General features: G+C 41.7%; 2 protein-coding genes and 1 pseudogene across 5 annotated transcripts; 2 read left to right on the top strand and 1 right to left on the bottom strand.

Annotated features, from left to right (window-relative positions):
* Positions 1-3510: 3510 nt before the first annotated feature.
* SAMD15 (sterile alpha motif domain containing 15) lies at positions 3511-13991 on the bottom strand. The gene is made up of 3 exons (XM_036255381.1): positions 12062-13991; positions 11170-11268; positions 3511-3801 (listed from the first exon to the last, which is right to left on the bottom strand). Exons 1-3 carry the CDS (start codon positions 13964-13966, stop codon positions 3565-3567), a joined length of 2241 nt encoding a protein of 746 aa, XP_036111274.1. The 5' UTR covers positions 13967-13991; the 3' UTR covers positions 3511-3564.
* Positions 13992-14272: 281 nt separating this feature from the next.
* Positions 14273-54876, top strand: TMED8 (transmembrane p24 trafficking protein family member 8). 4 transcript variants are annotated; one of them, XR_004958866.1, is made up of 7 exons: positions 14273-14440; positions 35778-35859; positions 40498-40624; positions 43407-43533; positions 43751-44053; positions 45224-45762; positions 54308-54876. XR_004958866.1 is itself a non-coding variant. In XM_036255395.1 (6 exons), the coding sequence occupies exons 1-6, from the start codon at positions 14323-14325 to the stop codon at positions 45439-45441; spliced, it is 975 nt and encodes a 324-aa protein (XP_036111288.1). In that variant the 5' UTR covers positions 14273-14322; the 3' UTR covers positions 45442-48972. The 4 variants fall into 4 exon arrangements, 1 of the variants encoding a protein (XP_036111288.1); XR_004958863.1 differs by lacking the exon at positions 54308-54876 and adding an exon at positions 46788-48972; XR_004958865.1 differs by lacking the exon at positions 54308-54876 and adding an exon at positions 48516-48972 and having other exon boundaries at positions 45224-46880.
* On the top strand, positions 25381-26012 carry LOC118626095 (annotated as a pseudogene).
* Positions 54877-55086: the final 210 nt, after the last annotated feature.

The raw sequence follows: 55086 nt of genomic DNA, 5'->3' as shown, positions 1-55086 counted from the left end.
AGCAAGAGAAAGAAACATTGATGTGAGAGAGAAACATCAATTGGTTACCTGCCACATGACCCTCACTGGGGCTGGAGATCGAACCTCCAACAACTGAGCCAAACTGGCCAGGGCTATTTCCTTTATGTTTTGCAAATACTTTATGTCAATTATAATACACTGGAGAGCACCAGTGACCATCACATTGAGAAAGGGTCACACTGACTGCTCTGTCACTGAACAGAGCCCTTGTGTGCTAATTGCTTTTGAACAAAACCATTAACTATATAAGTAAACTACCATGGTCCTAAGTTAATCATTCATATTTTTCTTTTTTGCATAATTATGAGTCAGGCAAACTCAACGATATTGAATGGTTTGAGATAAAATTTTGTTAGTCCAATTTGGGAAAAAATTAGGTTCATCACCAAATATTAACAGTCGGTATGACTGCTAATTTGAGGCACTGTTTCTCTCAGTAGAAAAAAAAAATGTATTCTTTTGACCATTCAGGTGTGGGGAACTGGACTGGATACATCATTGCTTTTTTGGATTATGGTAGTCCTATAGTGGTTTTTAGAATTAAGAAGTGAGCCCAGCCGGCGTGGCTCAATGGATTGAGCGTTGTCCCATGGACTGAGAGGTCCTGGTTTGATTCCCAATCAGGGCACATGCCCAGGTTTCTGGGCTCAGTCTTCAGTAGGGGGCATGTAGGAGGCAGCTGATCAATGTTTTGATGTCTCTCTCTCACATCGATGTTTCTATTTCTCTCTCTCTTCCTTTCTCTCTAAAATAGCAATAAAAAATATTAAAAAAAAAATAGAATTAAGAAGTGAGACTGGGGATAAAAAGCACTTTCTAGAGAGGAACTAGAGTTATGCAAGCAACAGGAAGTATTTTGGAATTTCTTTCTATCCAGTCATGGGTAGACTCTGGCCTGAATTTCATTTTATAAAGGTCTGGCAAGTACCACATAAAAGAGCCTTTAAACAAACCCAGACCCTACCTAGATCATAAGGGTACTGCCATAAGCCATGCTGTTTGTAAGGATAAATACAAACCTAAAATAAATAAATATATGTGTGTGTATGTATGTGTGTGTGTGTGTGTACATATATAGATAAATAAATTTATCTTTATTTTTAAAAGTATTACAGCTGTCCCCTCCCCCCCCAATCCTTCCCCACCCCCAGGCCTTCACTGCACTATTGTCTGTGTCCCTGGGTTATGCATATATGCATATAAGTTCTTTGGGTAATCTCTTCTTCCCCCTCCCCCCTTCCCTCTGAGATTCATCAGTCTGTTCCATGCTTCCAAGTCTCTGGATCTATTTTGTTCATCAGTTTATTTTTTTTTCACTAGATTCCACATATAAGTGAGATCATATGATACTTGTCTTTCTCTGACTAGCTTATTTTGATTAGCATACTACTCTCCAGGTCCCTCCATGCTGTCTCAAAGGAAAAAGAGATCCTTGTTTTTTATAGCTGTATAGTATTCCATCGTGTAAATGTACCACAGCTTTTTTATCCACTCATCTACCGATGGACACTTGGCTGTTTCCAGATCTTAGTTTTTAAAAATAGAGCTTCTATGAACATAGGGATGTGTATATTCTTTTTGGTTGATTTCATGATTCTTAGGATATATCCTTAGAAGTGGGATTACTGGGTCAAATGGCAGTTCCATTTTTAATTTTTGAAGAAACTCCATACTGTCTTCCATAGTGGCTGCACCAATCTGCATTCCCACCAGCAGTGTACTAGGGTTCCCATTTCCCCACATCCTCGCCAGCACTTGTTGTTTGAAGATTTGTTGATGGCAACCATTCTGGCAGGTGTGAGGTGATGCCTCATAGTCATTTTAATTTGCATCTCTCTGATGATTAGTGACTTCGAGCATTTTTTCATATGTCTCTTGGCCATCTGTATGTCCTTTTTGGAGAATTGTCTATTTAGATCCTTTTCCCGTTTTTAAATGGATTATTTGTCTTTTGTTAAGTTGTATGAGTTCTTTATATATGTTGGAAAGTAACCCCTTATCAGATGTATCATTGGCAAATATGTTCTCCTACACAATGGGAGTCCTTTTCACTTTGTTGATGGTTTCTTTTGCTGTGCAGAAGCTTTTTATTTTGATGTAGTCCCATTTGTTCATTTATTTATTTATTTATTTTCTTTTTCTCTTTCCATAGGCAATGTGCCAGTGACAGTTCTGCTACGGAGATGTCTGAGATTTTGATGGTTTCTTCTAGGATTTTTATGGCTTCATGACTTACATTTAAGTCTTTTATTTATTTTAAGTTTTTTCTTGTGTATGGTGTAAATTGATGGTCTAGTTTCATTTTTTTTGCATGTACCTGTCCAATTTTCCTAACACCATTTATTGAAGAGGCTGTCTTTACTCCACTGTATTCTTTTGCCTCCTCTGTCAAATATTAATTGAGCACAACGATTTGGGTCAATTTCTGGGTTCTCTGTTCTATTCCATTGATCTATGTGCCTGTTCTTATGCCAGTACCAGGCTGTTTTGATTACAATGGCTTTGTAGTATAGTTTGATACCCGGTATTGTGAACTCTCTTACTTTATTCTTCTTTCTCAATATTGCTGTGGCTATTTGGGGTCTTGTTTGGTTCCATATAAATTTTTGGAGTATTTATTCTAGATCTGTGAAATATGCTATTGGTATTTTAATAGGGATTGCATTAAATCTATATATTGCTTTGGGTAATATGGATATTTTAAAATATTTCTCTGATGCCAAAAGGGAAAGAAAGCTCCCCTTTTCTTAAGAAAACTTGTAATATAAATGATCTTTCTCTGACTTTGAGATATACGTAAATATTTTTAAAAGCTGAATAAAGCCTCCTGCCAATTTTATATCCCAGGACTGACTTTCTGGGGATTGATAGACCTTGGAGCCACCTGTGATATGTGAGCATCCAGGAGTCCAGCACATGATCTCCCTGAATCTGTAGGAGTTTAGCCTAAGTGCCTGGCTGCAAGTAATAACTTCCTGTTGGTCATAACGATGTGAGTTTTTCCCTTTGGATACAGACAGTTAACATGTATATAATGGACTGTGTCTACCTAGCTATACGAAAGGGTGCCATTTCCTTGTCTTTGTGGTTTCTTTAGTCGCTTCCCTGGGGTGTGCATCACAGTCTGGTTTAATGCTGATTCAATAATAAAATTGTTTGTTTGTTTCTTTTTTTTTTTTTTAGAGAGAGAGGAAGCGGGAGGGAGGGAGAGAAGCATTGATTTGTTGTTCCACTTATTTATGCATTCATTGGTTGATTCTTTTTTGTGCCCTGACGGGATCAAACCCACGACCTTGGCGTATTAGGATGATGCTCTAACCAACTGTGCTACCTGGCCAGGGCACTATCTTTGTTTTAACAAGAGGCTACATTGCAACACAAATACAGGGGATGTGCTGTGAGTTGGTGATAGAACTAGTAATGGTGCCAGGATTTCTGACTCTGATCCTTAATGAAGAGGAGAAAAAGAAAACCCAAAAAGACCACACTTCTTCCCCTAAGTAATTTAGTTTGATCTTTCAAACTAAGTGAAATGGCTTTTCCCTATGGCTCAGTGTAATCTAATGCCTCATTCTCGTCAGAGGCAGTTATTTGTGGTTCATAATCTTGTAATCCTGCTGTTTGCACAAATTCAGATAAGGTCAAGGAATCAGATTTTACCCCAGTGTGACCTTTTTGCTCTAAAAATAAGCCAACATTGTCCCTATAGGGAAGACTGATGCTTCGCTTAAATAATGGTTCTTCAATTCCCAGTAGCTCCCGCGTGTGCCGAGAAATTACCTGAAATACAAGGATAATTTTTTAATAGGACTAACCTGAAAATACAACTAAATCAAAGCAGTTTTACTTACTTTCCTAGGCCTCTTGAATGCTAACCCCTTAAGTTGTTTCTATGGGAAAATAAAATAATGAAATAACACTTTGAAAGGCTTACTAGCCTGGCCTTATCAAGACAAAGTTCTTAAGAGAAACATTAACGTGATTTATCTTTTTAAAAGTCCTATTTAAAGATGTTTGTAGGTCCTTGCATCAGATGGCCACGGATGGGTTCAGTTCTTTCTTTTGGCTGAGCAAGTTGACCAACCATATGAGCAAATAATATTTTCAGATTAGAAGCCATGACTCTCTGGGAAGGTTAATAAATAACTTGTCTATAAGGAGCTCAGTTAATCTGAAACTAAAAAAAATTATGCAAATAGTTATTCAATTTGTTTGACTAAAAATAAATCTTAAACACTAAAAAGCAGACATTCAACTTCCAGCTACTTTATTAGTACCTATACTTGTATAGTCTTTTAAAGCATCTTTTGCCACAATCTTCAATGTTTCTAAGACAATTCGTATTCATTGAGCACCATGCCACTTGATATCCTAGATTAAACTGTCATTGCATTTTCAAATTTTAGTTTTAATCATAGGTCTGTTGTTAACATTGCTATTTGAATTCAAATTCTGCCTCTGGTTAAGACTGTTGTCCATGAAGTGGCTGCAAGAACACAGCCAAAGGACTATGTGAAATGAATTTTTTTATTTTTAATTTAGAACTACTGGCCACAGTTATAAGACTGTAAAATTCATGCTACCGACAATTCTACACCTGATACAAAACTGCCCATTTGCCACATATTTGAGGTAGGAAAGATGCCTTTCTTCTCAAATTGTATTTGAATTGGTTTTTGTTTAGACTCTCTAGATGGTTTGTGGGTAAGAGAGAGTCTACATAGTTGTCCTGCATTTCAAGTGGGACTACTAATTAAGGTCTGTAGCAAGAGGTTTCTAAGAGTTGCGATTCAAATTAGACAGGTGGCTCTTAAGAATTCTCATTTATAATTGATGTTGCTACACTGAGCACCGTGCTTGGTCAACACCTCACCCTGACTCTCCTTTTGAATGTCGCTTACTAGAAGAGGTTATTTCACAAATTCACTGAGCTTTACAGATGGTGCCCCCAGGAGGGGCCTTGTAGTCATTCACTATTAACCAAAAGAGTTATGTGCCTATTGTAGGCCAAGAGAGTCCGTAATGTTTAATATCCTAGTGTAGAACGTAAAAGTGTTATAAAGCAATTAATTACATGTGGAATCAAGAAATATAATCCAACCATCCCTCCTTTAATTCAGTAATTCTTAAGATATGTTTGAGGCTCACTGATGGACCATGAGGGTCCTCTGATAGGCTATCAATTTACCTAAAACTGTGAGTTCTTTCTTTAATTCTGACAAATAATCAGCAATAAACTTTATTTTTGCCTAAGATTTACAGCAACTTACTAGTAACTTACTTGAGTTAGTAAAGATTGTTAAAACTAGGTATTCAGGAAGATTAATATTAGAGTTTTCTAAGGATTCTTAATTCCATATTTTAGGATGGTGGCCCATGCTCAGTGCTTGGCATCACTGCAGAGCACCTACCTCACATGGTCTCAAGTAGGTATTTGTATCACCTACAGGTTTTTTTTTTTTATCCTCACCTGAGGACATTTTTTGTTCAGATAGAGTGGGAGGGAGAGAGAGAGAGAGAGAGAGAGAGAGAGAGAGAGAGAGAAACATCTACGTGAAAGGGATACATTGAGTGGCTGCCACCTGCACGACCAACCAGGGCCGGGGACAAACTGCAACTGAGGTACATGCCCTTAGCAGGAACCGAACCCGGGTTTCTCTGGACCGCAGGCCAACGCTCTAACTGCTGAACCAAACAGGCCAGGGCTCACCTACAGTTTTTAAGAAGATTCTAATTATTACTATATCATCATGTATCTTGTGTTGACCATGATTTTCAAAGGCTGCTATTTTTGCTTTTATTTGTACACTATTGATGGTTTTACATCATCATTATTAATTTTTACACACTGCTTAGTTACCTTATAGTAGTAGTGCACACTTGCTTAATTGGAACCTCTGATTTACTTTAATTAAACCTAAAGACATAATTTTTATGGTTCAAATATGAATCATCTATACCACTACTATTAAAACAGATGTATAGTTTTCTTAAAATGATTCATATAACAATGTGAATTAATCTTAAATGCATTTTGCTAAAGGAAAGAAGCCAGAGTCAAAGGCTACATAATTCCATTTATGTGACATTCTAGAAAAGTCAACACTAAGGGACACAAAGCAGATTAGTGGTTGCCAGAGACTGAGGAGGAGGGATGGGTTGACTACAGAGGGGACATGGGAAATAGTAGGGTGATATAATTGTTTTGGCTACATACATTTGTCAAAACCCATAGAACTTTACACTACAAAGAGTGACTTTATGCAAGTTTTTAAAAAGCTAGGATGTTGTGGTAACCCGTGACTGGATATAGGCTGTAGATAAGTGAATCTAACTGTATTACAAAGTAAGGCATTATGTTACTAAAGGAGACAGGGAAGAAAGGAGTTGACATTGCTTTGTCTAAGTAGTGAAAGGCTAAAGACAAACAAAACTGTACGCAAACACTGTACTCTATTTGGTAAATGTTTCTCATAGGGATATGTATTTATAGAGAAGGAGAGCCACTGTTAGAGAAAGACGTTATAAAAAAGCAAAGGGGAGTAGGGAATAAGAAGGATGGGAAGGCTAGAATGAACCCTGTGGTAATGGACTAGAGTCAGTATGAAGTCATAATGCCAAAAAGTACCCCCCAAAATAAAAAGGGGAGCATGTCAAAAGGAACCTGGAGCCAATGTGAAAGAGCTCCCAAATGGGGGAGAAGGGACAATTAAGCATAGAAGAGTTCCTTTTTTAATTTAAAATTTGATTTATTGATTTTAGAGAGAGAGGAAGGGAGAGAGTGAGAGAGAAACATTGATTTGTTGTTCCACTTATTTATGCATCCATTGGTTGCTTCTTGTATGTGCCCTGATTGGGAATCAAATCCATAACCTTGGCATATCAAGACAATGCTCTAACCAACTAAGCTACCTGGCCAGGACTATAGAAGAGTTCCTTAAGAAGAGTTCCAATTAAACATGGAAAGAATGAGAGAAATAGAAAATCATCATTAGAACAACATAGTAATAACTGCTGCAGACAAGATCCATTGATGAATGCTGAAATTAGTGGGCAAAACTTGAAGGAGAAACAGGATCTCTCCATAGCCTCAAATATCTCCTCCAATGTATCTATTACAGTGGTAGTTTTATTGTATGTCCATAAACTCTTAGCTATTCCTCTCTCTGGGAGGTGGAGCTTAATTCTCTTCTCTTTGAGTATAGGCTGGATTTAGTAACTCACTTCTAATGAACAGAATATGAAAGGGAAAAACAGTAACCTTACACTGTAGAAACCTAGCAGATACCACCTGAATCAAGCGATCAAGATAAACATCTCTAATAAGAAGTTGTGTTGATGCCATGTACTGTCTGATCTTATGAGAAGGGCTCATTACCTCGGTGACAGTCTCCCCCCAAAAGCATAACCTCATGGGAAACATGAGACAAACTAAAATACCTGACCACTGCTCTTCAGAGTGTCAAGATCATGTAAGACAAAGAAATATCAAGAAACTATCACATATTGGAGGAGACCAAGAAATGACAGCTAAATGCAAGGTGGTATCCCTGCTTGGATCATGGAACAACAACAAAAAAGGACATCAGTGGAAAAACTGCAGAAATCTGAATAAAATCTACAGTTTGTTTAATTGTGCTGTACTGTTAATTTTGCCAAATGGACCACGGTTACATAAGATGTTAACATTAGGGAAAACTTGGTGAAGAGTATACAGGAACTCTCTATTATCTTGGCAACTCTGGTAAAACAAAAAATTATTTGAAAATTAAAAGTTAAAAACTATTCTTGTCTAGTGATAATTTATGACATGTTGTTATAAACGTGTGCTATTTAAATAGTTTGCAACAAGGCAAGGGTAGTAAAACTGCTGAGATATTATAAAGCTTATATAGCTATAGTTTATAACATAAAGTCATGCATATACAAAAGGAATAAGCAATTCATCTATGGCTTACAAATATTTATCACAGAGTTCTTTTGTTCACTTGATGGAGAAAATAGTCAAAAATATTTCGAGATTTATATTCTAAGAGAGAAAGATAATGCTATCTTGTTTATCTTGTCCCTAGAATAAGATTGGCTTTCTTACCCCTTTTACCAAGGTAATGCATCACTACAAATGGGAAAGACAGGATACTGGTTTCTAGAGCTCCTCTGACCGGCCGAAAAGAAGAATTAGTGTTTCTTTCCTCCTGTACTCCTCACCAGTCTCATCTATACATTTACTTCTGTCATTTCAGTATATTGCAGGAAGGGCAAAGGGAAGGTGAGTTATTTCTGCAGGTGCAGCATGAGTAATTGCAAAATTAAGGAAGTAAAAGGAAGTTGAAGAGAATAGCAACTGGCCATAAATTAACTTCAAGTCTTATAAATGGGGTACACAGTTTAAATGTGGTTCAGTTTCTTAACAGCATGTCCAGAATTCTGTACTCTCAAGCAACCTGCTCTCCCCCAACTCCTCCCCCTCTCCGAAAGCCCATGAGTGGGAGAGAAAACATTAAAAAGATAACTTCATTGCTTAGGCATTGATGTGATAAACTGTGTACTAGGTGCTATATTTACAACAGTGGGATTAAATATGCTTAGTATATCTATATGGAAGGTAACTATGGCCTAAGTAAGTTCAGGTACGATTTCTAAAAAGTTACCTATGTCCTAGTGTATAATTAGCTTTTTTCATGTGGACTTAAGTGTCAAGCAAAGATTATCTAACATTCTTTGAATGTCTTGATCTTTATGTTACTCCAGTGACCTCAGGCATGGCCACATTTGTCTGGTGACTTTCATAATATGTATTCTGAAGTTAGCTTATTCAAACTTCCTGGGATATAAGAATAGACCACTGGATTCATCATTTACTCTTAAGGATTTCCAAAGCTTTTAAAGATCTCTTGTTTCTCATAAGACCAGAAAAAAGCATAACTGGAATTTTTATTGTACTGGAATCAGAATGTCAAGGAGGCAAAATGAATCAGAAGACTCTTAAAAATGTTTTTTCCATGATAAAAATATAAAACGAATGGCACTTAAATGTTTCAGGAAGTTGGATTACAAGTTACTATTTTGCGAATTCTGTTCCTTCTTTTTTTTTTTTATCCTCACCAGAGGACATTTTTCCATTTTTTGTTCAGGTAGAGTGGGAGGGAGAGAGAGGAAGAGAGAGAGAGAGAAACATCGACATGAAAGGAACACATCGAGTGGCTGCCACCCGCACAACTGACCAGGGCCGGGGACAAACTGCAACCGAGGTACGCGCCCTTAGCGGGAACCGAACCCGGGTCTCTCAGGACCGCAGGCCGATGCTCTAACCGCTGAGCCAAACCGGCCAGGGCTGTTCCTTCTTTTTGTATAGAAAATTTAGTACACTATAAACATAAGTAGAAATTAGAGCTTATAAATACAGTTGAACATAAAAAATTAAGATGTGCCCTGGTCGGTTTGGCTCAGCAGTTAGAGTATCGGCCCACAGACTAATGAGTCACAGGTTTGATTCCGGCCAAGGGCACAGACCTTGGTTGCCATTTGTCTCTGGCCCTGGTTGGGGTCGTGCAGGAGGCAACCAGTTGATGTGGGTCTCTCACATCGCTGTTTTTCTCTTTCTCCCTCCTTCCCACTCTATCTGAAGATAAATAGAAAAATATCCGGGGGTGAGGATAAAAAACAAACAAAACAAAAAGATGTACCTGGTAGTACTTGGTAGCTATGTGAGGACATGGTTGGAAATACCAATTTGCATAAGTGGTCCTTTTCTGCATTATGTACATGGAGGTTCGTTCAGGTTACAAAATTGCTCATTTAGGCAGAACCATTTATGGGCAATAGTGTATGGAATGAAACCACTGATATGTTGGGGAGGGGGGTATTAAAGGAAAGGTTATAAATGAGATTATGTATGTGAAGCTTTGTTAACTATCAAGCACTATAAATGGAGGGTGCTGTTATGGACTATTGGTGCTGGAGAGATCTTAGGAAATTGAGGTCTATAGAGGTAAATGTAACTTGTTTCCAAGTTAGGTAGCCAAGGAGGCAAAACACATTATGGTGTTACTTAATAAAAACAAAATGAATGCGAGCTTGGGAGGAGAGGTTACTGTGACCTGGAGATGTCAGGAAAGACTTCTTGGGGACATAAAAATTGAGCTGGGCCCTGGCCGGTTTGGCTCAGCGGTTAGAGCGTCAGCCTGCGGTACAGAGAGACCCGGGTTCAGTTCCCGCTAAGGGCACGTACCTCGGTTGCAGTTTGTCCCCGGCCCTGATTGGTCGTGCGGGTGGCAGCCACTCGATGTGTCCCTTCACATCGATGTTTCTCTCTCTCTCTCTCTTCCTCCCACTCTATCTGAACAAAAAATGGAAAAATGTCCTCGGGTGAGGATAAAAAAAAAAAATTAAAAAAAAAAAATTGAGCTGGGTCCTAAGGACGATTAAGATTCATATAATGCCCTGGCCGGTTTGGCTCAGCGGTTAGAGCATCGGCCCGTAGACCAGAGAGTCCCAGGTTCAGTTCCCGCTAAGGGCACGTACTTCGGCTGCAGTTTGTCCCCGGCCCGGGTTGGAGTCATGTGGATGGCAACCACTCGATATCTCTCTCACATCGATGTTTCTCTCTCTCTCTCTTCCTCTCCCTCCCTCCCACTCTATCTGAAGATAAATGCAAAAATGTCCTCAGGTGAGAATAAAAAAAAAAAGATTAATGTTAGTCATATGGGGGAAGGGAGAACTGAGCAAAGCTGCAGAAGGAGGAATGCAAAAGATAGGTGTGGGAAGGTGAGTTAAACCCGTGAGGCTGGAGTAGAAGATTCATGTAGAAGAGTGGTAGGGAGAGAATGATGGTTGGAGAAAAGTTGAGGAGGGCCTTGAATCCTAAACTAAGGGAGTTGAGTCTATCTTGTAGGCAGAGGGGGCCCAAAGAAGGTTTCTGAGTGGTATATAAAATGGTTGGAAGGTAAGAGTTTAAAAGCAGCGGCCTTGAATCCAAAGGGCTCACAGAGGCTAGAAGCAGGAGATTACTGGAATATTCTAAGTATAAGGCAATAAAGGTCCGAACAAGTGGGGAATAGAGAAAACCAGAAGAAAAGGAGGTTGATTTGAAGATAGAGAGTAGCATTGTTACAGTGTTCTTATGTAGAAACTTGATACACAACTCACCTTCATGTCCTCAAAATCTGTTATCCCCATCTGAGGGAGGTTTGAGCAGTTTACATGGATCAGTTTTCGGCCACTGATGAAGTTTGTGGTAAAACATTCCTGTCAGTGCAATGAGAACATCGCTTAAAAGATGTATGGCAAATGGAAGGAAGGAAAGGAGGGAGGGAGGAAGGGAGAGAAGGGTAGGGAAGGGAGGGAATAAATCATGTTTGTCTCCTGTTCTATACTGAGCAAATTGTAAATTAAGTAATAATCCTAATAATCCCACATATTTTCCATCTAAGCTTCTGATAACATTTCATACTGCTCCTTAAATAATTTTTTTGGCATTATATAACCAATAGTTCTTTTATGCCTCAATTACATCATTAAGCACAGGGTTACAAAAGATTCCAGATTTTGTATTATTTTGTGGTAGCCTAAGAACATAGTTGGCATCAATGAAATAAGAAAATTCTCTTTTAAATAAAACTATTTTTGGCTAATTGGCTATTTAAATTAGTACTGTTAGTACTATGACATACATGGCATATTTGGGACACTTAAGATTAATAGTACAAGTTCAAGTTAGGAAGCTAAAATGATTTCACAAAGTGCCAAAAAGTCTACCATGGATGAAATCTATTTAAAAAATTTAGTTTTCTATGAATAGAAACCTATGTAAATTTTGTAGTCTAATAGAAAAAACATACAAATGTAACTCTCCTTTCCTGTCCCGAAATACAAATATACATTAGTGGTGAGGCCAATGCAAGTTACCTCCACCATAGTCCAGGACTTTTCTATAATCCTTCTAGTAAGGAAGAGACAAGAGCTCAGATAAAGCAGGGGAATAAGAGGTAGATGTATGAGAGTATGTTTTTTAAAAAATGTTATTTTTATTTTTATATACCTTGTATTGAGGGAAGCCTAACTCGCTAATCCACTCTGCAACTTTTTCTGGACTCCACTGAAGACACTCAAATTGTAGCTCAATCCTTTTTTGTGACAGGGTTTCCTTATCTTCACGTACCAGTTTCTTCAACTTTAGGGACAAATCTGCAACTTTCTTTTCACTAAAGGACTCTCTTAAATCCCTCTGAGACTCTGAGTATAAGGCATTACTGGTATCAGTAAGCTCATATAGTACTGGCTGTTCTCCTGGAAACTCATAATCCCTATCTACTGAGTCTGCTTTTCTTACTGTGAAAGAGCCTAACATAGTGTCATCCACAACACTTTCAGTTTCTTTTACTGAGAGTTTTCTTGTTTGAGACTCAGAATCCTCTAGCTCATCACTGTCTACAAAATGCTTAAATTTGATTGGTTCTGGCCTATCTTCCTCAGTAAATTCTTCATGTGACTCTTGTCTAACTAATGGTTTGCCTTTATCTAGTAACTCTAAATCTTCATCGGCAGTTGGTTCTGTGTGTGTCTTCTCTTGAACCTCTGCTTTGGTCTTCTGTAGTGGCCCTTGACCTGCATCCTCAGTTGAGCTAATTTGTGTCTTTGGTTCTTTCTTTGGAAACTCTGGTGTAGTTTGTTCTGGAGGCTCTAGATCTTGCTCTTCAGTTGACTCTCCTAGTGTGTCCTCTTGTTTGGACTGCCATTGTGGTGCTAGTCCTGTCTCCTTAGTTGATTTTCTCTGCTTATCTTTTTGAATGGTTGGTTCAGTATCTTCTGGTGGTTCTAGAACTTTCTCCATAGTTGACCTTCTTTGTGTCACCTCTTGAATTTCTGGTTTGGTCTTTTCTGATGACTCTAGGTCTGTTTCCTCAATTGGTTTTCTTGATTTTTCCCCAGGAAACTCTGACTTGATCTCTTCTATTAGGTCTGGAATTTCCCCCTCAGTTGACTTTCTTTGTGTCTCCTTGGTAGACTTATTTGGTTTCTGGTCTGGAAACTCTGGTTTAGTCTGTTCAGGTGGCTTGGTCCCTTTCTCAATTGGTTTTCTTTCTGTCTTCTCTGGAACCTCTGGCTTAGTCTCTTCTGGAGACTCTAGACCTGCCTCTTCAGTAGACTTTCTTGGTTTCTCCTTTGGAAACTCTAGTTTATTCTTCTCAGATGGCCCTATTTCTTTCTCCTCAAGTGACTTTCTTTGTGTCTCCTCTGGAAACTCTGGTGTGGTCATCTTCAGTGGCTGTAGATCTGTCTCTTCAATAGATTTTCTTGGTTTCTCACTTGGAACTTCAGGTTTGGCCTGTTCTGGAGGTTCTAGACTTAACTCTTCATTTTGCTCTCTAAGTACTTCCTCTGGAACCCCTAGTTTGGTCTCCTCTAGTGACTCCAATCTTTCCTCATTGATTGTGGCTCTTGGAATCTCTGACTCGGTTTCCTTTGGTAGCTCTAGATCTGTTTCCTGAGCAAACTCTGTAACATCTAGTTTGGCCTCCTCTAGTGGCTCTAGGTCTGGTTCCTCCTGCTTTTCATCCATAGGGACCTCCAAATCCTTGAAAAGCTCTCCTATCACCTCTCTGGATATCTCCGACATGACCTCTTGGGGAATTCCTGTCTCAGTCTCGCTAGAAAGGTCTGTCTTTGACTCCTTGGGAATCTCTATCTCAGACGTTCTGGTTGGTTTTAGGAGTGAGTGTATGTTCTTAGCACTCTCCGGCGCCTGGTCTTTGAAGCTGTCTTCCTGGGTTTCTGGCTGTGGCGCTTGGTCCATCTCTTCAAGTGGCTCCAGGTCTGCGTCTGGCGTGACGTCTGGTTCTGCATCTTCAGCTATTTTAAGAGGCCCAGGCAGTTGCGGTCTTTCAGACCCCAGGTCTTCACCTTCATCGGGGTCAGATTCATAATCTTCTGGGACCTCAGCCATGACGCAGGTTAGCCGAGGCGCCGAGGCCTCCTAGCAACCCCAACTTCCGATAGCGTCGCTATGGATACCACGGTTTCCGGCCGGGTCTTCCGGAATCTTCCCCAGGTTTTGTTTGTTCTCGCAATCCCGATCTTTAAAAACCTGCCGTCAAAGCACGCAGCAGTCCTCCCCGCGGCCGCGTTGCCAGCCCGCGCTGGCCCGAGCTCCGCCACCGCTCCGGGGTGCGCGCGCTGCCCCTTCCGGCGGCGAGCTCCGCTCGGCTCCTCCCGGCGCGCCGCGGCCGCGGGCACGCTGCCTTCGGCTCTTTCCGGAGCCACTCGCGGCGGGCGGCGGAGGCGCTGCCGGCGCGGCTGCAGATGTCGGACCCGCAGGCGGCTGAGGGGCCGGGCTTCTGGGGCCCCGCAGCGGGTCGACGGGCGGCGGGCGGCGTCGGGGACGGCCCCGGAGTGGAGGGGAGCCAGGCGGCCGCCTCAGGTACGCAAAGTCGGGGCGCCGGCGGGGGGACGCCGCCCGATCTCGGGGCTCCGCACCTCGGCTCCGGGCTCGGCCGCGCTCTGCCCCGGCTGGGCAGCCCCTTCGCGCGCGGAGCCCCGTCTTCGTTCCTGCCGGGGCCCCGCTTTTCCGGGCCGCGACCCCCGGCCCGCCGTCGCCCGGGCCTGGGTCCGCTCTCGAGGCTGTTTCCTACCCCTGTTTCGAAATGCTTGGTTCCTGCCCGCTTCCTTTCTCGGGTCAGCGCAGAGGGTAGTGACAGGGCTGCTCCGCCCCGCGCCTCTTCAGCTGCAGCGCCCGCCGATCGCTCGCTGCCTGCCGACCCCAACCCCACTGGCTTCGCGTCCCCAGCGCTGGCTCCCCAGCCGGCCCCCGCCGCTGTCCGGCCCTCGCCTTTCCACGCGCCTCTGCCCCCTCCCGGGTTCGCAGCCTCGCCTTCTGTCCGGAACCCCACTTGGCTCCAGCCGCCCTGCCCACAGGCCCCCGCCTCGCCGCCTGCTCCCCTGCTCAGTGGGAGAGATGAGAAGGGAGTGGAATAGGCTGGCGGGGGGTCTTTTGAATGGACGTAATGGCCAGGAAATAGGGGCTGAAATAGGAACTTTGGCGACCTCTCTCAGTCTCCCGGACCCTCCTCTTCTTGTCCAGGGGACATGTCTCCACCATTTGTACCCACGCAAGTTCCTTCGTGTGGATTACTTCAGAGTCCAAAGGCACAAGGGTCCATCTGTCACACTTTTACCTGGCAAGCCTCTTTACGATCACTCTGCACGTGGCCACGAAAAGGATTCTCTTTTAAAATACAAAAGGATAGGGAAAGAGAACTGGTCTCACTAAGTAGCCAGTAGAAATTAATTTTCCAGGTCTGAAGTGAAAATAGACACCGTAATGGATAGCGATAGAGGTGAGACCACGGTGCCTGGGTTGGAGTCTGAGTTTTCAATGTACTGATTAGTGACCTTGAGTATGTTACTGCTGTGCCTGAATTTCCTCCTTTGTAAATTGTGGGTACCTGCTTAATAAGATCGCTAGGTTACATGAGTCACTATGAATGAGGAACTTGATGCCTAGCCCAGGTACACACCAAACTGGTGGTGTCCATTATTATGAATTAAGGTCTGTTTTTGCTCATCTAAACTCTGTGTACTGTCGGACGTGTTTCCTGTCTGTGTGTGACCCAGCATGGTGACCTCCCATGTTTGACTTCTATCCCAAATATCTCCCATCTCCTAAAGTTGCTTTAGTCAAACACACACATATCTTTGAATCACCTAGCTTTGAATCACCTAGCTTTTCCTGACCTTATGTTCTCTTACCTTTAAACGTGTAACAGTTTTTGTCTTTTTTTTCTTTTTATGAACTCTATGTCTTGTAGTAAAATCAAAATTGATGGCACGTATTTAACTTTATAGTGATAGAAATTTGAAGCACAATTTCTGAAAGATTAAGCAGATGAACACTCAGAAAATCTCCTAAACATCTGTCCCTTGCATATGTCAATATTTATAAAATAAGGATTGTTTTCCTTTTACTTCCCCTTTACATCCTTGTGTGGTTATGGCAAACACACCCAAGCATTTAAAATAGAAAGGTTTTGCCTAGCCTGAGTGGCTCAGTTGGTTGAGCGTCACTCTGTGCCCCAGAAGGTTGCCTGTTGGATTCCTGGTCAGGACATATACCTGGGTTGCAGGTTCGGTCCTCATTTGGGTGTATGTAGAGGGCAGCTGATGGATGTTTTTCCCCCCTTCTATCTCCCTTTCTCAAAGCATGTCCTAGGGTGAGGATTAAACAAAAAGTAAATAAATAAAGTAAAATAGAAAGGTCTTAAGAATAGTTTGGGGCCCTGGCTAGGTAGCTCAGTTGGTTGGAGCATCCTCCTGATTCACCAAGGTTCCATCTTCCCTTAGGGTACATGTAAGAAGCAACTAATGAATACATAAAGAAGTGGAACAATAAATTGATGTTTCTCTCTCTCCTTTCCTCTCTCTAAAATCAATTAAAAAATATGTTTTATTGATTTTTTAGAGAGAAAGGAAGGAGAGGGAGAGAGAGAGAGAGAAACATCAATGAGAGAGAAACATCAATTGGCCGCCTGCTGCATGCCCTCCACTGGGGACCAGGCCCACAACCCAGGCATGTGCCCTGACTGGGAGTCAAACCGGCAGCCTCCTGGTCCATGGGTCAATGCTCAGCCACTGAGCCACACCGACTGGGTTCTAAAGTCAATTAAAAACAAAACAAAACAAAACAGATAACTCAAGATATATTGGAGGGCCCAGCTGGAAGATAAATTGAAGGATAATGGATTTGTCTCTGAATGCTACCCTCCCCCCTACCTCTACCCCCAATTGGTTCCTGCATTCACTTTTTCCTCCCAGGACATTGATAGAAATGCTTAGGGTTACTTTCTCCCTCTTGTCCTCAAAAAGCAGGGTGAGTATTGATTTCTTTTTATTTCATGTAGGGACTTGTTAATGTATCCTAGAGCAGGATCTTCCCCTTTGAGGTAGGATTTGTTGCTAATAAAATAATAGTAATGATAGTTTACATTGCTTGCTCTGTGCCAGAATGTGGAAAAAGATTTATTTGTATGTGTCATCTGACTTCTTGTAAACTATAACTTTCTCCCCATTTTGCAGCCAAGAGAGGTTAACTTATTGCCCAAGTTGCCTGTGGAGTTTTTACTGTCCATATGAAATTGTCACCTTGTTATGATGAAGTTTACAATAGCTTATTTTAATTTTTATTGGCCATTAGTCAAGTATTAGTACTCCAGGGCAGGTATGGTGTTTACTCTCAAGGTGTTTTTAGTTTAATAAGGAACAAAATTCAACAATTCAAAACATTATATAATTGGGTGTCTATTATTACAGCTCTTGACGTACCTACTCCCCTGCTCTGCCCCCAAGAAACCTGTTTGAGGGACAGAATCTATCTTGTGTATCTTCTAGAGCCCTTAATGTTGTGTCAGAGAGGTTCTGTAAATATTTGCTGGATTGTGAGACAGAGTCTCAACACAGAGATGTAGAGGATCATCAGATGATTATGAGGAATTAGGGTTGAGATAATCAGGAATTTTCCTTGGGTTAAAACAGTGGTTCTCAACCTGGAGCAATTTTGCCTCCCCTAGGAGACTTTTTAGTTATCACAACTCTGGGCTGGGAAGAGGAGGAGGGCTATTACCCATATCTAGTGGGGCAGAGGCCAGGGATGCTGGCAAACATCCTGTGATGCACAGGACAGCCCAACAATGCAGAGTTATCTGGCCCCAAATATTAGTAGCGCTGCTGTTGAGAAACCTTGAGTTAGAGTTAAGCTGGGTTTGCAAAGTGGTGTGGAAATCATGCATTTGGCATGGCTCAGAGTAGTACAGGCTTGGTGTAAACTAAAAAGACTGCTTCAAATTAGAAGTTTGATTGTATCCTTCTGCCACCTTCCTTTAGAAAATGATCCAATGAGTAAGCAATAGAGGCCTAAGAAAGAATGAAATTGAAGGAGGTTTGTGTCATCCTCTCTTAGAGGGAAAACAGCAATAAGAAGTGAAGCTGGACATTCAGTTGTTATTGAATTAAGGGTTTTGATTTTTTCATGTACATTCCTTCAAAGCAGGAATTTGTAATCAGAATAATCATAACTTGTCTTTTAAAAGTATTCTCTGCAGAATATACCTGTTGCAGGTCTTCATGGTAGCTGAAGTTCTGGTGATAAAGTAAGACAAGTGTTTATGTTCTTCTGAACTAAGCTCTCCAGTTGTCATAGTGTTCTTATTGTTTATGAAATGTAATTGTTTTTAATAGTCTTTTATTTGGGGCACCTGGGTCCTTCAGTCCCTAAGAGGAGAGAGATATCATTCTTTATATAGTGAAACTCTCTGAAGCATACATGTTGCATCACTTAAGGGCAGACCTTTTTTTTATTTTTATGATTAGAGAGCTTTGGGAAAAATAAAGGGCAAAGGTGTCTGTTATGACCCTGAACTCAACAGTAGAATTTGGTTTGGTATATATGACCCTGAGAGCTATCAATGCATTTAGACATTAAGGACCAGAAACATGTCAGATAAACTTGTAAATGGTTCAGTGCAATAAGTCTTTCTGCAGTGATGAAATATTGCATTTCTGTGGCTATTTCAATTTTATTTATTTTTATTTTTTTGCATTTATCTTTAGATAGAGCGGGAGGGAGAGAGGGGAGAAGAGAGAGAGAGAAACATCGACATGAGAGAGACATATCAACAGGCTGCCACACACACGACCCCAACTGGGGCTGGGGACAAACTGCAACTGAGGTAATGTGCCCTCGGTGGGAACCGAACCTGGGGCCTCCAGTCCACAGGCCGACGTTCTAACTGCTAAGCCAAATCGGCCAGGGCCAATTTTATTTAATTAATTAATTAATTTTAACCCTCACCTGAGGATATTTTTTGTGTTGATTTTCAGAGAGAGTGGAAGGGAGAGAGGGAGGGTGGAGAGAGAGAAAGAAACATCAATGAGAGAGAGAGAGAGACATCAATTGGTTGCTTCCTGCACATACCCTGACCCAGGCCAGGGATGGAACATGTAACCCAGGTATGTGCCCTTGACTCGGAATCAAACCCCATGACCCTTCAGCGCAAGAGCCAACACTCTTAACCACTGAACCACACTGGCCAGGGTTCAGTTAAACTTTTGCATTTAAAAATTGGGCCAGGCTGATGTGGCTCAGTGGATTGAGCATCATCCCATGCACTGAGAGGTTCTGGTTTGATTCCCGGTCAGGGCACATGCTCAGGTTGTGAGCTCCATCCCCAATAGAGCATATGCAAGAGGCAGCCAATCGATGTTTCTCTCTGATATTGATGTTTCTATCTCCCTTCCTCTCTGTTAAAAAGATCAATAAAAACATATTTTTAAAAAATTGGAAGCTACCATATTGGGTGGAACAAAAGAATAGGAGTCTATGCCAAAGGGCCCTTATTATTTTTTAGTTTCTTACAGTTTTATGTCAGAATACCGCATACATTTGTCTGCTTGCGTGTAATTTTTTTCCTTACAGTGGTTGTGTTTTTATGGTGTTGGGAGAGCCAATTAATCCTGTCATAATTCAATCCATAACATACAGCCTAAGATTTTTTTTTTTTTTATCCTCACCCGAGGACATTTTTCCATTTTTTGTACAGATAGAGCGGGAGGGAGAGAGAGGAAGGGAGAGAGAGAGAGAAACATCGATGTGAAGGGACACATCGAGTGGCTGCCACCCGCACGACCAACCAGGGCCGGGGACAAACTGCAACCGAAGTACGTGCCCTTAGCGGGAACCGAACCCGGGTCTCTGCGGACCGCAGGCTGGCGCTCTAACCGCTGAGCCAAACTGGCCAGGGCAAGCCTAAGATTTATAATCTGACAACTGAGGAGCGTGTCCCACTCATAAGGACTGAGGAGAAATTTTATTACATGATTTCTGGATATGGTTGGAATATAAACTCAGCCAGTTTCTTTTTGTTTGAGCTTCTTGATTCCATAACCACATAACCTGGTTTGGGTTCCTCTGCACTTGAATGAAAAGCCTAGGCTAATTATCTCTTTGCAGCCTGTTTAGTGACAGGGAAGTCCTGTGAGACCTGTTCTAAAGAACTCTGACCCGATATTCAAATGCTTTAGAAAAACCTACTTTTTGGTTCTCTTTGTAGAGAAAGTATAAGTACACAGTAAATTGAAATCTGTAGCATGATCAGAATGTCTGAAACCATATTCTGGTAACAGAAAGAAAACATATATTTGAAAAACAGAAACTAAGTAATTTTAAGGAAAATTCTTTTCTTTTTCTCCTGTGGCCATCGGTTGTAAATTGAATTATTCTTGAGCTTCCATTTGCCCTTCTCCATTCACTGTTTTTAAGACCTTGGCAGTTCAGGTGCACAGTCGTGATTTCTGCCACATTAGAGAATATAATCCAATATTATTTGATTAATTTTTTCTTTAAGTTGACATTTAAAATTTTGTTTTGTTCTAAATAATATCTGTGATATTACTAGTTTGGTGTATCAGTTTTCCCCAATACATATTAAAATAAATACCCATTAAAATACAATAAAACATTTTCCCACATACTCTCTAAATTTGCAAAACTTCTCCTGGTTTCTTTGGTCTCTTCTAGGAAGAGGCCCAATATAGAATATTTAGTCTATATTTGGCTGACATATTAAAAGCTATACTGTAGACTAATTGGCTTTTGCTTCTTTATAGTAGGTCTAAATTTCACTAAATAAATTTAGAAAACCTAAAAAGCTGTGTTTGTAATTGGTTTCTCTTTAAAACAAGACTGCATCTTCCACACTGTGTACTTCTGGAAATAAACTTGTGCATTTCTTTCTCCTTTTCTTCCTGCCTGTCTGAATCCAATTACAAGTTGTTTTATCGACAGTTCTTACATAATTTAGCATATATATCTTCAGCCTTAAAAAAATCAAAAGTCGTCCAATGTGGCTCACTGATTGAACATTGACCCATACATACACCAAGAGGACGCCAGTTCAATTCCTGGTCGGGGCACATGCTTAGGTTGTGGGCCCGATCCCCAGTGAGGGGCATGCAGGAGGTGGCCAATCTATGTTCTCTCTCATTGATGTTTCTTTTTTTTTTTCTTTTGGGTACGTGCCTCTAGCAGGAACCGTACCCAAGACTCTTTGGTCCGCAGGCCGATGCACCAACCGCTGAGCCAAACCGGCCAGGGCTCATCAGTGTTTCTAACTCTCTCTCCTTCTCTCTTTTCTCTCTCAAAATCAATGAAGAAAAAAAAATTTTTTTTTTAATCAAAAGCAATATATTTTCAGTTTTTTTCCTGCATACATTAAGCTGTTAAGACGCTATGAAAAGTAAGCTCTTAACATATGAGAAATGCTCACCCTAACTCATGATAAGGGAAATAAATCATAACTACACTGGGTATTGTTTGATATCTCACTATGTTGGTAAATGTGTGTGGAAACCACTTTCATGCATTGCTGATGGGAGTGTAAATTGGTACAAATTCTATGAGGGCAATTTATCAATATCCATCAATATCAATATATGCCCTCATCGATTCATTCCTTCCGCAAATTTATTCTATAGATTTATTCATGTGCCTGTTTAATGACACAGACACAAGGGTATTATAGCATTGTTTGTAATGGTATAATAATAGAAAGGAAATAAATGTCCACCAATAGGGAATTGGTTAAGTAAATTATGCAATATCCAGCGAATGAAATATTAATCAGCTGTAGAAAAGAATGAGGAAGCTTTTCATATGTAGCTGTGGAGAGGTCTGAGATGTAAGTGGAAGAAACAAAGGGCATGGTAGTATGTCTAGTATTTTCATTGTTTGTGTAAAAAAGAATATATGTGTGTGTGTGTGTGTGTGTGTATCACACCCACACCTTTTCTATATGCATAAAGTTATCTCTGGAAGACTACACAAAACCTAATAACATTTGTTGCTTTTAGAGGTGGGGACTGAGACAGGAGAAAGTTTTCACTGTATATGTTTACCTTTTTTGAATTTTGAATAATGTGACTATATTACCTATTCAGAAAAAATACAAACATGCTATGAGATTTTTCACTATGTTTATATTGTAATTTGGAGCCATTCTGTACATCTCTATTGCCTTTTTGGTCATGAGGAACCGACCTTCTCTGGGCCTTTTTCTTTCTCTCAGAGGAATTTTTTATGAAATACAACTTATAAATCTCCTTAGGAGTTAATTTTATGTTATTCTTTCAGCCCACCACTATCTTCCATTATTTTTGTGCTTTTATTTCTGTCTAAAAAGTCAACCTTACTAAAGTTTTCATTATGATCTAAGTGACAGGATAAGTCAAAGGCGGATAGAACAATTACTTAGATAAGCTCATACTGTTAGCCAGTGGCAGATCGAAGGAATACTTTTAAATTTCTATTGTGTTTCCATTTTATTTGCTAAGGTGTCTTTAAACTGAAAAAGGTAGGCAATGCAGTTTCTGTTTTGAGTCATGGCAGGCCAGGTGGCTGGGATCAGTTCTCCCACTGGAGACAATTAGGAAATAATTGCCGAAATAGAAACATCTGCTTGAAGATCCTGACGAGCCAGCCAGATAATGAAAAATTACCAGGCTCTGAGAGTCCACTGTGGGGCTCCCTTCTCCTCTGAGGGTATATGCTGGATTCTTGAGTGGGGAGGCTGAGTGGCAAGGCTGTGAAAGTTCCTCTGCACTAAAGAACAGGGTTTAATGTTCAGGACAAGTCAAGCAGGGGGAACCCTGGTGAATTCCCTTTCCCTTGGGTTAGGACCATGAAAGGCCATATTATAGAAGCAAGGGTAAATTAGAAGTAGGCTATTGTAGGGACTGCACCTTAGCTTCTGAAACATCCAAGCTCATATAATTGGATTAGGGTGGCTCCAAGGTGCTTGTGCCCTTAGGTATGTGGAAGAAGCAAGGTAGATCTTCTCTGAAGGATCGTCGTAGGCTTCAAATTATTTCTACAACAGTTTTGCAAGAATGGTTTCTGCCGCATATCAAAATGTGAACAAAAATCGAAGAAATAACAGACAGTAAGAGTAGATCTATACAGGTACCAGATTTTGAAGTTACCATATACTGACTTAAAAATAATTATATTTATTATGTTCAAGTTTGAGAAATTAGGCAGAGAATTGAAATTCATAAAAATAGAACCAAATAGAAACTCAATAACAATGGAAATTAAGAACTTCATGGGATAGGTTTAGCAACAAATTATTACACCTGAAAATAGTGAACTGGAAAAAAGGTCAGAAGGAAATATGTAAAAATGCAACAATGGAAAATTCAGGAAGGGATAAGAGACATAGAGGATATGATGAGAAGGTCTAATATTTGTATAATTGGAGTCCTACAAGGTGAGGACTCAAAGCAAGAAAGAACAGAAGCATTCATATTTGATGAGATAATAGCTGTGAATTTCCCAAAACTAACGTAATCTACAGATTCAAGAAGCTCTATGTACCCCAAGCAGTATCAGTACAGTGAAATCTACAGTAGATATGCATTAAGTTAAAACTGTTATAAAACCAAAGCAAAGAGAAAATATTAAAAGTAGCCAGAGAAAAACTACAGTTTGCCTTTAAAGGAATAGTGATTAGATTGAAAGCTGATTTCTGCACAGAGCAGTGAAAGCTAGATTATCTTTAAAATAGTGAAAGAAAATAACTCTCAGTATAGAAATTTTTTCCCCAGTGAAAAATCTTCAAGAATGAAGACGAAATAAAGATATTTGCAGGCTTTATTGCCTGCATACCTGTACCAGAGGAATAACTAAATCTTTCAGGCAGAATCAAAATGATCCCAGATGAAAGGAAAATTGCAGTTTAATCTCACTCATTAACATAGATGCAAAAAGTCATCAATAAAATATTAGCAACTGAATCCAGCAATATATATAGTTCAGTTGGGTTTTTTCCAGATGAAAATTTTAACATTTTTTAAAAGTCAGTGTAAATCACTATTGTAGTACACTAGAGGATAAAAATGATCAGTTTCGTAGATGCAAAAAAAAGTGTTTGGTAAAATTCAACATCCACTTATGATTCAAAACTTTTATCAAACTAGAAATAAAAGGAAACTTCATTATTGGATAAAGCATATCTAAAAAAAACCTACAAGCAACATCAAACTTAATGGTGAAATTTAAGGGTTTTATTCTTAAGATTGGGTTTACAACAAGGGTGCCCACTCTCACCACTTACTATTTATTATTTTACTGGATATTCTAGCTACTACAGTAAGGCAAGAAAAATAAATATATGAGAATTAGAAATAAATCCTGATAAATCTGTGGTTTGCAGATGATGACTATGTACATGGAGAATCCAAAAGAACCTACAGATAAAATTACTAAAATTAATAAGTTTGGCCATATTGCTGGACACAGAGCCAATATGCAAAATTCCCTTGCATTTATATATACCAATAACAAAGTTAAAAAAATTAAAATATTTACTATAGAGTAAAAAAATTAGGAACATATCTCACAAAATGTCTTCAAAACTTCTGCAGAAGATTATGATACATAATTATGAGATAGTAAATAATGTCTGAATAAATGAAAGGATGTAACATATTCTTAAATTGAAATACTCAATATTGTAAATATGTCATTTCTCTCCAACTTCATAGGTAAAGTTCAATCCCAGTAAAACTCCCAGCAGGGTTTTCATGAGTTTTTTGGGTGGAATTTGACAAGCTGGTTCTAAAATATACATAGAAATGAAAGGCCACAAATAGCAAAGACACTGGTAAAAACAGATGGAAAGATTTGTTCTATCAGGTATCAAGACTTATTTTGAAACTTTTACACAACAGTCTTAGGCCCGAGGAATAGGATGAAAGCCTAGAAACGAAATCTTTGATTTGAAATAGAGACTACTGTAGAGCAGTGGGGGAAGAATGGTGAATGTTGCTGGGACAATTGAATATCTTAAGAGAAAACAGAGAAGGAAAGAAAAGAAACTTGATCCTTGTCTCACACACCATACACACACACAAATAAACTGGTTGAATTTTAGATCAAAATGTGAAAGGCAATACAATATCCTCCTAAATATAGACAATATAGGATAATATTATCTTGATCTCAGTGTAGGGGAAGCTATCTTAAACAGGATACACAAAGACTAATAAAGGAAAATATTGATGCATTTTTTAAAAATTTTATTTTTGTTACAGATGTTTCTCCTTTTTTACCCCATTGACACCCTCATCCCCATCCCCCCATCCCGTCCTGGGCTTTGTTGTCCTTGTCCATTGGTTATGCGTACATGCGTATAAGTTCTGTGGTTTATCTCTTCCCTCCCCCCATTTTGACCTTATTAAAATTAAGAACTTTGGTTCATCAAAGAACACCATTAAAAGAGGGAAAAGGTAAACCACAAAGTGGAAGCAGGTCGACAAACATATAGTTGACAAAATGTTTGTTTCCAGAACTATAAATAATAAGAATTCAGTTTTTGGTTTTTGTCTCAGAGGAGGCCAAGGTGCAACTTTCCCCAGTCATCCCTAATCCAGGTTCATCTGATTCCAGCTTCCACTATGCTGCTTAAATTTGACCCCAATGAAATCAGAGCCATCCACCTAAGGTGCACTTGTGTCGAAGCTGGTACCATGTCTACTCTGGCCCCTGAGATCCGCCCCCTGGGTCTGTCTCCAAAAAAGGTTGATGATGACATAGCCTAGGCAACCAGTGATTGGAAGGGTCTGAGAATTATGTTGAAACTGGCCATGCAGAGAAGGTCCAAATTGAGGTGGTACCTTCTGCCTCAGTCCTGGTTATCACAGCCCTGAAGGAATCACCAAGAGACAGAAAAAAGCAGAAAAACATTACGTACTGTGGAAATTTAGTTTTGATGGGATTGTCAGCCTTGCTGGACTGGTGCTGCACTGATCTTTAACTAGAGAACTCCATGGAAGCATTAAAGAGATCCTGGGGGCTGCCCAGTTTTGGGCTGCGATGTTGACGGCTGCCACCCTCATGACTCGTAGATAACATTAGCAGTGGTTCAGTGGAATGCCCGGCTAGTTAAGAACTCCAAAGGAAAATATTTCAGTAGAGGATCATTTAACTTAAAAAAAAAAAAAAATCCAATAGTAAAATAGGCAAGGGACTTGATCAGGCACTTTACAAAAGAGGATTTCTAAATGACCAAGAAACATATAAGTCATCAGTGATATAAAAACTAAATGAGCATACACCCACTAGAATGACCAAGATAAAAAATATTAATATGGCCAAGTATCAGAGAGCGTCCAGAGTAATGGGAAAGCTCTTCAATGCTAGCAGGAGCATATGTTTGATACAGTTCCTTTGGAAAATAGTTTGGCATTATCTACCAAAATTTATCATTCACATTTCTATGGCGTAACTATTCTGTTCCTAGGCTTGTATCCAACATGTATACCAAGAGACATGTACAAGAATAGTCATAGCAACATTATTCATAATAGCCCCAAATAAGAAATATCCCAAATTCCATCAACAGTATATTGATAAATTATTCCATAACAGTATATTGATAAATTACGGTATACTCATGGGATGAATACAGCAATGAAAAGAAACTAATTTACCCACACCAACATGGGTGAATCCTTTAAACATAATGTTGAGTGAAAGAAACTAGACTTAAAAGAAAATATTCTTTAGTTTGCCTTTATATAGGGTTCAGAAAACAGGCAGAGTGAAATAACACTGCTTAGAAATGCATATTTAGAACTATAAAGAAAAGCAAGAGAATGATTCCCACAAGTTAGGATAATGGTTAGGAGGAAGGGAGAGAGTAATGATTGGGAGGGTCATGAATGGGGTTTCTGGAGAGCTAGGAGCATTCTAGTTCTTGGCTTAGGCAGTAGTTATATAGGTATTTACCTGTGATGATTTATTGAATAGCACACTTGTATACTTTTCTGTATGTCATATTTCACAATAAAAGATTTAAAGAGGATTCAGTGTGTAACGTATTTATTAAGAAGGCTAGCTCTGGACTTGGACTACCTGAATTCACATCACTTCTATTCCTATTTGCTGGTCATCTAGGGCAAGTTACTTGATTTTGCTGAGCCACAATTTCTTAAACTATCGAAAGGAACTAATAATAGTATCCACTTCAATGGTTATGCAATTCACTGAGATTCAGTGAGGATTCAATAAGATGATGCCTGCAAAATGCTAGAAAGTAATTGGCATATAGTAAGTGATCACTAAGTCTTGGCTATGATTACGGTGATCAGAATGAAGATAGGATATCTAGCTGCTTTAAGTTTAGATTTCTGCATCCAGGCAAATTCTATTCCGATAATTTGGTCAGAGTTCTTAGTCAGAAACTGATTCTGGCTGCAAGGAATAGAAAGAGGATTATTGGAAGGGCATAAGAGGCTCACCACATTGTTAGAAGCAAGCCTGAGAAGACTTTAGGTTAAGCGGCAATTTGGTCAGGGCTCTTTGGTTACCACTAGATGGATTCCATCTCTCCTTTGTACCACTCCTAATTCTAATTCTCTGTGGGAATATTTTAGATCATGTGCCTGTTTCCTAACTTCCTGGGGCTGCAGAAAGAAGGATCTTCCATTCTAACTTTTACTGTGTACTATTTGCAATGTCAGCCCACCCCCCGCCCAGGATAAGGTTGAGTGTTTGAAAGGCAAGATGACTGCTTGCATCTGAGATCCAGAAAGAACCTGCAAATGGGGTTGTGTGTCATCTTCGAGGAATCTCAGGGACTTGAAATGAACCTATGTAATAATAATCTTACTTATTTTTTTAATCCTCACCTTAGGATATTTTTCTATTTATCTTCAGATAGAGTGGGAGGGAGGGGGAGCGAGAGAGAGAGAAACATCGACGTGAGGGGGACACATCGACTGGTTGCCCCCACACAACCCCGACCAGGGCCGGGGATGAACCACAACCAAGGTTCATGCCCTTGGCCAGAATCAAACCCGCAACTCATTGGTCTGAGGGCCAACGCTCTACTGCTGAGCCAAACTGGCCAGGGCTGTACCAATTATCTTTTTTTTTTTTTTTATCCTCACCCGAGGACATTTTTCCATTTTTTGTTCAGATAGAGTGGGAGGGAGAGAGAGGAAGAGAGAGAGAGAGAGAAACATCGATGTGAAAGGGACACATCGAGTGGCTGCCACCTGCACGACCAACCAGGGCCAGGGCCAAACTGTAACCGAGGTACACGCCCCTAGCGGGAACCAAACCCAGGTCTCTCTGGACCACATACTGACGCTCTAACTGCTGAGCAAAACCGGCCAGGGTACCAATTATCCTTTTTTTTTATCCTCACCCGAGAATATTTTTCCATTTTTTGTTCAGATACAGTGGGAGGGAGAGAGAGAGAGAGACATTGATGTGAAAGGGACACATCGAGTGGCTGCCACCCACAAGACCCAACCAGGGCAGGAGACAAACTGCAACCTAGGTACGTGTCCTTAGCGGGAACCGAACCCGGGTCTCTCTGGACCTCAGGCTGACGCTCTAACTGCTGAGCCAAACTGGCCAGGGCTCTACCAATTATCTTAAAGGGGAAGAGAGATTAGAATCCAGGATCTGTAAACCATTAACCTTGATACAGCTTCTCAGCAAAGTTCTAGAACATGTCACAGATGGTTTATGAACACTTAGTAAAGAATATAAGGGTTACCAGGAGCCAGCTTGGGCATATTACAAACCAGTTGTCTACCTAATTATTTTCTAATCAAATCCTCTGTGTCTCAACTATCACTATTAGGTCCTCACTATCTCTCATGTGGACTTCTACAAAAGGCCTCCAATCTGATCTGGTAAAAATCCATCCTGCCAGCAGCTGCCATAGAATTCTACTAAATAATAAAATATGATCATATCATTTTCTAGTTTAAAATTCTGTATCACCTGTGGGATAAAGGCCCTTCACAGTCCTCCCTGCTAGACTGAAAGCATCATGAAGGCCAGAACTGTGTCTGCTTTAGTGCATTATCTCCAGTACCTAGCACGGGTCAGGCACGTTGAGGAATTCTCTAAGTATGGAGGTAAATGGATGGACCCTTTGTCTCTTGGCTCATTTCTGCACTCAACTCTACACACTGAACTGGCATGATGTTTTATTTGTTTGTTTTACTAATGTTTCTTTTTTAATTACTGTGAAATGCCTTTGAACACTTAAAATTTTTTTCTTTTATAGTATTAACTATAAGGACAATATTGTACAGCAGATCTCTAGAATTTATTCATCTTATATGATTGAGACTTTATGCCCATTGATTAGCAACTCCCCATTTTCCTTTCTCTCCAGCCCCTGGCAACCACCATTCTACTCTCTGGTTCTATGAGTCTGACCGTTTTATTTTATTATTTTTTGGTTACTCACCTGAGGATATTTTTCCATTTATTTTTTCAGATAGAGTGGAAGGGAAGGAGGGAGAGAAAGGGAAAAACATTGATGTGAGAGAGTCACATCGATTGGCTGCCTCTTGCATGACCTTGACCGGGGCCAGGGATGGAACCAAACCCCAGGTAGTGCCCTTGACCAGGAATTGAACCCAAGACTCTTTGGTCCACACACCAGTGCTCTAACTGCTGAGCCAAATGGGCCAGGGCTAGTTCTATGAGTTTGACTATTTTAGATGGGATGATTCATGATGTGTGTGTAACATTTTACCTGGACTGTCATCTCTCAATGCCATTTTTCAAGTAAAATAACCAACACTCTTTAGAGAAATGGCTGATTCCAGGTCTGGGGCAGGATGTTTATAAGACTACTGTGTTCATGTTAAAAGGACACAGGTGTCAACTCTAAGGAGCTCCTACTGGCCCAAACTAGGAAAACTTGAAACATATAAAAATGTTTAAATCATGTTTCTAACGCTTCTAAATCGTGTTTCTAATACCTCAAAAATTTTTTTTTTTGTATAGAGATTGCTATGATTCTAACTCAGTATTCTGACAATTGTGGAAGACTCAATCCTTTATCTGCCTCTCAGAGTAACCAAATAGTTGATATGGGAAACGTTTTTGTTTTGTTTTTTTTTTTTTTTAATAGAAGAATTCTAATAAATTTAGAAAGTGCTTGAATTAGAAAAATAATTTATTACCCTCTAACTATTTTAGACTATTATGAATGGCTGCTAAAGCCATTAGAGGAATGGGGCTGAAATATGAACCCAACATTATTAAAGTTGTGATAAGAATGTATTACATACTTCCTGATGTGATGCAATAGGAATTACATGCACCATGTCTATGGTATTCCTGTGAGAACAAAGCTGAACCTGAATCTAGTCAAGCCTCAAGGTCAACACTGTCTAATAGAATTTTCTTTGATGATTAAAAATGTTTCTGTGCTGTTCAGTACAGTAGCCACTAGCACTGTGGCTTTTCAATACTTGAAATGTGGCTATTGAACCGGGCGACTGAATTTAACATTTTATTTAACTTTAAGTAATTTAAACTTAATTACATGTGCTAGTGGCTACTGTATTAGCACAGCTCTAGCTCTGTGGCCACTGTATAGGTAATACAGGGGACAAAAGAATCCGTTGAAGTGACACCATGAAAATGCAATCAGCCAAATCCAGAATATGGAAAAATCTGCATGTTGCGTGATCTTTTAATATTTATTTCAACAAATATGTTGTATGGAAAACAATGAGGTGAAGATTGATATTGAGTAAGAGATTTAAGATACATATAAGCTAAATTTAGTGTGTGAACCTTATTTGGATCCTGATTCAAACAAACTAGCTGTTAGAAAAAATTTTTCGAAGCAATTGGAAAAATTTGAACACAGACTTGGTTTTAAATGATATTACAGACTTGCCAATTTTGTAGGAGTGATAATGATATTGTACCTATGTTGAAAGTCTTTTTCTTTAGAGATATGTTCTAAATGGATATAATGATGTGTGTGTGTGGTAGGGGAAGGGAGGTAGGGGATAGATGAAAGAAGATGTAAGGTGATGAGAAGGCAGGTAACGGATGAGTCTAGTCTCTAATTTTGTGTATATATAAGATTTTCTAAAAGTTTTTACACAGCAGTAATTAATGTAATTAACATATATAAAGAGTAACAAGGAAATAATTTACTCAAAATTCAGAATAGGAGGAGATATGATTGGGAGGGGGCATTACGAAAGGGACTTCTAACCTACTAATAATTAATCTACTTGGTGAATACTCAGGTATTGGTATTATTATTAACATTTTTAGCTCTGTGTCTGCTTTTCATGCAGTGTTCCATATGCATGATATATTTCACAATAAAAAAGTAAAAAACAAATGAATCGTACAGAATCTAATTGGAGGAAGTGCTGCTGGACCTGATGGGAATTAGAAAGTATTCAGGTAGACTCTGCATCTGTTTTTCTCCTGGACCCATGGTTTCTTATTTCTTTTCTTTGCTTGACTGCATCATTTTCCTGTCTCTGACAGTTGTCTTCCCTGCTTAGTCATCTGCTCTTATGGGCTTGTGAAGGCTTCTTCAAACAACAGGCTCAGTCTCTGACATCGCTGACCTCACTGAGGCTCTTTAGTCTGTTGTGGTCTCTGATACCAACTCCAGATTTTTGGGAAGAGAATTGGACTGACTTTGGGGTATGTGTTTACCCAAAATCAATAGGTGAGCTATGGCCAGCATAGGTGCACATTGGTCACAGGGCCTACCCCTTCCTGTGTGCAGGGGAAGGTCTTAAGAAAGAGTTGTAGATACCACTAATATAATATCATTGTGTATAATGGTGAAAAAATTGAAACACTCTCTACCTCTAAGAATAGAGCCTCAGGTATTGCTTTAAGACATTACGGCATAGCTTATGGGATAAAGGCAGCCATTTTGATCCTGAAAAATGTTCATGAATAATGTTCAATAATATTTGATGCATGTCCTGCCCTGGCCAGTTTGGCTCAGCGATTAGAGCATTGGCCTGCGGTCCAGAGAGACCCGGGTTCGGTTCCCGCTAAGGGCATGCACTTTGGTTGCAGTTTGTCCCCGGCCCTGGTTGGTTGAGCGGGTGGCAGCCACTCGATGTGTCCTTTTCACGTCAATGTTTCTCTCTCTCTCTCTCTCTCTCCCTCCCACTCTATCTGAACAAAAAATGGAAAAATGTTCTTGGGTGAGGATTAAAAAAAAAATTTTGGTGCATGTCCTTTCAGAAATATAAATATATACATTGTGCTGAGCCCTCAAATGAGTGGAAACTATGAAACATTACTGAATAATTAATGAAAACTGTATTCTGGAGAACCTGAGCTAGTGGGTATTATATAGGTCAGATGATCAACTCATGGTACAGTGTGTCCAGTAGAACCTGTGGTCTCCATGCCCCACACAAAGCTGATGGCTGGCTGTAGGGAAATGTATAAATGTATGTGTATGTATAAAGATATTTCTGAATATATAAATATATTTCTGAAAGGATATGCACCAAAATGTTAATTATGATTATCTTGGCTAGTGAGAGTGTAGTTGTTGTTTTTTTTCCTTAAAAAAAATTTTTTTTCTTTATTGATTTTAGAGAGAGAGGAAGGGAGAGAGGGAGGTAGAGAGAGAGAAACATCGATGAGAAAGAACATCAGTTGGCCGCCTCCTGCATGCCCCACACTGGGGATTGGGCCCACAACCTGGGCATGTGCGCTGACTGGGAATCGAACCAGCGACCTCTTAGTGTAATTTTTTCTCTTTCTTTTTTTGCTTATGTGTATTTCCTGATTTTTTTCTACAGTGAATAATGGATTATTTGTATATTAAAGTCTGGAAGGGTAAATGCAAAATATTTTCTTATCTATATTTAATTTGTCTACAATGAGCAGAGTACATACTAGTGTAATTTCAAAAAGTTAATTAGAAATGAATAATATGGATATGTAAATTACTGCATTTAAGTTAAAAACTCAATCATTTTCCACAAATCTGTTTCAAAAATAGAACATAAAAGAGAGACTGAATTTAGAATAAGTTTATTTTTTTAAGTTCTGGAGATCTTGATTGGCTTATTTAAGTCAACAGTGTAAGTTTTCAGTAAAAAAAAAAATCAAGTGCCCTGTTAGAATATTATGTCAAGAAATATTGTGTCCATATTAAGAGATTATTGTCTCAGTTACTCTGCATGGCTTTGAACACATCTGAAAAAGTTGTCCGTTTTAGCTCCTTGCTTTAAATGGGACAAAGTAGAACAACTAAATAAGGCCATGGTCAGAGACCATGTATGGGATGGTTGAGAGAACTGGAGATGGTCAGCCTGGGAGGGAGCCTGCAGGAAATGTGATAGCAGGCTGTAAATACTTGAAGGGATATTTTGGGGAAGAGTAATCGAATTGCAGAATTTATTAGGAAGCAGATTTTTCTTAGGTCAACATAGGGAAGAACTTTCTATTCCCATCTCTCACTGAAAAGGGCCTCTTCACAGAGTGGCAGAGACTGGGAAACATCTGACGACTATCTTAGACTCAGTTCTTTTGTTGAGATGTGTAAATTAAACCCCAGCCCTCCTCCTGTGTGTCTCCTTTACTCTCACACCACTACCCCACTCACAGCTCTGTAACTCAGTTGTGGGGATTTGTACCCACACCCTGCAGCACCAGCTGGGAGTCTTACAATTTAACTCAGTTCTGACCCTCTACCTGGAGATATGCTCGGTCCCGCAAGACTGTCCCCCACCCCCTACAGATGTCAGTGTGAGAGCAGTAGGTTCCCACGTTACCACAACTTTTGTCCAGCTTGGCTACAGATTGGAGGTTCCCATGACCCACCTCTTGGATTTGATTATGTGTTAGAACAACTCACAGAACTCAGGGAAACATTTAATGTTTTCCGTTTTATTAAAGGTTATGGTAAAGGATACAAATGAATAGTCAGAAGAAGAGATACAGAGGGCGAGGTCTGGGAGGGGCGGGAGCTCAGGAGCTTCTTTCTGTCTCTCTGGAGTTGGGGTGCGTCACTGTCCCAGTATATGGATGTGCTCACAAACTTGGAAGCAATCTGAACCCTGTACTTTTTTTTTTTTAGAGAGAGTGGGAGGCAGGGAGGGAGAGAAATGTTGATGTGAGAGAGACACATCAATTGTTTGCCTCCTGCACAACCCTGACCAGGGCCAGGGAAAGTACCTGCAACCCAGGTATGTGCCCTTGACCAAGAATTGAATCCTTGACCCTTCGGTCCTGGGGCCGATGCTCAAACCAACCAGGGCTGAACCCTGAACTTTTGGATTTTTATTGAGGCTTCATCACATAGGCATGATAGATCATTAACTCCATTTCTAGCCCCTCTCCTCTCTCTGGAGAATGGGGGGTGGGGCTGAGAATCCCAAGCTTCTAATCATGGCTTGGTCTTTCTGGTGACCAGCCCCCTTCTAGGAGCCCACCCAGAGTCGTCTCATTAGAACAAAGGACACTACGGTCACCCAGGCAATTTCTAGAGATTTAGGAACTGTGTCAGCAACTGGGTCATAGACCAAATATTAGGACAAAAGATGTTCCTAGTGCTTATATTGCTTAGGAAATTATGAGGGTTCTAGTTCTGTGCCAGGAACTAGGGGCAGAGACTCAAATATACATACATAAATATATATATATACATATATATGTATATATATAATTTTTTTTCTTTTTTATTACCTTACAAGAAGAAAATTGCATGGCATAAGCTCTAAGGTTTTTCTACCTATGGGATTGAATTGATGAAAAGAAAAATAGATTTTATTTACATACAAAAAATGAGACTAGCCCTAGCCGGTTTGGCTCAGCGGTTAGAGCGTCGGCCTGCGGTCTGGAGAGACCCGGGTTCGGTTCCCGCTAAGTGCACGTACCTCGGTTGTAGTGTGTCACCGGACTTGGTTGGGTCGTGTGGGTGGCAGCCACTCAATGTGTCCCTTTCACATTGATGTTTCTCTCTCTCTCTCTCTCCTTCCCTCCCACTCTATCTGAACAAAATATCAAAAAATGACCTCAGGTGAGGATAAAAAAAAAAAAATGAGACTAGATTAAAATTGGATCACGGATATTTGCTTGTCATTTGTACTTTTATGTTGCTACCAAACTGCAACTCAAGGTTGGAGGTTTACTTTGGGCTTCAGTTTCTCGCTGTCTTAGCTAGAGGAGGTTAACCAGGGGTTATCTAATATGCTTATGCTCACTGGAAGGCTAAATGAATAAACCACAAAACCAAGTAGCACCTAATGGTTATGCGCATGACTACCTGAGTTTGAATCCTATCTTATGCCTTATTTTCCTTACCTGCAAAATGGCAATGATAATGCCAGCCACAGGCTTGTAGTGAGCTTGGGAACATAGCCCTTCATTATGCATTTCACCCATATGCTCCTTGAGGGTGCCTAACAGTATTCAGTAAGTTATTGGTGAATGAGTGAGTTAGTAAATGAATGAAACTACAAACATCTTTTACCTGATCTTGATACAGTGATCTGAGCTTATTGAGTATAGAGGTGGCACTGTATACTTTGGCACTGAATTCCAGTTCATTTCTTTCTACATCTCACTGTGCCCTATATTTTCTGCCTAATTTAACCTCTGCTTTCTCAGAAATAATGGTTCTTGAATTAGGATGAATTCTGTGGGGACTTGTTTTGGAAAATGACTTTTTTTTTTTTTTTTAATGGGTTATGACTATCTGAGAATACTTGGATGTGATAACTTGAATAATTTATGTACTGGCTTCCCAGAGTATAAAGTTTATGCTCAGAATATTTTTGGAAAGGGAAAATTGTTTGAAACTGCTAGATTTTTAAAAAGATACAAGACAATTAGGATCATGTTCCCTCTTAGATATCGAATTTTTCTTTCCATGATTTTCTAGAGAATGAAGATCTAGAAAACACCAAGGTCATCTCTCCACTGGCTTCTGCCTCTGATCCAGAGCCCCATTCCTCACTCTACAGGTAGGGACAGCCACTGCTTTGGATAACGTGCTTCTAGAGCTTTTCTCTTATAAGATAAGGAGTTGGTGAAAGAAGTGGACAGCGGCATTAAAGGGGAAGACAAGTGAATGGTTTTGTCATTAATTATTCAACCCTTCGGTGTATTTAGGGGCAGTGTCAGATCTTTTCAAGTTACAAAGTTTTTTATTTGCAGAGAATAAAACTGTAACAAATAGTGTAGTGTCTTTATTTATGTTCTCCTGAAGATTAGGTTCAAATGTGAAAACATTTGAAATGGATCTCAGGTGGACTTTCAAGAGAACTTATGTTTGATGTTTATTCATAAAATGCATACACACACACATACATACACTATTGGAGGCAGTTTTTTATTATGTAATTTTTAGATTAAACCATTATGATGACCTTCAAGTTACCATTCTTAAATTAATTTCCCTCTCCATTCATCACCTCCCCCCACCATCAGTGATATCAGAGTGTATGGCAGCAAGGGAAGAGTTGTACCGAACCCTAGAATGGCTCATTACGACTCATCACATGCAACATTAATGGAATAATTAATGAAAACCTGTATTTTGGAGAACCTGCAGGTCATGGATGTCATAGTCCCACTGATCAGGGAGTAGCACAGTGTTGTCCAGCGGAACCTGTGGTTTTTATGTCGCCCATAAAATTGATGGCTGGGGAAGGTCAAGATATTTAAAAATCTGTTACTTCTTGAGTAGAAGTTCTTTCTTCTTACCTTTGTATATAACATAAAACTCCACCTACCCCCAAAATTTAGGTGATGGAAGATAATATAATGATTAAGATAGTTGGTAATAACAATATAAGCCACACTTTATTGAGTGTTGTTCTATAATAATGACAAAAGTGCTACTTTTTGTTGAATATTTATATTTGCTCAATACTATTCCAGGTGTTAAAATGTGTTATCTCATGTAATCCTTTTAACAACTCTCATTAAATAAGTATACCTAGTGTTATTTTTAAGATGAGGAAAAGCAAATAGTGAATTCAGTAATTTGCTATGTTCACCCAGCTTTAGTTTTGTTTGACTCTAAAGCTCATTCTGAGTATCGATAGAAGGGTTTTGAGTTCTATGCTTAGAGCTACTAGGTTACTGTATATAACACTCCTTTCGGAAGACACAGCCTCCTCGAGGCTTTGATTATTCGAGACAATTCGTGTTCTCATCAAATCCCGAGCAGAACTTCCCATCCGCCTGCCACCGCTCTTCTTCTGTTGAGTTGAAGATCTTTGGGGGATGGCTTTTGGCACAGAACTGATTTTTCCTCCTAAGAATAAATACATTTTTTTTTGATTGAGGAATATAGAACATTCTTAGAAAAAAGATTTAAAAGTTTTGTTTCTAAAGTCTAGTGTGTGAAGAAAAATAATCCAGCTAGCGTGATGTTTAGTGCCTGAAGTTTAGCCTTTGTTTTTGTATATACTGGAAGTGGGACCGCAGAACGCTCTTGCCTGGCGAGGCTGGCTGCTGGCTGGCCCCTCCCTCGGGGATGGCCTCCCGGTTCCGGGTCAGCACAACGGAGGCTTACAGTGGGAGTTTTCCTTTCCGTGGTTTATCATTGGCATCAAATGATTTGCAGTTTATCTTTCCCAAAACACCCTTCACCGATTCTTCCGAGCATAAAAGCTAGTGTGAATATTAAATTTATGTGGCTACTGCATGTCCTGTTTAAAATAATTTGTTTTAATAAACAGAACTATATTTGTATAAACTAGCATGCACAAAGGCAAAGAAGAGACTAAATTTTAGATGCCATATACAGTAAGGGCAGACTAGTGGTCAGACTCACTGTTGTATTCTCATATTCCAAATATTCCTCCTTTGTTCCCAAACAAAAGTTAACATCAATTTATTTATTCAACAAGTAATGGTTGGATGTCTGCTATTTATTCATTCAATAGATATTTACTGAGAGCCTGCTATGTACCTGGCCCTGTTCTAGGCACTGAAGATGCCACAATGAACAAGCAACACAAGTCCCTGTCCTCATGGAGCTTATATTCTAGTGAGGGGGGCAGGCTTTTGGAAAACAAGCAGCATTCGTGTTTCATAGGATCCGAGCTGGTGTCAACTGTAAGATGAACTGCTATTTTATGTCCCAGCAAGAAAGAAAAAATGCCCGAGATAGTGAGTCTAATAAGAGACCCCCCCTCTCCCCCAGTGGAGCTCTGGTTCAACAAAAGCCTGCACCTTCAGTGAAAAGATAAACAAGGGGAAAAATCTCTCTACACATCAGAGGACAGCAAGGAAACTTGCATGTCTCAACCGTGGCACTGTATGAGGGCAGGGTGGAATCTGTCCCCTGAGAATATGAGGCACAGGTCTGTAGTCACCAGTTCATTCCCTAAATTCACTCAGCCAGTGTGGTCTAAACAGACCCTTAAACAGAACGTCAAGGCAACTCCGTTGGTAGTGCTCTTGCACCCCCAGGCACTGGCAGAAGCAAATGCAAACAACTCATGTCAGTCCAGGCCCCAGGCACTTTGAAGATACCACCAATTTTTAGGACAGCCCTTATTTTAGTTGTATTAAAATCTGAAAACAAGTATGCAGCTTGCAATCGATAAAATACCCTACGTAGTATGTCAGGCAGTAGCCAGGGCAGTGAAGGAAAGTGAAGCCGGGGAAGGGTGTGAAGAGTGATGGGGCCGGACAGGGGAGAGCCATTTCACTCTCAGACGTCTGGGAGGCCGCCCAAAGCCGTGGCTGAGCAGAAACCCGAAGGAAGGAGGCCAGAAAGGAGCTAGGGGAAGGGAACTCCAGGCAGAAGTGACAGCGGCCTAAAAACCCTCAAGTGGGAGAGTGCTCGAACTGTTTGAGGGTTCTCAAGGAATTCAGAGGCCTTTGTTACTGGAGTGGACTGGGCATGGTGAGCAAGGCCATTTAGAGAGATGCGGTCAGAGTGCAAAGGGCTGTGGCTCCAGGCTTGGATGTAGATACTGAGCAAACAGAGGGAGTAAGACCCAGTCCTTGCCATCAAGCTTACCTAATAGTGCGACAGATAATAATAAATAGTGTCAAGAAACAAAAATGGACCGTAATTTCTGGGTTTAAGAGAATTAAATAGGCTCACAACATAGTTCAATATACAATTTACACAGGATTACCCAAGCAAACCCGTAACAATCGACAGTATCCCACAGCTCTAATTTTCATAGCAGCTACCTCTTGTGTATTCTGAGGAAGGTTGGAGTGACTTGGATATTCCAAAGGATGGCCCTGTTTTAGCTAAGGAAGAGGTCATATATAAGCTAGGAGTGTGTTTTTCTGTTTGCGTTGAAAAGAAAGAAAAGAACAAACTCCAAAATACGCCCTCTGTTTGCCCATGTGCTTTAAAGTACTGTTTCCAATCATTTACTCAGAGGAAATGATGCCCTAAAGCAGCAGTTTTCAACCCTTTATACCCCAAATAATTTTTATTTATGTGGGTTATATCCACCAATGCTTACTGTACTAGAAATTAAAACTGAAAAATTAAAAAATTGTTATTGATTCATTTAAAAAGAACCATAACAAACTCATTACATGTCAATGTAAGTAACATATTTTTAATGAACAACAACTATTTTCTGAAGCAAAAGTAATTTAATATGGAGAGATGTTGTAAATCTCTTTAATGTCTGCCTTAACAAAAGACATTGGATTCTCAGATCTGCTTCTGCATTCATTCTGTTGCCACCACATGAGTCTCTGGAAACCTCCACTGTATGCTCTTGAGAAGATGAAAATGAAAAAAGACAAATCATATTTTAGAATTATTATGAAAAAGTTTTGACTTCCCTGAGAGAGTCTTAAGGACCCAGGGGTCCCAAACAACACTTTGACAATTGCTGCTCTAAAGATCCATGCCACCGTTTACTGGAAACACATCGTTCCCACCAGACCTGGGTGTGGTGCTACAGCCCTGGCCCTTCCCGCGCTTCCTAGTCTCTCTGGAAGCGGGGTGGATGGAAGAGAGCATGTTATTCTCTGGCCTCTTTAAAATCAAACAGTCAAATAGATGTGGTTCAAGCCATTGGGATAGTAGATTAATGTGCTTACAAAGGAAAGAAAGCGATTGATTACCTTTTCTTACTACCCAATGATTGGGTGCGGTATGGATATCTGTGCTAGGGTTGCAAAAGGCAGGGTGTGAGATGGAAATGCTGCAAGACTGCTCCTGGGATACCGGGACAGGGACTGCCTTGCTAATTAGTTTGTACTTCCTTTGTTTTGGTGATCAGTTTCCTTGCTTCTAATCAGTGACTTTATGTGTATTGGGATTCTAACTCTTGTTGAAATTCTGTGTGGAACAAATGGCGTGGGGCCCAGAGTGAGGAATAAAACCCGACCTGCAGCCCATCTCGGGTGACTGAGCTGTGTGTTTACCATGGTTCCTAGAGCCTGGGAGGTGGCTTTGTCAGTCTGTGGGCCCTCATCCTCTGTCACCACTTCATTGTGGCCCAGTTCAGTCCTGGGCAGTGGTTAGCTAAATTGACAAGAGACCTACGTGCCAGAGGAAAACGGGTTGTGGGTGTGTCCTTTGAACGGTGTTTTATTTCTGAGTTTCTCCAGGGCGGTTGTGCCTTTTAAGGGTCCTTGAATAACATGCTGTCTTCCTCTGAGAGGCCACAGAGAGAATCTCCACTGAGCGAGGATGCCACAGACCTGCGGAAAGCAGCCGATGCCCTGGAGGCTCAGACCTTGGTGGAACAGGAAGTGCGGCCTGCAGACCAGGCCCAGGTCCTCAACAAGGTAGGGAGCATTCTCACTCTCTCTTTGTTTTTTTAATCCTCACTCGAGGACATTTTTACATTAATCTTAAGACAGAGCTAGAGGGAGAGAGGGAGGAAGAGAGAGAGAGAGAGAGAGAGAGAGAGAGAAACAGAAACATCAATGTGAGAGAGACACATCGATTGGCTGCCACCTACACGACCCCAGCTAGGGCCGGGGACAAACTGCAACCAAGGTACATGCCCTTGGCTGGAATCGAACCCAGGACTCTTTGGTCCGTGGGTGACGCTCTTACCGCTGAGCCATACTGGCCAGGGCCTCACTCTATTTGAAAAGCAGGAGTTTACGGCACCAGAATTTAGATACATATGGATGGGTTGGAATTAGAAAGCACTGTGAGGTTGGCTCCCAGAAATCTCTTTGTTCTCATGGGGCATTTAATATTTTATTATTTGGAGAATGATCGTGTGTGTCTCCCACAGAGCCCATCACTGTACTAGCACCCAGTAGGCACTTATTTAAAAAATGAAGCGTTAGAATGAATGTTTATATGTTGTCTAAAATATTCTCTATGTGAGGAGCCTTAAACCATTGAATGTGTTTTAGTCTCACTTGTCTTGCGGTGGATCGACTCAGTATTTATGGTAAAGATTCCATAGAAATGGCATTGACAGCAGTGGTCTTCCTGCCTTGGAAGAATGGGCTGTTGGCATCATTTTTAACATATATATTGTAATAACAAATGGTATTAGTGTCAGTAAAGACAGTGGCAAACGTTGTAATTACATTTGTATAACGCATTAGAGCTTATAAAGCATTTTATCTGCAACACTTCATTTACCTCTGAGAACAGCCCTGTGAGATAGGTGCCATTATGCCCCCCCTTTACAGATGAGGAAACTGAGGCTAAGAGCTCTTAGTGACTTTACTAAGGCTATGGAGCTAATGAGTTACAAGCTAAATCCTTTGTTTAGTCTCCTGGAAAAGGAAGGACTCATCTAAGCAAGTTAGCCACAGTCTGATTCACCTCATTTAGCAATGGAGTTAAGTACGGAACGATTTATTCTCCAGAAACAGATAGTATGAGAATAGAGTCTGGGAGGATTGCAAAGTTTATTTATTATTGCTAATATAATTCTGGTCTTTTTTTTAATCCTTACCTGTGGATATTTTCTGTTTATCATCAGATAGAATCAGAGGAGGTGGGGCAGATAGAAACATCGATGTGAGAGAGACACATTAACTGGTTGCCTCCCACATGACCCAACCAGGGCCGGGAACAAACCACAGCTGAAGTACGTGCCCTTGACCGGAATCGAACCTGGGACTCATTGGTTCGTGGGCCAACACTCTAACCACTGAACCAAACCAGCCAGGGCTATAATTCTGGTCTCTTAACTGGACTGCTATCTCATTGATGTGCATGTTGGCAGTAGGTATACTACTTCTGTTGCCTTCCAACTGCTTGGAGAAGGAGCAGGAAATTAAGGCATAATAGCATGAAACAGAGTCTAAATAATCTGCATAATTTGACGTGAGACCCACTAGGGAGAGATTGCAGGCACCTGCCATGGATTATCGAGGGCTTTGAGTATCAAGTGACATTTGTACTCTTCCATGCAGGTAAGCTATCTGGCAGCAAATGCACTGTAAATGCAAATCCAGGGGCTGGTCTAAGGGGAAATTATAATTTCCACTGATACTGCATGAAACAGCAGATAGCATAAGACATCTGAGGTGTGCCGTGCATAAGAGAAGACAGAGATGGCAAACTGGATTCTCTCTCTGCAGTGCTTTGGTGAACTGATTGACAGTGATTCAGAAGTAATCTTTGAACGGGAGCTATAGAAGGAGCATTGTGTAGCAGAGTGGGAACTGAACTAAACCCTGGGTGCGAGAGCAGTCGTGTGTGCAGCTGTAGGAGGCACTGTGCAGGCCGCAGCGAAACCAAGGCATGGCCCAGAAACACTGCTGATGCAGAAGCCAATAGCAAGCTTTTAAAAAAAGTATTATTTGTAATCCTCACCCGAGGATATTTTTCCATTTATCTTCAGATAGGGTGGAAGGGGGAAGAGAGAGAGAGAAATACCGACGTGTGAGAGAAACATCAATTGGTTGCCTCCTGCATGACCCTGACCAGGGCTGAGATGAACTGCAACCGAGGTACGTGCCCTTGACCAGAATTGAACCCACATCTCTGGTCCACAGGCCAATGCTCTAACTGTTGAGCCAAACCGGCCAGGGCGGTAGCAAGCTTTGAAGATGTTTGTGGGCAAAGATTTTATAAAGTGTCTTGAGTCGGAAAGTTGCAAAAAATAGGAAAGAACAAGAGTCTTTAAATTAGGGAAAATCTTGGTGGCATTAAAATAGTAGAGCCCCTGGCTGATTTGGCTCAGCAGAGGAGCATCAGCCCACAGACTGAAGGGTCACGAGTTCGATTCCAGTCAAGGGCATGTACTTGGGTTGCAGGTTCAACTCCTGCCCCAGTCATGGTTGTGCAGGAGGCAGCCAATCAATGTGTCCCTCACATCAGTGTTTCTCTCTCTCTCTCTCTCCCCCTCCCCCTCCCTCCCTCCTTCCTTCCCTCCCTTCCACTCTATCTAGAAGATCAATGGAAAAATGTCCTTGGGTGAGGATTAACAAAAAATAAATAAATAAAATAAAACAGTTAGTAGAATTTATTAGCAACCTGTACCTGGAGGAAAGAGGACTGGTGAGTAGCACATTAGGGTTAGAGTTGGGAGAGGGGAGGTAATTGGAATTGCACTCCAATATGTCCTCCAACCGGAATTCTGTTGTGCAGATGGCCAAATATCAAGCTCCACAGAGGTCTGGCGACATCGTTATGATCCAGTCTGAGCACACAGGGGCTATAGATATTCTTTCAGCTGATCTGGAATCTGCAGACCTTCTGGGGGACCACAGGAAAGGTAAGACCTTTGGGAGTATGGAAGGTGGTTTCTGTATCCAGTGGGTGCTTAAAGAAAGGTGGGCAGAGGTGGAAGGAAGGACAGAGAGTGACTTGGGACAGAGTGTCAGAGAAGTCCGTAGGAAGACTGTGTGAACGTGACAGCCTCCCTAGGCCAAGTACCAGGTGTGGCAGCACTTCCTGTTGGCTTCTCAGCAGCAAGCTGCCTGTCCTTTCAGTCTCCCCACCGCTGATGGCTCCTCCGTGCATCTGGACCTTTGCCAAGATGAAGGAATTCAAAAGCAAGCTGGGCAAAGAGAAGAACAGCTGCCTGGTGGTGAAGCGGGGCGAGGTGGTGACCATCCGAGTCCCTACCCATCCAGAGGGGAAGCGTGTCTGCTGGGAGTTTGCGACCGATGACTATGACATTGGCTTTGGAGTTTATTTTGACTGGACCCCTGTAACCAGCACTGACATAACTGTGCAGGTCAGTGATTCGAGTGAGGATGAGGATGAAGACGAGGAAGAAGAAGAGATTGAAGGTAAGGTTAACTTTGACATAGTTTGTAGTTTCCTTTCCAGGCGCAACCTAATATGTAGTGACCACTTCCTGTCCCAGTCCTCCTCTTAGAGTGCAGGCGAGGAACCGTCGGCGTTGCCGGCGGAGGTGAACGATGCAGGCCAGTCAGAGCCGCAGAGAACATTCGGGTGGGCCTGGTGTTGATGGCTTACTGGAAAGCTTCTTTTCCTTTTAATCAGTACCCACTGTTTCCCCAGCATCTCCCTGGGGACAAGGATAGGACGGGGGCAAGTGAGTGCTGTTATGTACAGAGGCAGTGTTTTTCAGATCACACATAAACTATTTTTCTATTCTCTCTTTGTTTTATGATGTTTACATTTATTCTTGGCCTGGAACCAGACAGAGTGATTACAGTTTGCTAAATACACCCATTCTCACCACCCCCAATAGATGATCACAGCTGGCTGACTACTGTTTACATCTTTATTTTATGCCAAGAGCAATTTTAAAAGTAGTCTCTGTGCTCCATTCTAGTTGTTCCTTGCAATACCCTCTCAGGATGCCCCGAGGTACTTTTGGTGAGGGCTGTAATATAAGAGTAGGTTCTAAGCATTAGCTTTATTCCTTGATTTTCCTATATAATCCTAAATCAATTCCTTAACTTGCTTCTTCATGGACAAGCTAGTCTGCAGGGAAATCTTAAGATATTTAGGGACGAGGAGAACCTCATATCTTATTTGCTTATTTGCTGCTCTTTAGGAGGCCAAGTGGACATTCTAGGTCATTCTGTACAGCGTGTTTGTCTGCATATCCTACCTCCATTAGCTAGTTCTTTCCCCTGTTGAATGAAAGGATGTGAGACTCTTCCTTTCTAAATATCCTTTTCTCTCCCTTGGAAATGTCCAGACACTTCTGGAGCTAGGTAGGCTCTTTGAAGCCAAATCCCTGTTTCTCAGAGGAGGTGTCATTGGCATTTGGAGTGGGAAGCTTGTGTGTGGAGTAGGCACTGTCCTGATGCCCAGCACTCCTGGACCCTTGGACCGCCCAGATACCTCCACGTTCCTGTAGGAGGGCAATAGATCTCGGTGGGTGGAAGCCACTAGTGCACCAGCTCCATTCTCTTACCTTCAGGTAGGACCTACGTGTGGTCTCTGAACTCGTGTCCAAACACTCTGCCATTCTGTTCATGCAGACCCTGTGCCAGTTGGAGATGTGGAGAGAGGCTCCAGGAGCTCCCTGCGGGGTCGCTATGGGGAGGTCATGCCTGTGTACCGGCGGGACAGCCACCGAGACGTGCAGGCTGGCAGTCACGACTACCCCGGCGAGGGCATCTACCTGCTCAAGTTTGACAACTCCTACTCCCTGCTGCGCAACAAGACTCTCTACTTCCACATCTACTACACTAGCTGAAGGCCCGTGGGGACCGGGCAGGCAGTGTTTGCTGGCTGAGCAGGCTGCCAGCTGGTGCCTCTTGTTTTGGACAGGCAAGAGCTCGAAGTGGAGCGTGAGGCTCCTGACCCTCACGCCCTGCCTGACATGCCTGACTGTTGACCCACGCAGCTTTGCCCACTTCTTGGCTTCTGCAGGTGGTGGTATAGTGCCCCAGTTCTGTGGTCCCCGACTCACACTCTTGCTTCAGGCTCCAGCAAAATCCCTCCATGAAGGCACCCATCAGGCAAAAGCCTAACAGCAGGTTGGGTGTTGTCTTTTGAAAACAGGTTTTGGTACAAGGTATATTACTCCAATTGCTGCTCTCCTTTCCCAGAGCCTTTACTGCAGAGGCATCCAGTGCACCCACTCTCTTTGTGGACGTGCAGGAGGAGGGAAAGCACACAGTCTGTGAAGGAGCCCGTTCCCTGGCTGGAGAAGGCTCTGTCCGGCCTCTCACCACTGCCATATTCCCGCCTGCTGGTTCTCCGTGGTCCCTGGCACAGGCCGGGAGCCCTCACGGCCTCTGAGGGGCGCCGCTAGTCCTGATGGCTCTCCTCTGCCTCTCTGCCTCCTCTCTCCCTTTCCCAGGCCTGTGTGGTCGCCATGACAGCAGCAACTTCCACACAGTCGAAAGTGATGGTCAATGTAATTAGGATCTTATGGGAAGAAAAACTGCCTCCACCCCTTCCTGCTCAAGGGGAGGTGTCCCTTACCCCAGGCACCGGTGGTTGAAGGGGAACGAGTGGCAGTGGTGTGCTGGACTGACGTCAGAACCCACATATTTGAAAGTCAAGTGTTACTAAATTTTTTTTTGTATAATCAAAGAAGGGGTACCATCTGAGAGAGAAAGTTTAAAAACACACACCCATATTCACCACTGTTTTTTCCTTTCGAGGAGGAGTATTTAGAAAGTGTGCTTTGGAACCAATCAGACTTCCAGAGTTTCTGTCTGTAGGTTTCTTGCATTGAGGGCTTAATGCTTCTGGTGCTCAGTCTCTTCGGAAAGGCTTGCTGCTGATAGGATGTTCTCTACTAGGCCAGACCTTGCCCTTCCCTGGGGACGGCCTTCCCCACTGTGACCCGAAGCCCAGGAGTGCCGCAGGGTGCTGCAGCCAGCGGCCACCACAGCAGCAGGGTGGCAGGGCCTCAGGCAGAGAAGGGGCCCCTGCGCCTGTCAGTACCTCCTTGTTTCTTATTCCCTGTGGCAAGTCTGTTACTGCCTTACAATTCTGAGGAATAGATTTATTTATTACTTTATTTATTTTAATTTTTTAAAAGCACATTTCATTTTGTCTTTGAAACGGTTTCCATCTATTCCTTAGAAGGCTTTCGTCTGCTCTGAGCCATTGAGGCCACCTCTTGTATGGAGTTGATGACTTTAGGAGAAGCTGGGGAGAGATCATGTTGCATTCCTGCAGGTCAGTCCTGCGATGCTTCTGGAGGAATCTGCCCCTTACGAGATGGATGACGCTCACCTACCCCAGCACCGCCCTGTGAGGAAGTCTGGGTTGGGAGGAAATCTGCCCACTTGCCCCCGGTTGAGTGCAGAGGACTTGACTAGCCAGTCAGTGATGTCCTGTGATTCCAGGATGTCAGTCTTTTGCTTGCTCTGAGGAGTCACCTTCTTCAGTGTTTCCTCTGGCTCATTCCTTCCTTGTGTGGGTGCCTGGCTCCAGGCCTCCCCTCCATGTAAGAGCAGGACACGGAGGGACAGGGCTCCTCGCAGTAGGTGTGCAGTAGCGTCTGCGTCAGGAACAAAGGGGGATACAGCCTGCGCCTTCTCAGCCCCACGGAGGGGGGTATTGTGGCCTGCCGTGCGCCCCGTTCTCTGAGCAGCGTCGCGCCGCCGCGATTTTATACTTGCCTACATTGAGGATCACACTGGCCAAAATGGATATACCTTGTAAGAAATTGGAAATGATTTTAGTGACTGTCTAGTGGGCAGCGAAAAGCCAGCTTCCTGTGCATCAGCCCATCAGATAGCTGAGTGGCCACTCTTTCATCATTAAAGTTGAATCATGCCTTTGCTAATATAATCTTTGTAACAGAATTTTCTACCGAGCTGTTTTCCACTCAGCTAAAGCCTTGCTTATTTTTTCTGCTTATTATTAACTTCTGACTTTCTCTTAAAATGGAGCGGACAGGCCATAGCAAGCTTCCTGGATAAACTTACTGTTTATTTTGCCGTGAGCGACTCTGTACTTCTTTTCTTTGGAACCCTGTTCTGTTGCATCAGGGAAGCTGAGGGACTTCCCGTCGCCTCTGTGTGCCTCTGATTGGTCACTTCTGAAATCCTGGGCATTGCTACACTGCACTGACAGTCAGGGTCTCCTTGTTCCATTTGTAGAAAATAGCTAAAAGAAGGTATTTTTAAATTCATTCACTATTCTCCTATTAAATTTATGAAATTATTGAACTGTAGTGACGAAGTAGTATTTACTAAAGCACAGGTAATTGCTGAGACCTTTATAGCCCAGCAAATCCTAAGAGGCAGTTATTTCCTTGGTATCTCCCTGTCCAAGTTTACAGAACCCAACAATGAAATGAAAATCCTTTGTTTTCATCCTCACCCTGTCCTCCAGAGCACAAATAAATATTAACAGTTGAAAGGGAGCACTTCATCGTGGGAGAGAGACTGGAATTCTCTACACTGGGTGGTTGAGTCCTTACATTTCTTCAGTTTGTTTAGTTCTACTACTTTGTTGAGAGATGGGGCGTTTAGAAAGGGTTAATTTTTTTTCCCAACATTTTACTATGAAAAATTTTCAGCAAAATTTTTAAAAGAGATAATGAACACCCTTAGGTATACCACCATAGAGATTTTAAAATTATAAGCTGCTAATTTTTAAACAAAGGCTATTCTACCATTCTGTTCCTTTTGACAAGTGTCTAATTAGTGTCTGTTCCGCACAGACGTCAACTCTCCTATATCAGGAGCTCCTGGATTTTTGCAGACTTGTTTCATTCAACATGAGTTCCTGGGAGGTGGTCCTCACAGAAGTGTTCCCTGGTGTCTACCTTCCAGACTCATCTGTATTTCCTCTCGCCCTCAGAACGCAGTTTCTGCTGTTTCCTTCTCCAACATGCCAGGGCTGCAGGGAGGCTAACTGTGAAGCTGCTGTGGACGGATTTATTCCAAGCTCTCTTGCGCTGTGAGATCCTCAGGACTCTGGAATTAAAGCTCAATCCTCAGACACTATGGAGCTTTATAATGGAAATAGGTAGCAACTTGAAAATAGGCCATTTTAATTTTTTTCTTAATTGGTTCATGCACTTTAAAAATATTTTTATCTGTTATTTGGGAAAGAACATCTAAGACTTTTAAAATGTATATATCATCCCCTAGAATATATATGTGGAATAATTAAATCTGAAAGTTCACTATCTTATATTAATCAGTGATATTAGATATTACTGTAAATTTATAGAAAATATCTGAGTTGCTTTTTTCCCCCCATTTTTTGTTCAGATAGAGGGGGAGGGAGAGAGAGGAAGAGAGAGAGAGAGAAACATCGATGTGAAAGGGACACATCGAGTGGCTGCCACCCGCACGACCAACCAGGGCCGGGGACAAACTACAACCGAGGTACATGACCTTAGTGGGAACCGAACCCAGGTCTCTCTGGACTGCGGGCTGACGCTCTTAACTGCTGAGCCAAACAGTCAGGGTTAGTTGATGTGTTTTTGATGAGGCTTCCCAGGCCCTCTATGAAAGAACTAGGTGAAACTCAAACCCCAAAGTCTGTATTTTTAATTTATTTTTAAGACCACTTTTCTGCAAAAGGTTGCCTTTTTTTTTTTTTAATACCCTCACCCGAGGACATTTTTTTCATTTTTTGTTCAGGTAGAGTGGGAGGGAGAGAGGAAGAGAGAGAGAGAGAGAGAGAAACACTGACGTGAAAGGGACACGTCGAGTGGCTGCCACCCGCATGACCAAACCAGGGCCGGGGACAAACTGCATCCGAGGTACGCGCCCTTAGCGGGAACCGAGCCCGGGTCTCTCTGGACCGCAGGCCGGCGCTCTAACCGCTGAGCCAAACCAGTCAGGGCAAAAGGTTGCCTTTTAACCCCAAAGTATGTAGTCCTAAGGTTCATTGTTGAACGACCCTAACGTTCACATAAAAGACTTGTTTTCGAGGAAGCGGCTTGAGTGAAACAGCGTGCAGCTCGGGAACTGCCCTCTCCACGGACAGTAAGGAATGAAAACAGTAAAGTGAGGGGAGGAGAAAAGCTATCAAACGTGCCCTGGAATTTTGCTCATATCCCGATTTTGATTAGTTCTTTTTTATTTTATTTTAATTTTTAAAAATTGATTTTAGAGAGAGGAAGGGGGAGAGAGAGAAACATTGATGATTTGTCTCCCACACACGACCTGACTGGGAATCGAACCCACCACCTTTTTGGTGTACGGGACAATGTTCCAACCAACTGAGCCACGCTGGCCAGGGCCTGATTTTATTTAGTTCTTTAGTTTGCATTTCATTAGTTGGAATTGTTCTTTACACCAGAAGCCTCACTGGTCCTCACTGTGCTTGTTCCAAAAACCCCAAACCTACTTTGCTGTCTTTTCCAACAGGACTGACTTGAGAAATACTTTTGAGTATTACCTATGCTAAGTGTAGTCCTGGCCGAGGAGTGAGTTCGTCTCGGTATTTTCTGGGACTTACAAGTCTGAAGCCATGAGAGAAGATGCAGTTTGGAGGGAGCCAGGGGGAGTTCCAGCTGTGCTCCTGTAGCCCCATTTGGTTTGGACTATGGCCAAGAAAGGGATGATTAGGTTACTTCTGACCAACACCAGAGAAGAGTCTCAGGCCGTAAGGGATTGTGAGTAAGCTGTGGCCTGTGGGCTGACCTCCTGTGAGGTGTGCAATCGCCATCTTCTTTAACCTGGTGGGCTGGTCATACACACAGTAGTAAACGGAACAGACGAACAGAACCTATTAGAGTTGCCATTGAGATTCTCTCCTGGGTCTGACAGACCCACACGAGACCCTTTAACTAGTTCCTCCCCACCTGGCCACAAGTGTAGAACTCCTGGACCTGCTAGAAAAGCGGGGAGCACCATCCCTCCAGCATCTCAGTGGCTGAAAAGAGTTGGAAAGTGAGTTTCTGTCTGAAGGAAGGTATCTTCATTTTTGTTGTTGTGAGGGGTAGCTGGTTAAGGGATTTATGCTCGTTAGAGAGCAAGTCCTATCCATTGTGTTTGTGCTCAGGGCACCATGGTGCACAGTTCCGTGGGGAATATGTGGGGAATGGGTGTCTGAATCCAGTCCAAGCCGGTGCTTTCCAGCAGTCCAGTGTGTGGTGAGCGCCCACACGGCCGAGCTCCCAGTCTTGGTGCACACAGGATCCTGTCCCTTCGCCCTCCTTTCCACACAGCCGAGAGACAGGGCCTCGCCTCCTTCCGCTTCCTTCTGATGTCGGTGATTTCTGGTATTGTTCAGCACTGGCAGCATGATGTCCAAGGCCTCAGTTTACCTGTTTCACCAGAATTAAATAATAGTGAGAACAAAGTTGAGTAGGTAAAGCAACCAGTCATGGTTGGAAGTAGGGCTCTGTTCTTTGAGCCAGCAGCCTCACTGGAAGGAGGAAGTAAGACGTCAAGTCCCATATTGGGATAGATGGGTAACTCGTGTGACTGCAGTCGGAACCCTTGTTACCTTAACCAGGCGTGTGAAGAGGCTGTGGCAGTGCTGTCCTGGTGAGGACGACAAATGAAGTGAGTTGGCTAACAAACAGAGCAAGCCCTCCCTGTGGGATCTCTGCTCTGTTACTGGCTAGAAGCGACATCCGTGGGGGTTTGCAGCTCCTCAGTGTTCAGTCTGACTTCAGGGCCCACTGAAGGAGCCAGTCTCCTGTGGGCAGCAACTGTGGCTTTCTGCAAAGGAGAACCCCTGGGAGTTGGTTCCCGGTGCCCTCTTTTCTGGGAATGGGGGGAGGCCCTTAGGTAAGAACTGCTTTGGCTCTGTTGGTGTCTGGTTATGGTCATTGCCACCCCTTTGCTCTGTCTCACTAGTCCAGCACCTGTGGACACTTCTTTGACATCTCTCTAGTTATTTATGTAATGGGTTAGGGCAAGATTTGGGACCCACAGGACGAGAAAAACTTGGCTGTGGGGCCTGATTTCTGAAATCACCACTCCCTCTGAGTGTTGCATTGTCCCTGCCTGACCCAAGAAGGTCCCTCCTGTTGGAATCTCTTGTCACCGAGCTAGGGAAGCCCACTCAATTTCCTCAAGCCTGGAGAGTGGAGTTCATTTACAAGTGGTCATTCCCTCAAAAACAGTCCAGAGGCAAGACTCTTCTTTATAGTCCTGGTCACCGCTTTGAATGTATGGTTTCTATTACATACACTTTGCTTTCTTTTAGGCCCAGGCATGTGGACCAGAGTAAATTTCATGGCTCTGCACTCTCAGAGATGAGGAAAAGGTGCCCCTGTTACCTAGATACAGACAGACTTTCTAAATTAAATTCCACAGTTTTATGTTGCTTTAAGCAGGTAGTTTTGGCTTATCTACGGGTAAAATATTATATGTGAAATGATTTTCAGGAGACAAAGTATATTTTCTAAAAGTTCTGATATAGGGTCAGGAACAATTCTAAAGTTTGGGCTTGAAATACTACAGTATATAGGGTTACAGACAAGCTCTTCACGCGCAGTCACTTTAAGGAGCGCTCCTCCTGGACGCTCGACCTCACTTAGGTTTCACATGCTGTGTCTGTGATGTTTCTTGTGCTTGGTTGTAATTGTTGATTTTTAGGTTCAGGCAAGAGTCATCCAGAAAACATTATCTTGATTCCTTCTCTTATGTCCTAAACAGTACATTTAACTAAGAAATTCCATATTAAAAACTCCACTAACGTTCCTTTCTGAGATTATTGTCCCATAAATGAAAAATTTTTAATGTTTAATCAAGTTGAATTATTTCCACTTAGCCATGTTCAAGAGCAAGTCCAGCCCTGTAACCCATGACTGGTGTACCTATCCATGTTCCCTTAATAATGGGAAGTGTTTTGAAATTCCCAGAAGAAAGCTGCTTTGTTATCAAAGTGATGGGGTATAAGAAAGCCAGACTTTCGATAAGGGTACTTGGAATAGGCAGGTGCTTAAAGGTTTCCTAAATGACTTTAGGCTATTTAGCTTATTTCTGCAAGGCCTGCTTCGGTGCCATGCACTGAGCTCTCTCATTCAATTGAAAGATGATCATACTTTCCTGGTAGATATTTAAGCGATCGGCAACCACAAAGGTAAATTCTTTCCTTACTATTCTGTATCATGTCCTGATGCTGACATTACAGAAAGGGGTCTGAAAGGGAAAGTTATCTCATCCAATCATTAATTGCACCTTGTTTTACATGTCCCGTCATGTCATGAGAAATGCTGTCAACATCTCCTATGATTTCTAAGTTGAGAACTCTGTTATTGTTATTTCATCATTATGTCCTGCTGAGTGATTTTTCTTTAAGATACCTTATTTCACCACCCTGTGGCACTGAATGTGTTGCTGTGCTACACAGATGATCCTGAGCTCTGGTTCTTTAAATAGCTCAGTTCTTGTGTTTTTATATTATGTAACAGTTTTGTGATGCTTTTGTGCATTCTTTGTCTTTTCTCCAAGTTTTGAAATCTGTCGTAAATAAACTTTTTCACTATGCACCAGAAACATTTGAGTTATATCTTAATGAAGCTGATTTATACTTAAATTTTTGTATTCATCTCTCCTCTGTATCTTAAAAGGAAAGGTATTCTATAAATTTAATCTACTGAGGTTATACAAATTAAGAAAAATTGACAACTAAGAAAAAATTGAGAATCAGGTTAATGAAGATCTCTCAGCTGCATTTCAATTCATGGCAGGGTATTATGAACTGGGAGCTGGGTTTGGCCCAAGAATGAAAAAATGGGGTTTAGAGGAATGATTACCTAATAGGACATTATTGAGTTTTGTTAGTATTTGGTCCCCAGTGATGTTCATTTTTCCAATGAATTTATTTACCCTGTTCAATTTTGGAACCAGTACTTTGGACACCAGGGTAATCATTAACTCAGCTTGTGCGATATTAATTTAGCCTATTTTCATTTACAAAAGTGACACCAAAAGATATCTTTGACATCTCTTACAGTGCAGCCTCTGCACATCCCTGGTGTCTGCTTCAGAGTGACAAGAGCTCAGCCCTGAGTGGGGAGGGATGCCACTTAAATATTTTCTTCAGTGATATCTGTGCTTTCAAGATGAGCCTGTTTGATCTTTCTCTGCTTTCCTTTGCAACATATTTTAGAGGCTGTTGTATCAAGGAGGAAGAGATCTAGAGTAACTGGGAGTTAAATGATACAATCTCACCAAACTACACCATAACCAATAAATAGAAAGCCCAGGCAGACTGTAGCTAGGGGTCTTGAATGAGTTATATTTGAGAATGCTGAATATGTCACTGCTAACACAAAACATAAAGATTGTTTCTTAATTTTTAATGACACTCACATCTGTCATTGACCCTGACCTAGTTCAGGACTATATAAGGCAGCTCACACAGTGCAGCTCTTGGCATTCAGCTGATGTTCTTTTACCCATGAGGTTCTGGCTAAACTCAGCAGCCACCTTAGTTCGGGTGTCCTCCCAAAGTGGAATGATGCCTGCTGGGACCTTGGAATCAAGAGCTAAATAAGTTGTATTTAAAGTTAGGAGGAGCCAATAAAATGAATACTTATCCTATGAATGTGTGTATCCACCTGTTTGTCCAATAAGTTTACTATTTTCCTTAATGGACATGTAAAATTGCTTTGGAACAAAATCCTGTATTTTTTGCTTTGTTCTCAAGTCCTTCCTGCTTTTATCCTTCTGAAGTATTTGCCAGGATATAACGACTTCCACCTAATTACCAGTATGAGGCGACTCCAACACCTGCTGTTCATCCGCTGTGGCCACACGCACTGTGGGAAGCTGCAGACCTCGTCTCCCCGTGGGAACGCCGCACACACTCCAGGCCCAGGTGCCTGCTGACCGTCCTTCACGACCCAGCAGCTGGTGCGGACGTTCACCGCTCACTCAGCCTTCGGAGAGGAGCCCCGACTGGAAAACATCCCCTAAATAGGTGATGGTTTTTTCTGAGGGACACATCCGACCCCTGAAAATAAGAATTTATTTGCAGACTGGAAGGAGTCACAGAGGAGGTAATGTTCAAAACCCTTTAAAGCAGCTTAATTATTGCTAAGTCTTGGAGCCATTTAGTCTGACCTCTAGAGAACATTCTATGGACTGGGGAAATATTTGCTCCTTCATGATCTTCTAGGGCCTCCAAAGGAGGAGACATTCAGGGAGGCCACCCACAGTTGCACTGGAAAGATATCTTTCATTTAACACATTTATGGAGCAAGGGTAGTCACCTTGCTTGGTACTTGGGTAACAGAGGTAAGAGGGGTACAGCGCTAGAGGAGTTTGGGGAACACTACCCTCCTGCAGGGAAGTTGGTAGAGAAATGCTTTCTCTTACTCCCTGAAGCACAGCTAAGTTCTCTACGAATAGAGGAGAAGGCTCTCTCTCCCATGTAGCCAGCCCCAGGTCCCTGGAGGATGGTTCCCTATGGGGCAGGGCTGAAGCTGGCAAAATCTCAGGTCTCCAGCTGA

The sequence above is a fragment of the Molossus molossus genome, unplaced genomic scaffold (genome assembly GCF_014108415.1).
Source record: "Molossus molossus isolate mMolMol1 unplaced genomic scaffold, mMolMol1.p scaffold_m16_p_1, whole genome shotgun sequence".
Classification (NCBI taxonomy): Eukaryota; Metazoa; Chordata; class Mammalia; order Chiroptera; family Molossidae; genus Molossus; species Molossus molossus.
This window is presented reverse-complemented; position numbering and strand designations above follow the sequence as displayed.

Excerpts from the sequence above, each read along its gene's own strand:
- SAMD15 (XM_036255381.1), bottom strand. The coding sequence starts at position 13,966 with ATGGCTGAGGTCCCAGAAGATTATGAATCTGACCCCGATGAAGGTGAA. Across the intron at positions 11,269-12,061 it reads TAGGCTTCCCTCAATACAAG|GAATGTTTTACCACAAACTT; the intron begins GTATATAAAAAT and ends TTGCACTGACAG. Across the intron at positions 3,802-11,169 it reads CAGATTTTGAGGACATGAAG|GTAATTTCTCGGCACACGCG; the intron begins GTGAGTTGTGTA and ends CTTGTATTTCAG.
- TMED8 (XM_036255395.1), top strand. The coding sequence starts at position 14,323 with ATGTCGGACCCGCAGGCGGCTGAGGGGCCGGGCTTCTGGGGCCCCGCA. Across the intron at positions 35,860-40,497 it reads CCCCATTCCTCACTCTACAG|GCCACAGAGAGAATCTCCAC; the intron begins GTAGGGACAGCC and ends TTCCTCTGAGAG. Across the intron at positions 44,054-45,223 it reads GGAAGAAGAAGAGATTGAAG|ACCCTGTGCCAGTTGGAGAT; the intron begins GTAAGGTTAACT and ends CTGTTCATGCAG.